This window comes from Pezoporus wallicus, unplaced genomic scaffold (assembly GCF_028554395.1).
Source record: "Pezoporus wallicus isolate ANWC-B61680 ecotype Strahan unplaced genomic scaffold, APGP_CSIRO_Pwel_v1 contig_5542, whole genome shotgun sequence".
In the NCBI taxonomy this organism is placed as follows: Eukaryota; Metazoa; Chordata; class Aves; order Psittaciformes; family Psittacidae; genus Pezoporus; species Pezoporus wallicus.
Genome location: NW_026640165.1, coordinates 4,075,341 through 4,147,429, shown reverse-complemented (window position 1 = coordinate 4,147,429; position 72,089 = coordinate 4,075,341).

Genomic DNA, 72,089 nt, shown 5'->3' with positions numbered 1-72,089 from the left:
CAAGTGACACTACTGTAGTATGTTACTGCAGTGACATCCCCTACATTTAATGCAATACCTGACTAAGCCAAGCTACATGGCCATGACAAAGATGACCTAACAAATATTAAAGTAGCTACATAGCAGGAATAACATATTTTGCCCTTTTTTCACTTTACTACTGCACCTCTCTTGTACTGTTCTTCCTCTTAAAACACTCCCAGAAAGTACCTGCAAAAAAGTGTTTGGCACAGAGTCATTTTTGAATGGAAAGCTAGGAGGACTGTACAGACTGTGCCGACTCTTATTTCATGTGTTCAGAAACACACAGGCTCTTAAGCAGACTCTCAGATAATGAGGATTTTGGCAATATGCAGCCCAGATTTGGTCTGAAAGTAAATTCTACTCTAACGCATCTCAGATGTCTCAGATTCCCATGGGAGAACCTTAATTTTGTTCTAGTCAACTAGACTGGTTGTCTCCTGATGAACAGCTGCGATACCAAACTGCAGTACCTAACTGTGAAGAGAGACAGCAATACCCACCATGCTTAACAGATCTGCAGCCAGCACCAGTCTATCTATCTGTGGAACAGATTTTAGTATGAGTACTCAGCAGTCTTTCGCAGAAACAAACTAATTTATCCAGTTGTAGTATAAATAGGAAGATCCAGATAGAGAAAACATAGGCCAGGATATCTGCCCCTGTGGAATCAGAACCATTCTTTCACAATAATTCTAGGTTTTCACAGTTTGCCCAGAATTTCATTTATTCTTATTTTCAGCAGAGCAGTTAATCTCCAGCATGACTGGGTACTGTGTACTGTGGCTCCTGGAAGAGTGCTCTGCAAGAAGATGCACTAACAGCTAGGAATTAACACATTGGGATATGGTGGCTGAGGGTAAGAAGCACTGCTCACCAGTTTTGCAGGGCTAATAAGAATTGTTCTTTCTGTGATACTGTGCATATTAAAATACAGAGAAAGGGAAACCTGTTATAAAAGAGTTAAATGAGACTTGAGACAAGAAGGCATTATCCCAAGAACAGACATTATTGTTTAACTGTGAGAGCAGGAGAGTAATAGACCACTGAAGCTAAAGCTGAATGAGCACATCATACAGACAAAATATTTGTCCTATGCCAAATACAACTGATATAGCATGGGGATTATCTCTATAAGAGCCTAGAAGGGTAGGATACATACAATGTTCAGGAAAAGGTTTTTTTCCAGTTCTTGGTAGACAAAGTTTTTGCAGTTATGAGGAGTAACACTCCTCACTTTTAGCTGCATTCATTTTTTATGTCCCTGTCTGTCTTTTGTATGAAACTTATTTCATGTTAGCAGTACCAGCTGGTATGATGAAACTTTCCATGTATTCTACAATTCATAAGCCTTGTAGACGTGGTTACATTAAAAAAAGATCCTGTTATATGCAATAAAACCCTGCAAGTAGTATTCTATATGCTTCAGCTACAGTGGCTGCTATAAATTTATATTGTATAAATTCTTATGTGTTGCAGCCCTGTTTGGGGAATGGTGGTGTTTGATAGCCAAACATAGGCTACAAATCACACCCTTCTGATGACCAGATGAGTGGAATATGCTCAGCAGATGTTAAAGTCTCCAAGTTAGGTGGTGGATCTGGCAGCAAACTTAACTCCTGACAACTTTTCTGTGAATTAGTTATTTAAAATTGAAACCTAGGCTTCTAATTCTGAAAATTACAGACCTACCAAATTAGATCTGGCATATTTTCCCAGTCTCTCTTGAACCCTTGCAAATATACATATCATCTGATGCTGTTACAAGTCAATAACACTCCAGGAAGTGTGTTTATTTCTATTAGATTCATTTCATCCCATATGTTCCCTTGCAGTTATTTCCACCTGTTGGGAACTACAGTACACACTAAATAAGATTCTTGCATAAGAATCAACCCTAGATATTTTACCCTCTGAATCTGAGCTGAACATTTGTTTAATTAAGTATAGCTCTCCATGAGAAACTAGACCTTTGACTTGCTGTGAAAAGAAAGAAAGCGTCTGTTGAATCAGCTGTTTGCTAAGAAAAGCTGTCACCCACAGGAACTTCATACCACTATGGTCCAAAGTCCTTTCATTTGTGAATGGAAAGGCAGCAAGGAGTGACTCTGCTAAAACTATGTTTAGTTAGTAGAAATGCGATGGTGTACAATGACAGGTGAAGAAATGCAATATCTACAATTTATGTTTTAATGGGAGGGGTAAAAGGTTAGACCAGGCAAGTAGAGGTGCTGATACATATGACAAAGAGCAAAAAGTCAGTTTCAGAGGGCTCAGAAGAAAACTGAACAATGCATCATAGTGGGCTGGTGAATAATCTGTTCTCAATGGGTTTTCTGGCAAGACAAATTAGCTTAAGGGCTGCCCTGTAGAGGAATACCAGCACTGAAATTGGAAGTAAATTAAGCTCAGGAGAAACACTTCTGCCTATTGTGTCTTCTGCATTCAAGCTGGGACTGGGAGAAAGGGTTATGTCTTGTTGAAAGCATATGGATGGTTTCTCTTGTCCCTGTCCTTTTCCCCTGACTTTTTGTGACCCTATGAGAAAGTTTCTTTTTCAGTTCAACTGCTTAACCAGCATGCTCCAAATTCAGAAATTTCTCTATACTGCTTCTATTTTGGTGTAAATTCTGAGGAAGACACCTGGAAAACAGCTTAGTACAGCTTTGCTAGTTACCTGTTTTGTATTTTGGAGTGAAGTGTATGCATTTCAGAGAGAAGGAACTATGTAGTATCAATGTATGTGTCTTTGGTCATCAACATAGTTCTTCAAAAATTACAGATTTGTATAAATAAGTTTGAAATTTACTGATATATTTGGTTCATCTGAGGCAGAAGGCTATGCAATTATGAAGACATGACTGCATATTAGAAGACATAATGATAATTTCTGCGGTTTTAAATTTCCCTACACCTGGATGAGAATTCAGTAGCGATAACATAACAGCTCTTCACAGTAAGAAATACATTACTAGAATGCAGTTCATCCATATCAATATTTATTAGTAGAAGTAATAATTTTTTTTAACACCATATAATGACAAGTTATGAGTGACACTTCTTACGCCTTGCAGAACTCTTGCAGACTTCTTTAAGAAAAAATAATTAAGAATGGCATTAACAATACCTTGCATGGTAGCACCTTATTGTGGCTGTTTTAATACTGTGCTTCAAACTGGTGAAGTGTTTGGAAAAATGTAAATTATCATCTAATTTTTATTCCACCTGTCCTTTTCTTTCTCTCCTGTCTGTCAGAAATAGAAGTCACCTAACTGAAGAACCGAATTATGCTTTCTATAGATGCAAAGGCAGAAATAAAATCTGTGCTAATTTGTGCTTGTTCTAATATTGATGCATTTAATACTGATGTATGGTTTGAGATACCTGTGTGCTAGTGGCAATCTTCCCACTTGCAATTTGCAGCACCTTCATTACTAAGGTAGGATAGAAATCTGAATATTTGCCTTAGGAAAAGGCAACCAACCCTCATCACTGCCTGAATCCTCTTGAGAAAGGATCAGCTGGAATTTGTATGCTTGCATGTGATGTTTTCAGTTCATTGTATACACTGTTAATAGACCTTCTGTCTGACTATAGAGACTTTTACTAAAAGTACTGGGTTATATCATCTGGCTACTACTGTAATGCGGTATTGTTTTGTTCCAAGTTATTAACCATATTATTAAAGTATTCAATATTTTGGCTAATGTTACACACTCTAAAGTTTTTAGTGGCTACCTATAAAGTTTCCATCGCTTAAGTTGCAGGCAGGTGTTTTGGGAGGCCTTTTGTTTTAGCTAAAGAATCTTCAAGATCTTTTACTGGATCTCAGAGCACGAGTGCCAGTGGGACCCATGTTTCTGTAAGGGTATCTGGAAGACAGAATCTGCTTTTCTAAGGTATCTAGTCAAGGACCTTTTTGAATGAAGGAGGAAGCCATAAGCCAGAACATACACAAACCTCACTGATAAACGGTAAGGGAGGCAGTGACCACAATCACAGCTGGTCAGTCGCATTAATTGATGAGGGTATGCCAGAGTGTGAGAATGATTATTCTAGCAATGTTATCTGATCAGGGATCTTGTCAATTAGGAAACAAAAGGGGAAAAAGACAAAATCAGAAACATACAGAGGCACAACCTGACAAACCAAACATGGGGATAACAAGAAACAAATCTCACTACTCATACTAATTGATGCTATCAAGAAACTACTGGTGTCACTTCCCAGAAGATAAGCCTGATCTTTGCAACTGGTAAAATTGTAAACAAAGGGAGTCCTAGACTGAGAGGGGTGTGGAAATTGATAGAGCTATATAAATGTGTGAGGGATGCACAGGGGGAAGAAGGACCGGGGAGGAACAAAGAAGGGTGTAGACATGAAGGGGTATAAAAGGGGCCAGTCCTCTGTAAAACAGGGCCAGGCAGTGCCCTTGTCTGGCTGCATCCTGCACCTGATCACTGCAGTTTTTCTTATTTTCTAATATATTATTATTCTTTTTCTTGTCCATCTCTTTGCATAATAATCTCTTTCCCATGTCTGTGTGTGGTGCAAGGACAAAGTGTCAGCTACCAGTCAGACCTGTATGTGTGTCCAAAAACCAGATACTGGGGGACAGGTGTGAGTGAGGAGATCAGCGGTGGCAGCCGAAGCAAGATGACCAGACACAACCTGCATGCCAGGTGCCAGCTGCTCAGAAACTGGGTGCCTCTATCTTCCCCATGCAGGATGTATGTGGAGTGTGTGTGCATATTGTCTGTCAGACCTCAGTCTGGACCAGCTGATGAGTAGTAGAGCCTTGGATCAGGGTTGGTGGAGGATCCATGCTGGTATATAGGGGACCTATGAGTGTGGGATGCTGTGGGACTACTGTGTGAGAGCTGTGTGTGCAGCAAGCACTGAGCTGGACCAGTTGGAGAAGAGGGTACCTGCTGGATGGCTAATGGGGCCTCGGATGTGTGCAGGGGTGTCAGACGCGCAGAGGGGCTGTGCCCATATATGGGCTATCCACAAATGTGTGTCTGTGTGTGAACCTGGAGAGTGTTGTGTGTGCTCCTGTGCTAGTGACCTCCTTCCTCTGCCAGCCCAAGGGGAGGGGACACCGCTGTCTGTTTTTGGGTTTTATGTGAGTCCTCTATATGCAGATGTTGTTGAAGGCAGCGCCTTGTCTGAAGCAGTCTTTGTGACCAGCTGTGTCAGTGTCCTGCTTGCGTGTCTGTGGGATATGTGCTCAGCTTCATATTGAGCCTGCAAACAAGAAAGAAGCAGACACATCCCCCAGCCTGGGGTAAGGCCACAGGTCCCTGTGTCCCTACAGCAGATGAGCAGGAGAGGTCCTGGGCAGGAGCGGCTGGAGGAGGTAGTGCTCTAACATCATTTATCATTTTGGTCCATTAGCTGTGATCAAGACGTTTGTTCTTTTCTGCTCTGGAGGCTTGGTACATGTAAGGTAGTCAATCCAGTACCTAATCGATAGGTGCTCTGGACCATTTTTGTATTTCTGCCCCAAATGCTTGCCTGGGCACAACCTTGCACATTCTTCCTCTGAACAAACCATAGAATAGTTCTTATTTTCTAACTGATGCCTTGACTACAGCAGTCATCCTCACAGTCTATTTAATCCTATCATGTATTTACCTCTTTGTTAAAGGAATGGCAATGATTTCTGTTAATTACCTGTGCATGCACATAAACTCATTTTTCTTTAATTACCTTCTCTCTCTGACTGACTGTATTGCTTGTGGTTCACAGGAGTCTTGTGTCTTGTTTGCCAGAAGTTCAGAATCCCCACTCTCCAAGGTCCCTTACCCACATATCAGTTTCTTTGCCTCTTGATTGGAGCATGGAACATGCCAAGTTTCTCTGTGTCTATACAACACACAGCACAAATGAGTCCTGCTCCAGTAAGTACTCTTCGGGTGACTCAATGTGACCCAATTGCCCATTAACATTAATAACAACAAAGCCAAATAAATTCTAATCCTGTTTTGTGTTTTCTTTTTGTAAAACAACTTATATCTATTCCAGATTTATCTCCACACATAGGATCCTGTAAAAATAATATTTAAACATATTGTAAAAATTCAAACGCAAAATAAATGATAAATCTCACTGGTATACTGTTACTTCTGATACTTTTTAAAATAGCAGGAGCATTAAAGTTATTGCATTGTAATTTATTCTTTAATTTTCATACATTTTTCATATTAAAAAAAATCCTCTTGTGGCAAGCACACTGAAATAATTTTAGGTGTTTGATATTTCTCTTACATAAGAATTAAATATTGTATTTTCTATAGTTAATTTGGATAATTTACTGCACATAATCTCAACCAATAAAACATTAAAAGTAATGTGTTTGTTGAGATACAAAACTGGCAAAAGAAGACTAATGATTATTTTTAATCGTTTTGGGTTTTTTAATCTACAGAAAGCAGCAATCCACAATCTGTTCCTAAAAATGGAAAGCATTTAACTCCCCAAGATGTTGTCAAAGGCTTTTGCTGAACTCTAGTCACTTCTCTTTCATGTTTTGAAGTTTTAATCCATTATAGTCAGACCACAGAAATAGACATAATTTTCTCTTTTCTCTCTTCAATATAATTGCATATTTTCAGTAGAAAATTTAATCCTCTTTATTATCATACTTATCATTTAATTTAATGGATATGAGAATTATTAGCTCTGTTATTATTATTACTGTGTTACAGCAGCTCTCAAAAGTCCTATTTCAGATGGAATCATAGAATGGTTTGGGTTGGAAAGGACCTTAAGATCATCTAGTTCCAACACCCTGCCATGGCAGGACACCTTCTACTAGATATTATATTAATATTATTTTAAGATTTTTGAATCTTATTATTGTAGGATTTTAAAATCGTATGTGAAGATGTTAATGTCCACAAATGTTTACCATCTAAAGCAACAACCCAGCATTTGATACAATTGGATAGACGAAGTAGAAAATCACTGCTTTTATCATATGAAGTTTTAGTATGAGGTCCGTTCTGGACCCATTCCAGTCCGTTCCCACCACCATTCAGCTTAAGACGGCTGGCTCAAAATTCCTCAGGAAAGCATAGGAAATGATCGAGTCAGGAGTACCATCATCTTTTTACAGAGAAGTCAAATATTTTATATAATATTTGATGTGAAAAAAATGGGTTACATTCAGCAGTGCAAATTCACAGTAAACTTTGGATGGTAAACTTTGGATGGAACCCCTGTAATAAGAAATTAAGCTGATTGTATTGATACAAATAAATCAAAAACTTTCACTAAAACATTCATCAAAAAAGCTGAGAGACGTTTCAACTGCCTTTACAGTTTAAAAATATTATTTTCTATGCATCATTGAACTTCCTGAAAAAAAATAATATCCATATTACGTTATATAATGGTATAACAAATAATTTTACCATTGCTAGGCTGAACTTGTAGATGAATATATGTATGTTTTAGATAACCATATATTATTCTAGAATAAAATTAAACTGTTAAGGTTTTTACAACTGCTAAGATTTTTACAAGTAGTCTGTCCTTACCTGAACCTTACCTAATTATCCATTAGATGTGTTTCAGATGGATTTGCATAAAATTCAGGAACTTGCTACTTGTAACAGTTTATTAGAAATATTCTATATAACTACTGCTTTTTTAATGCAAACCTGTAATAATTTTTCCTGTGAGTATCAAACCTGAAAATTCTTGCTGTATGGTGGAAGAGGAGGGGCAGAGATAGGGACATGGAACAGCACACAACTGGGAAGCAGCTTGGTAGAAAAGGAACTGAAGGTCTTGGTGGACACTGGAACATGAGCCACCAATGTGCCCTTGTTGCAAAGAAGGTGAATGGTACCCTGGGCTACATTAGATGAAGTACTGCCAGCAGCTTGAGGGAGGGTGATACTTCCCCTTTACTTTCCGCTGGTGAGGTTACACCAGGAATACTGTGTCCAGTTCTAGGCTTCTCGGTACAAGAGATGCATGGTCATACAGGAGAGAGTCCAGCAAAGGGCCATGGAAAGGATGAAGGGGCTGGAGCATCTCTCCTGTGAGGAAAGGCTGAGATAGCTGGGAATGTACAGCCTAGAGAAGAGAAGGCTCTGGGGCATCTCATCAACATACATAGATTCCTGAGGAGAGGGTGCAGAACAGGTGGAACCAGGCTCTTTTCAGTGGTTCCCAGTGACAGGAACAGAGGCAACAGGAACAACTGAAACACGAGAAGTTCCCTTTGAACATCAGGAAACATCTTTTCACTGTTGGGGTGACTGAGCACTGGCACAGGTTGCTCAGGAAGGTGGTGGATTCTTCATCTTTGGAGATACTAAAAAGCTGTCTGGACAGAAGCCTGAGCAAGTGGCTATAGGAGGCCCTGCTTGAGCAGGGATTTGGACCAGATGATCTCCAGTGGCCCATTACATTACATTCTGTGATTCTGTGGTGTTTGTGGTGAGGAATAAAAGTGTTGGCTTGTTTGTTTATTGTTGGGGGTATTTTTGTTGTTTTTGGTTGGTTTGGTTTTGTTTTTATTTTGGGTTTATTTAGGTGTGATTTCTATAGAAATTCATTCACTGAAAAGATATTAAATGTGCTTTCAGGCTTCCCAACATCTATTTATTTGCTAAAACTGAAAAGTTTCTTGCTATTGTAAATTTATATGATACTAATGAGGTTTTGAATTTGTGGCATATATATTTGACCTTAAACATGGAATTAAGCATTTGCTGAACAGTGGTGAGCATACACTTAAAGTTAAGGACATATGTAATTGCTTTGCCATACAAAACAAAAACCAAACTGGAGCAAGCCACTCTATTACACTGTCTCTTGTTAGCGGCATTGTTCTGCAGCTTCTCTTACAGAATGTGCCTGCAACTTGTCTTATTTATGTCACTACTTTCAAATACTAAAAAAAAAAGGACTGTCAAATATTCTTTATGTTTTCCTTTTTTGCTTTTCTATATACATTTCGGTTCCCTTCTGCATTTGGTTTCATTACGAAGTTCATTACATATATACATACACACTGCACTGTGCAGAACCTTGCGGAAACCTGGAGCAAGAACTACAATTGATTAATTATTTAGACAGTATGTTTTCAAGAAAGTGTATTATACCTAAGATTGACAATCTGTGTTGATTTTCAGTTGATTTTAAGGTGGTGATGAAAAGCTGAGGTCTGACTGCCCAAGGGAAACTGTCACACCTTATTTTTGATATCTCAAGAATGATGCTTAATTTTGTTTGCTCTAAGAAAAATATACTGCCAAACACTTCTCTATATACGAGGCAGGAGAACTGAATAAAAATGGACTACAGAAAGCAAAAGATGAGCTTCCTTTCATTAGCCTGTGAATTCTTTTACTGCTGCATTTTATTTAACAGAAGTACAATTATTGTTCTGCTCTTGGACCATCCTACAGAAATTTAAAAATAAATATGAATAGCCATATTCTTTGAAAGAATATAATGAAAAGCTGAGGGGGATTTTTAAAAATATTTTATTCACCAGTATATTTGTGGCATTGTACTATGCTTTGATCATGAACAGCAAGAATACACCTTTACGATTTTCAGATTAATATTAACCAAAACAAATCAGAAATGAGGACATTTCCACAAAGAAAGGCCATTACATCCCCCACTGGCTCTCTAGCTAGGTCATGCATGTAACTTAAACTCTTTGGAGCCCTCTTTTCATCTCTTGGGTGTTTCATTTTAAGTAAGATGAAGAATTATGTAGTTGGGAACTGTCAAAGGTCAAAAATAAATATGCAGAGCAGCAGAGCATTGTGCAAATATCTAACTGTGCAATCACTGTAGATTTAAAAATAGATTTTATGTGTCTCTCAGCTGCCCAGCTACAAGTAGTTAAGACAGGAAAGGAAAACAGTTGACACTGACAATCCACTCATTCAGCTTGAGCTACTGCACATAAAGAAGTACTTCTCCAGTAAAGCAAACACAAGCAGCTGAACATCTAATAAAGAGACTGTAGTACTATCAAATAAAGTTGGATTCTTTTTTACTTTTGTAAGACATTAGTAAGCAATTCAAACACATACTGAAGTATTGGCACACACATTTTTCTACTTAAAAATTGATCCGTTAGTTTAACAGCACAGTGCATACAATGGTGCGGTCAAGTCTGTGGGTATATGACTTAAGCCTAGAATGCACTATTTGAAAGAGTCCTGATTAGTATGCAGCTAATCCTGTTTCAAAATGTTATATTTGTTTCCTAGTACTGGAAAACCACACTTCTTCAAATCTACCTTCCAGAATCAAGATTACTAAAACACTACTTCCATTTAGTACTCCTCCTTATGGAAAATTTCCATAGCAATGTATAACACCAGGCATTTCATATGGATTATAAAACTGATTATAAGATTTTGGAAATTCACAGAAAAAATGAAATATTCACTCTTCTGAGTACACAGCAAAATAATTCAGATTTTATTGCCTCTGTGGAGCACATGTTCTTTATAAATCAAAGACAAATTTTCCTATGGAGAAATTAAGAAAATATTAGGCATTATCATAATTTCCTAAATAAAAGATGGAATATATTGAATACAAAATGTGAAAGACACAAAATCCAGTCTTATATGTGATCTCACAGTATATTAATCCTTACTCATATTTCAGAATGCTTTGGATTTCTTTAGGGTGTGATGGGGAGGAGAATCAGGAAAAGGTAAAACTCATGGGTTGAGATAAGTACAGTTTAATAGCTGAAATAAAGTAATATGTAATAATAATGAAGAAGAGGGAGAAGAAGAGGAAGAAGAAAAAGGAATAAATCTCAAGAAATGGAAGTGATGCACAACACAGTTGCTCACCACCCACTGATGAATAACCAGCTTGTCCCCAAGCAGTGATGGAGCCCTCCCAACCAACTGCCCCCAGTTTATCTACTGAGATCTACTGAGTATGTGATAACAGAAGGCCAAGAACAAGGTTTTATTACACGGTCTTTCAAATCTGTGTGATCCCTCCCCAGCTCAGACTAGCACCATTTTCTTCTTAAGTTGTCAATACCTTTACTTCTGCTTTCATTTGGAGGACACTGCAAAATTGTAGCATGCAGTGATCAGATATCTCCTTACACTAGAATCTACAGACAGGGGAGTGGTGGGTCATATACAGTAGGAGAGCATTGCTCCTGCATTATGAAGCTATTTTTCATCTGTTGCAGAACTTCATTTCCTCTGCAAATGAGAGAGTAGTGAAAGTAAGCTAGAGGAAGAGACAACCCTTCTCTGCTTTGTAGTAGCAAAGAAATAGCAAGAGGAAGGTGAAAGGAAACAATAAAAGGAACAATCCTGCAAGGAACAGAGCTTTAGCTACAGATACTGAGTGCTCTTCTTAATCTCAGCTACAAGTGAAAGTGCTCAACAGCAGGGACAGAATTAGGCATTTACAGAACTCGTAATACGAAAGATTTGCGACAAAAAAAGTGTCTTCCTAAACAGGAAAATAGCTCACAGAATGGAAAAGGATGTGGTATTTTGAGAACAATAGTGCCATTACAAGTGATGCCACTAAATAACATTAAGTTGATAGGAGGGGAATGAATCATAATCAGGTCTCACAACAGTAGCTTTTCATGTATACAATACAAGAGGTGTGTCCCTTTGAAAGATCACTAAATATTAACAAATTCTAGCTGACTCTGTCTACAACATCCAAAATTTAGGGACATTAATTATTTTAGATTAAAACTGAAAATACTCTTTCTTTTGTGAAGAAGGTATAAACTGATAAAGGACATGATTCTCCTGTACCATCAGCTTTTCCTGTGTTTGATGACTTTAGTAGGTCAGTTTCTTGTTTTCACTGCTGGCGTAGCATGCTCAGTAATTCTGTAGAGCAGAGAATGCAGACATATTTTACACATAACCATGAGTTGAATGCAGTATCTTTTCCATTAAATTCCTTAGTATGTATCTCTAAGCTTTAGAACACATCATTTATTGGAAATCTGAGATATGGAAAAATTCTCACAACCTGTTTTTAAAAGGGATATGTGCTGCAGAATAGAATCCAGTGGTGGGTCTCAATAATATCTTGAACACTCATTGCATATAGTGAAAAAGGCAAGGCAAATACCAGGGCATTTGATGTAAGTTTTTAACATAACTCTTATCTTTTCCACTCAAGACAGCCTCTCTCCTGTGAATAAAATAGCATTTGGATAAAGAGCTCATTGAAGACTGAAATGAGCCTTGTTTTTTGGAATAGAAGAAAAAACCCTGTCTCATGAATAGATCCTTTCTTAAGAAGGGCCCAGGTTACTTCCCCTTTCTGTCAACAGAAAGTGTCACAACTTGATAGAGTCAATTTGATCCAGGCATTCATATTTCACCAAAGAATACTCTTGAACCTTTCTTTGACTATAAGGGCCACATAACAAAGAAGTAGGTCCTTATTAGTCATTCAAGTAAGTTTCAGCAAAAAAAATTATCCTCTCAATATTTGCGAAGAGAAGCACCAGCAAACTGACATGATATTTCTTTTGGTTTATTTTTTATCTGTTCAGCAAATAATTATAGAGTAAAACTGTAGCGTGGATTTGAAAAAGGAAAGAAAAATTTTTAAATTACAGAACATTTCAGTCTGATTCTCTTACCAGTATTAGCATGTGAGGATTCTTAATCAAACCTCTGAAAGTGTACGAATAAACTCATGGCTTCAGAAGACTGTGTATCTTCTTACGCACAGTACTCTGGATAGAATCCACTTGTAATTGCTGAATATTTTGGGTATGTTTTATCTCTATATCTGACCAACTTGAGAAAGCATAAGAACAAGATATTTTAGACTTGCAGATAACCATGTGGAGGCAACAAACAAACTGATATCTAATGATAGTTCTAGTCATTTCAGATTATTTATTATCTTAACCCTACCATTTCAGGAGAGATCCATCTCAACTACTTTTACTACTTACTACTTACCCACCTAACTATACTTATATAGTCATGACTATACAACGGTGTAGGTTCTTGTTGAGTTAATGGAGAGGAGATGGGTAACCATACCTTAGACTACATGTTTAGTAAATGCTTTAAAAACAGCTCTTTAACTTATCCCTCCATTCAAGGGTGTTTATTCTGTAACAGATGCAAATATGTTTCATGTGTCATTCTCTTCAAGTGCTCACTGAAATGTTATGCTTTTCTAATGTTATGCTTCTTTTGTATGGGAACTGTGATTTTATCACAGCTAAGCTGAGGAATACTTAGTTATGTTATAAGCCTGCATTGCAAGAGAATGTGCTTTTCAAAATGTTATGCCAAAAATAACCTTCTGATACATTCTTTCCTTTTTATATCTATGCTAAATTAAAGAATGTAGTAACAAATGTAGAATATAACCAAAGTTTGGCATGTTAAGCATATTAAATAGTAATCTGGTTCTTACAGCCATGCAATGTCGTTAAAACATTATGGGAATAATGAAAAGCAATAGTTTTGTGGGAGGAAGAAGAGTTAGGTACTCGTGGAATTTATAGACTTTTTTAATTTGGAAAATCATAATTTTAGGAACTTTTAAATTAACTCTTAATTTCTTCTTGTGGATTTAGACCTTTTCATCTATCTTTTTACCAAAGGGATTTTGGTATATATTACCAAACATATGTCTCAATTGAATTATTTTAGTTTCTTTCATTAATTAAATGCACTAAAAATAAATGCAATTTTAAGGACTGTATCTCATGTTTAGATACATTTCATCATTTTGCTGAGATGTATGATTAATTTTAAAATCTACTTTGAACCCATAGATCTCTTAGCCATTCCAAATGGCTACTCCTTATACTTTCAGTGTTTGTTATGAAAAACTAAGTGTCTCTGGCATATTAAATATAGATACAACCTAGGCCTTATTTTTACAGTAGTATTGAACTGTAAGATTCTGAAAATACTGACCTGCAAGCTCAGAAAATATTTCCACTCTTGTACGTGGTGTGTATCTAAACCACTAGTCTTTTGCTTTTCAGGTTGCAATATTTTTTAAGACCAAATCATTTCTCTTTGACTTGACAAAAAAAATATTTCATTCATCTTCTCTCTTACTTAGCAAAATATCCTTCACATGAATCTTCTCAATACCCACCAGCTCAAAAAATAATGTACCTGCCTAGTAGTCCAGGTGCTGCCCCAGCCCTTGATCTGACCATATCATGTTCATTGTACCTTTCCATTTACATCTTCTTTGGGGCACAGAAGTTTTTTATTATTTTTTCTTTTCTTTCTCTACATTGCCTTTTTTACTTTTTGTTTTCCCTCTGATTCCAGTTTTGGTATCTTCTCAAGAATCCATAGTGTTCCTCACACTTAAACGCTCTTTTATTTTATAAAGCTCAAGAAGAGCTAGAGAAACCACCCACTTCAGCACTGCAACTCACTGCAGTAATAGAATACATTTTTCTATAAGTTCTGGAAATTAGACTGTTTTTCTTCCCCAGTTTTTCAAAATCTCCCCAGATCTTAAACACTCCCATAATGGTTCCTTAATTCAAATTTTATTTCGAAAACTGTTGTTCATCCAGCCTCATGTTCAAGCAAGCTGGAGAGGGACTTTTCCTCAGGGACTGTAGCTATAGGACAAGGGGTAGTGGGTTCAAGCTAAAACAGGGGAAGTTCAGGATAGATATAAGGAAGAAGTTCGTTACTGTGAGGGTGGTGAGGCACTGGAACAGATTGCCCAAAAAACTGGTGAATGTTCCATCCCAGGCAGTGTTAAAGGACAGGCTGGACAGAGCCTTGACCGACATGGTCTAGGGTAAGGTGTCCCTGACTAGGGCAGGGGGTTTGGAACTAGGTAATCTTAAGGTCCTTTCCAACCTTAACTATTCTATGATTCTGTGATTCTATGTATTTTACTTTATAAAATTACATCTTTTAGTTCATTTCAAGAGAAAGGTGCTGTCGTGGTTTAAACCCAGTCAGGCAACTTGTTCACTCACTCCCAGTGAGTGGTGCTGGGCTGACAAAAATCGAGGGCCCCCCCCCCACCGGAGCTCTCTCCTTCCCCGCTCCCGGAGGAACGGGGAGGAGGATCAAAAGGGTGCAACTCCTACAGGTTGAGACAAGAACAGTCCAGCAACCAATGTACAACACAAATCACCACCGCTACTACCAATGACAACAATGATAAGAAAAAATAACAAGGGAAGAGAATACGATACCACTGGCCAAGAAACGAATCCCACCCAGAAGCCCGTGTCCTTCCGGGTAACTCCCAGTTACCCCTCACCCTGGGCATGACGTGCTGTGGTATGGAATACCTCCCCGGCTAGCCTGGGTCAGGCGCCCCATCTCTGCTTCCTCACAGCTTCCCCTCCTCCCTGGCAGAGCATGAGCCTCACAAAGTCCTTGGTCAGGGCAAACATCACTTAGCAACAACCGAAAACATCGGTTTCACCAACATTGCTCCCAGGCTGGAAGTCAAAACACAGCACTGCACCAGCTACCACAAAGGAGAAACATGACTGCTACTGCTGAACCCAGGACAGGTGCCATGGATAGATGCAGCTGGTTTATCTTGCTATGGATGCTGTCTATGGGCATAAACAGAATGAGGGATATTATAGCATATTTTAACATTAAAATAAAAGGAAACTTAGTCAAGCAACTAGAGATGATAACCAAGAAAGTACTTGTCTACTAGTATCTGCTGCCACTAAAATCTCATTGAATGCTTTACTATTTTACTTTTCTCCTATCATTATCTCCCTTTTCTTCATCTGCCTTTTTTGATTATACATATCTCAGACCACATATGTGTTAAAGCTAGCTTTAAATTTCTATGCTAACTGTATGGTTTGAAGAAGCCTAGGGTATTTTAAACATTATTGCATCAGTGGTATATAATAACTTCTAACAATAATGAGAAAGAAATATGTGAATGAATATGAATATCTCATTAGGAATGTTTTCTAATATAAGCAGTAAACAGAAAAAATTAATACAGCATGAAAAAGCTTCAAGAAGCAGATGGCTTAAACCGTTGAAACTGACTTACTGTATTATGAAAATGCAAGAATAACAGAAGTTAAAAATATTAAATTAATAAAATTAGACTATTTGCTTAAAACACACTATCATTAACATAATAACACTGTTATTAATTTATTCTTCAAACAAGCAGTAGCAATAGTAATAGTACAAATTTCCTTCAACCAAATCAGTCAGTATACTATACAAAGTCCAGTATCTATACAGTATAGGCCTCTATTATCTCAAAATTTCATATCACAAAATCTGGATAGAGAGATTTCCTTAAGCTTTTATGGTCATATTCTTTAATATCCAGCATTATCTCACATATTTTGTGTGAAGAATAGATGGAACAGCACGGTACAGTCCATCATGGCTGTATGTCATGGTTTAAACCCAACCAGACAGCTCGTTCACTCACTCCCCCCCGTTTTCCTCCCTCTTTCTTTCCTCCCCCCCCCCCCTTTTCCTGCTCCTGGGGGGATGGGGAGGAAAATCTAAAGAATGCAACTCCCACGGGTTGAGACAAGAACAGTCCAGCAACCAATGTACAGCACAAATCACCACCGCTACCACCTATGACAACAATGATAAGAGAAAATAACAAGGGAAGAGAATACAATACCACCCGCCGAGAAACAAGTCTGACCCAGAAGACCCCGTGTCCTTCCGGGTAACTCCCAGTTACCCCGCCGGGCATGACATGCTGTGGTATGGAATACCTCTTTGGCTAGCTTGGGTCAGGTGTCCTGTCTCTGCTTCCTCCCAGCTTCCCCTCCTCCCCGGCAGAGCATGAGCCTCACAAAGTCCTTCGTCAGGGTAAGCATTACTTGGCAACAACTGAAAACATCCGTGTTATCAGCACTGTTCCCAGGCTGAAAGTCAAAACACAACTCTGCATCAGCTACCAAGAAAGAGAAAAACTGACTGCTACTGCTAAACTCAGGACACCATATTATCATAATACTTAAATGATGCTATTGTTGATATTTTTTTTAAGCTTTAAGAAAGTTCTGTAGAATTATGATGATACCTGGCATACGTTTTGTGCTTTTTGTACCCCATGATTAATACACCAAATCAAATGGCAGTCAAATAAAACATGTTTCTAACATTTTCAGTGAAGTAAGTATTGACATTATCTAAGTTTATTGCAAAAATGGAGGAACCGGAATATTTCAGTTTAATTAGTCTGATGATCACCTATTATTGCACAATTTGGTAAGTGATGGATTACGCGTAATCATATTAAAATCATATTGTCAATGACTTGCAATCATAAAATCCCACATATTTTCTCCTTTACTATTACAGAGACATGGGTTTGTCATTTAGAGCTTGATTTGTTGCTTTTTTATTTCTCTTTTAGAGTACTACAACTCAAATTAAATTAAAACCCCACATTTCGCTTCAGCAATTCAGCTTTCAAATATGTGTTTAAATTTCAGCAGTCAGGTATGTATATTATGTTGAATCAGATCCTTTATTCTCAGTCTGCTTAAACTCAAATATGTTCTCTAAAAAAATTCCACTTTTAAAAAATACAAGCTAAAACCAATACATAATATTGAATGGGGACAAAAATAGAGTATATCTATTGCAGGCTTGGGGAAATTGACTCATAACTCATGTTAAGCCCAAATGGTCAAGAATGTTACACTGACTCACTGGAGACGTTGGAAAACATTGCCACATGTAGAAAAAAAAATTACAATATTGAAGGTTCAGCATCAACCCTGTTTTTTGAAAATTAAAATAATCCTCTGTGCAAGGAACATACAGGTTTGACAACTTGTGGCACAATCCAAGAGACTGAGCAGTAAATGTTTGTTGAATATTGCATGAACTTTTAAATGTGGCGCAAGAGCATCAGCACAGCAGCAACACAAGTTAACCTTTAAGGTTGAAGGAATTTGAGCTATTTTTTATTTCACTACTTATTTTTTTATATTTCTAATAATCATTTTATACTTTACTCATTATTCTTCTCTTAGTTTCTTCCTCTGACGTAGTTAAGACCTGGCTCTAGATTTTCTACATGCAAACATATATGTAAACAGACTCACAGACCTGATTCATTCTTCTATGTGATGACATTCTTTGTTGTGGAAAATAAATGGACTCCTACTTTCAGCACAGTTGCTATTTGTTAGCAACCTGAAAAAGAATCACATATTCTGTAGTTTAATACTTCTGTAAAAAATAGACCCCCACTTGAGAACAGAAAAAGAAAGATGTCTGACTGGAACTGTAATTTAAAATTATCATGGATTCAGATTATATTGCTGCTGAGGTACCAGACAGACTGATAATTCATAATATTTGCTTTGCCAGTCCAGCAATCTAGACATTCCAGCAATCTTCACCCTCACACACACCCCCTTCCCCCCCCCCTTCCCCTCACCCCTCCAAATGTGACAAGAAAAGACTAAACTGGAATGAACCAACAGATGTATATTTCAACTAATCAGTCAAGTGGTTTCTGTAATTAAATATAGCTAGCTGGGCCTGAAGTTCTTGCTTTATGTTACTCTGAGGGAGACTAAGAACTCCAGAACTAGCAGAGCTTCCCTGTATTTTATTAATACTTTTACTGAAGTGCCTGTGTTCTCAGTTCACATAAGAATACTGGGACACACTTGGAGCTGGTTATCACCATCAAAATAATATAAAGGGTAGAAGACCATCTCTTTGCCAAGCCCTAGTGGGCTTCATGAGATGGTCACACACACACATATGCAAGTTACTTAACTGAGGGTCTGAGGGCCTGCAGGAGTTCTAATTTCCATTGGCTGGTAGGTTACATCAATGTCAAGGAAGCATTTGTAATACTTAAGCTCTGAGATGAAGCTGCATGACAAAAATAAATTATCTCTATTAACCATAGGAGCAAGAGGGATTTAGAAATAAAATTGGAAAAGAAAGCTTTGACATGTAGAGCAGAAAGATCATAGAAATAAGCTTCTCACCACACATCAGTGTGAGAAGATAAAGAGTTGCATAGCCCAAAGTTGAAAAGGAAAATTTTGTACTAATATATATAGCAATGTAGACTTGTAGAATCTTTTCATCTGCCTGCAGATAGAAGACTGCAACTTCTCCAGTATCTGCTTGATGGACAACATAGCAGGACATAAAAAATCCAGAAGGTTCCTAGAAAACAGGATGTCCTGGATGACAAATTTCTCCTCCAAGTGACAGAGGAACCAACAAGGAGAAATGCTCCGCTGGACCTCATATTCATCAACAAAGAGAGGATCAGTGGGTATGTGAAAGTCAGAGGCATCCTCAGCTGCAGTGGCCATAAGATGGTGGAGTTCAGGGACCTGAAGGGAGAAAGAAGTGTAACCCTGGACTCCCCGACAGTGGACTTTGGTCTCTTCAAAGATCTGCTGGGAAGAGTTCCTTCAGGTAAGACCACGGAAAGAAGATGGGCCCAAGAAAACTGATTAATATTCAGCAGTTACCTCCTCTAAGCTCAAGAGCTGTCCATCCCAAAGGTCAGACAAAAATCGATGAACTCCCAGCCAAATGCAAACACAAAAAGGAAGCATACAGAGGATGAAAGCAAGGATGTGTAACCTGGGAAGTTAAAGGTAAAAAACAACTGGAATTGAATCTGACAAGGGATAAAAAACAATATGGCAACGACAAGAAAGACTTCTGTAAGTACACAGGTAACTAAAGGAGGCTAGGGAAAATGTGGACCTGAGTACACAGGACACGGAAAAGGCTATGGTACTGAATTCATTCTTTGCCGCAGTCTTTACTAGCAACACCAGGGATCCCAGGTTCCAGAGATGAAAGTCTGGAAAAGTCTGGAGCAAGGAAGACATACTCTTGGTAGAAGAGAATAAGGTCATGGATATGTGTGAACCCATGGGCCTTGATGGGAGACACCCATAAGTCCTGAGGTTGCTGGCTGATGTCATTCTCTAAATGAGATCATTCTCTAAATCTTTGATTGACCATGATGGCTAAGAGAAGTGCTCGAAGACTTGAAGAAAGCAAACGTCGCTCTTCAAGAAAGACAAGAAAAAGAATCCAGGTAGCTGTAGGTCAATCAGCACCACCTTGATACCTGCGAAAATGATAGAGCAGCTAATCCTGGACATCATTTCCAGGCACATGAAAGACAAGAAAATCATCAGGAGTAGTCAGCATTTTTTCACCAACAGGAAGTCATGCTTGATCAGCTTCTATGATGAAATGATGGCCCAGTAGATGAGATGAATGCAATGGCTGTTGTCTACCTGGATACTGTTTTGTCATAAGATCCTCCTGGACAAGCCAGTTGGATGAACACACAGTGGGTAGATTGAAATATAGCAAAATTAATATTGCCAAAGTATCATGATCAGTGGTACAAAGACTAGTTGGAGACAAGTAACATGTGGAGGTCGATAATGGGTCCAGTCCAGTTCAACATCTTCATCAATGACCTGGATGATGGGACAGCAAGTTTGCTGATGACACAAAACAGGGAGGAGTGGCTCATATGCCAAAGTCATGTTATCAACCAGAGGGACCTTGACAGGCTGGAGAAATGTGTTGACAGGAACCTCATGGATTTCAAGAAGGGTAAGTCCTGCACCTGGAGAAGAATAACTCCATGCACCGATATATGCTGAGATACATCTAACTGGAAATCAGCTCTTCAGAGAAGGTCCTGGTGATCCTGTTGAACAACACCTGATGAGACAGCAACATGCTCTTATCAAAGAAGGACATGTTTCTGTTGGGTTGCATTATTCAGAGCATTGCCAACATCAAGAGTCACAATCTAGAAGTTGAAACACATGAAGAATGTAGACCAGTTACCCAAACATGTCTTTCCAATTTCCCTGTACAGATACCATAGGAAACTGTGCCAAACATCTTGCTGAATTCCAGGTAAATCCCCTCCACGACTCTCCCCTCATTTGTAGAGCTAGTCACCTCACCAATGAATACAAGTAGGATGGTCAGGTATGATTTAACCTCTATCGTGCTGGTTGTTCCCAGCTATCTGGTCCCTCATGCTTGGCCACTGCTTTTAGGAAGATTTGCTTCTTAACATCCTTACAGACTGAAGATAGATAGGCTGGTAATTATGTACTTTCCTTTCTTCAGGGTAAATTTGATATTTATATTTTTCTATCAGAAACCTTTTCCAGTCATCATAAACTTTTGGAAATGGTAAAAGTAGACTCACAACTGTATCAAACAACCACCTCAGCACCCTTGGTTTCATTGTCTTTGTTCTGATGGACTTGTGCATGTTAATCTTACTTAAGTGATTCTTAACTTAATCTTTCCCTAATGTGGGTAATACTTCACTCCTACAGACTGTCACCAGCCACAGAAAACTGAGAATCTGAGGGTATACCTTAACAGTAAAAATGTTGCTGCTTCTAGAAATCATAAGGAAAAAATAAAAAGAAAAACTGGTGTACAGATTGTGTTTATTCTGAATGGTTATACTCCACCATGTGAGAGTCAGCACAGCAGTTAAAGAAGGTGTAAAAAAATCTACGTCTATAAATTAATGTAAAAGAATGAAAATAAATGCAACTAGTACAATTAGTGGGCCCATTGCACATCATCTTTATTTTGGCATGCATCTCTTTAATTACCTTATGTAAAACAAAGATGATCACAGAGGTGACAGATCTCTTATCCCTCAGACTATGTTGTACTTGGCATAAATCACAGTGCACTTTTAAATACCTACAGACAAAGATCTTCCAGACTGATAATTTGATATAATGTAAAGGAGAACAATCAAAAGATTACTTTTATTTTAGCCTTTATTGTGCTATGATAACCACTACATACTAATTAAAAACTGTTCTGAGTGGAGTAGTCAGTGCGGAGAGATATTCAGCTCTTCAATATATAAATTTGGATCTATTGATAATGATCAAGAATACCACTTGGATTAAAATCCCTCCTTTGACATCTTATTGACAAATAAAGCAAATATGTCAAAAGGCTAAGAACAAGATTGATAAATTAACCTCTCCAAAGCTACTGGAATCTGGATCCAGGTCTTTTTCTTCCACTGTCACCCCATTGCATATTCTTGCTTTTTGCTTTTGTGAAGACGCGTCCCTAGAATTCTCAAGGTTGACTCAGTTTAGTATTTAACATACATAGGCAGTATTTTTTTCCAAAATTATGTAAGTATAATTTTCATCATTATTTCCAGGAAATTATTTTTTTTTAAGGCACAGATGGCTTAAAATGTTGGTTTCTTGTAATTAAAAATGTTTTGCAAAAATGTGTCATATTGTTCACAAAATCAGTGTCAAAGAGAAGCCTTTTATTTTTTTTATAACACTAGTGTAAAAATATTTAATTTCACTAATGTCAAAATATTTGGTTTCACATTTATTATTTCACATTAATTTTGTATCTGAATATGACTTCGAATTCTCCAGAATAAAATCTTTCATGCTTCTGAACAGATCTTTTCTGTTTCAAGTCTCATTCCGTAAAAAGACTTAATTTTGAACAGTTCATTCCAATTTGCAACAAAAGAGGATACAAAAGCAGAACCTGAGTATTTTTTCTTGCTCTATTTACCATCAGTTCAAGCCTAACAAATATTAGGAAAAATACACATTTAAAATTTCTCTCAGCTGGCAGCAGGAAGAGATGTAGCCTTACCTTCATTCTCATTTCACCTTTCTCTGCACTCAAATTCCACCACTGTGTAGGTTTGCAGATTACCAGAAAGCCTTAGTATTCAGCAGTTATAACCTTTAAGATCTGTCTAGTTGTCTAAGATTTAGTAATGTACCTATGCCTGTGTTGTTTCTAAACAATTGTCACTTTCCCAGTGAACAACACTTAAATACAATTTTCTGGAGAGGGACTAGCGCTGTTCCTTTGGGTATTATCGGCAGGGGTTTTGATATCATTCCAGGAAACCTTGCCACTGACAGATTGCTGATAGTTCTGGGAATAAAGTTCAGCTCCAGTACACTGGGCTTCCCAATACCTTAATGAAATTCCTGGAAGTGCCTTTTTTTTCAGATAGAAGTACTTAACAGAACGATGCAAAATCAGGAAAATTCAAGTAACAGAGCTACAGAAGATGTTTTTGCAATAATACTGAGAATGCCACTAATATGTCTCCACATCAGTAACTTGTCTTCTAAATGCAAAAAATGTGTCTGAAAACAAAGGCATTACAGACTAATCTATTAGACACAGAAATATTCAAGCCAATACCTTAGGTTTTCTAGATGGGTTGTATTAGAGTTGTCTGAACATCTGCACACCTCAAAGGCTTATGTGATGTATCCTCACTACACTCTTACAAGTTAACAAAATTCTGCTTCTCCATGTCGCTGTTGGAGACCTAAAGCTCAATGAGGCACTAGGCACTGGTCCCCGACTAAAGCATTTATTCACTGTTCACAGAATGTATATCTCTTATATAATGGAAACTACAGAAATCCGCATCAGTTTGAAAGCAGCAGCAAAGTGAGAGCTTCATCACAGGGCTCTGGTTTCTTTGGTTCACATATGAATATTGAGGTATTGCTTGAAATGTGGATACTGAACAGTTACAATTTGTGGTGTTGACTCATTTGGGAGTGTCTTAGGGATGGGTATCTTTTGCTTGGAAGATACAGAGGGATGCTTATACTTTGGCCCAACCAAGGTTTAAGGGTGATAGCTGTTCAGAATCTCTAAATATAGATGATTCCAGGCATAGTTTGGAAAATGACATCAGGCACTGAGGCAGTTTTATTCACTGGTTAATAAGTAATTTTGATTTAGGTGCTGAAAATGGAAATTCTCATCTGAGCCCAATCAAGCTTAGGTGTCTGGCCAAAGGCAACCTGTTATGCATAATGTAAAGAAAAGATTCAAGCAGCATCTCAGATCTGAAGAAAGTGTCTTCACACTGCAATATCAGACATCCTGACAGTGTTTACATGCTGAATAGTTCTACCATGGCAAAATGCCTGCTGACACCTGAAATATATTTTCAGAGAAGGATCCTGAAAATATCAGATATCTGCATAGTCAGAGTGGCATGCTCACAGATGGAGAGAAAGAATGCTATGTGCAATTTGCTGCTGCAGTAAGGTGTGGTGCAAAAAAGGACTATTAAGGGAGCTATCACACAGAAGACAGAGGAACAGAACAACATAAACTTCTTGCAAACTGTCCTCAAAAAGCGTTAAGTGGGTCCTACCTACACTTAAATTCAGAAGAGGTGTCAAATGTGATAAAGAGGAGTCTGGTAAGAACTTTTTGTCTCAGAAAATGTACATCTCCTTGGAAGAGATGACTAGGAAAATCTTGATAATTTTATCTTCCTGTTAAGGGAGCAGGAAAGCTATGAGCAGGCAGATCCACGCACAAGGCAAACAGAAAGAGCTGTGTCACGTAGCCCAATGTTTGTAGCTTTTGTTTTTTTAACTTATTTTGCAGAAAGATATTATTCTTGTTGTTCTATCCTGTCCATCTAACAATACGGTGAACATTAGCTGACACTTGCATAGCACATGAATTTCAAAATCTTTGTTCTTTGCTGTTTTTATCACAGGTAACTCCTCTACTGTACATGTTTTAAGTTAGGTGTGTACGACTATATATAGACATCCAATTGTTTTGGGAAGGGGTGGGGGCCATAAGCATTAACTGAGAGCATGCAAATAGTTTTGCCAAATGAAGAATCTCAAGTAATTCAGTCACAAAGAGATGGGGAGTGAAAAAAACAGATTCTGATCTCAAAACAGAGTTGTTGTCAAAGGGAAGGGCCAAATGGGATATTCCATCTGGAAAAGCCATTTGTGAAACATCACAGTGGGGTGTTTTATCAGTTCTTTGAAAAAAATCAGGCATGTCCCTTCTATGATGTGCCCCAAACCCTACCTATTGAATTGTACTGCATTGTTTAACAATTAGAAGCTTTCTCTTGCAGTCATAGTAACTGTATGAAGGTTTTGTTTGTTCTTCACTGGTGTTATAAGCAAAGACCAAAAATCTGTTTGGAAATTTTGGGGACAGATGAAAAAGGTGAACAACTTCTCCAGCAGTACTTCACATTAGTCTCTACTTTTTTCCACGGTTCTAGCTTTAGGTGGAGCATTGATGAATTCTATCTATATATACCTTTATAGAGTCTGGAATTCAGTATGTTAAAATTCTGATGAGATTAGTTTACTTTTTAAGATGTGAAGTCAACGCTTTTATACCTCTTCTGGTATTTTATATAGCCAGAGGAACTCTTAATAGGTGTTCTAAGTTATTTAAAAAATTATGTTGGAAGAGGTAAAGGAATATTCATGAATAGATAATTAAATTTAGGGGCTATAGTAATTTTAATTATATTTACTTTGCTAATCAGAGACATTGGGAGTTGCATCCATTTGTTGAATGCTTGACAGGTTTTATCTAAGAGCATTTTATAATTAAGATCGTATGTTAACTCCTTGCTTGAGGAAATAAGCATTCCTAGGTTATTTAACATGTAAAGCAAGATCCATTACTCAACTGGAAGCAGGCAAAACATAATCTGGAGGGATAATTTTGTACAGAACAAGCCCCTCCCCCTACACCTCATTCATGACAATTAAATCTAAGGCTTAAAAGAGAAAAAAATCTTTGTTTAAACTTTTGGGTTGCAGGAACAAAGAACTAGAGAGAAAGATTTCCATATATTATTTTAATTCAAATTAATATTAATTTTCTTTATTTTTACACTGTGTTCCTAGAAGTTCAGCAGCTCCTAGAATCTAAAGGAAGGTAAATAATTTTGTCTAGATTAAAATGAAAAAAACAAAACCTGTCTTCTTTTTTTTCTTTCTCTTTTTTTCTTCTGATGTCCTGTTTTGCCACACACTCAGAAATATGACAGTAACTGACAGTCAGTAATGCAAAAATACCCAATTCACTTATCTTGTTGGAGGATAGAAATATTCATTCAGAGAATCAACCCGTGCTTAACCTTGGATTAATGTTCCATTATTCTTGAATATGGCCTACAACCTTGTTGCACATCTTTGTAGAAATATAGTATTTATTTCTTCAATTGCACAAATATTTCCTCTTCTTGCTGCATCTTTTTATGCATTTTTGCTATTACATGATGACCATAAGTGCCATAGAAAAATGTAGGAATCCTAGTAGGAATGAACCCCAATTTACTGAACCAGATTCACAGAGTACAAACCAGCTGTTTGATGGAGATTACAGTAGAACAATCTGACCTAAGACATGAAGGGACATTTGACTCCTATGAAGTGACTAGCTGTTTTAAATTCCAGGTTCAGTCATAGAAGTCAGGGACATAACCCACTAGTCTATTCTAGTACCAATATCAAACAGCTATGATAGTTCACATTTCTTATTCTTAATCTGAAAATCCAGAGAGTAAAGAAGAGGTCTGATTAATTACAATTGGCCCATTGTTCCTCTCAACATATTATTGTACGAATTTGTAAGGCAGACACGTTATACATACACTCCCTGTTCTGGTACTTGGATCTCTCTGTCACAAAAGTAGACATATATAAGCCATCAACAGTTTGAGCATAGCCATACACAGATGTTGACATGTGCATACAATATGAATGTTAAAATCTTAACAACTATATTTCAAACAACTGCAATAGTGAAGTGACATCTTAACATTTTTAGCAGCTGTCCTTGAATGATATTTTTGCACTCTGTTCTCACCAGAATCCTTTCCAGTTGATTGCTTTCCCCCTGCCCCAAATATAGCACTCCATAATATGTACCACTGAGAAATGAAATGGTGATATAAACACTAATATGCATACTCTTGAATAGAGTAGTGCTCTGGGTATACAAATATGCATTTGTAGCACAGATTTGGGGTTAATTAAATATCAGTTGTGTTGTAAAACACTCAGGATCATTTTGTCTTTAAGTGTTATCAAGACTTTTTAAAGCTCTCAAAGTAGCACTAAACAAGAACACACCCATTTAAGCACTGTTCTCTTTTTCTCATTTTCTACTGCCTATTTAACTCTTAGAAAGAAAGATTGCAGTGGATATTCCTTCCTTGAATGCTTTTTGTAGCTGTCCAGCTTTAACTGGTAAATTCAACTAAAACAAAAATAGTAGAGTGAGGAGCAAGCACCAGAAGAGAAGTAGCATTAAAGCCTTGTTAAGCATGTTGAGAACCTAATGATTATTAGTAGTTTGAAAAATCTTCCACTTCTGCAAACTCCAGTGTTGTGAAGGGAAGCATTTTGTTAAGAGTCTAATGAACCATTTACAAAGCACATGAAATGAAGGTTATATCTGGCTGGTAACAAACACACTTGAATTATTTAACGCTGTTATTTTCATAGAAGATTAATAACACAAAGATAAATGCATTGCTTAAATATTGCTCTTCACTTGACAGGCACTTAATAAAAACACAATTCATTGAGTGTTTGTAAAACACAACAAATATTTTACGTTAACTTTCAAGCATATTGTTCCCTGGTGATTTTACCAATGCCTGAGGGAATTCATGCATGTGATATGACCTATCAGGAGTGTAAAAATGCCTCAGACTGAGAAAAAAAAAATAAAAATAATATGGGTCTATATGTTAAGGATCAAAAAAAATAAAAGGCGCGTCACACTGATGAGACTATTCAGTGTCTGGTTTTAGAATTCTTTGGTAGGAAGTGTTTTAAAAACGTATATATTTTCCATAGCAGATTTTGGCTGTATCAAACCACTGATTTTAAAGCAGAATTCAAATTGCTGCAAAGGCTTTATATCACATTTTCAGTCTCTGCTTTTGCCTTTTTGCCTTCTTTAACGCCCTGTCCACTTATAAATACAAAAATATATAAAATAAAGTCACTGGATATTATTTCCCATCAAGAAGCACAGTGTTTGTGAGAGCAGAAAGGCAGGATCTTAAAAGAACTATAAATTATCAGTGTTAATCTTGTAAAAAAAAATAATATTTTACAGGACATTAAGATGAGAGAGGCAATAAAATTCAATAAGATTTTCCTTATTACCTTACATCTTTTGCATTTTAATTATACTAACCTTCCAAAACGTAAGAACTATATTTTGTATAAGAATAACATTCTATGACATATCATTACAATTAGTGCTGTTTCCTTCTTTAACATTCTTCTTCTCATTACACTGTTCAAATTTGTGTATCTTACAGTATACTTTGCTTTATGGGGTTTGACAGAACCTGGAAGAATAAAGTAAATCAATCCCAGTACAACTCTGTTATATTGTACAAAATTTATACTTTTCCTCTGATGTTTTCTTTAAACAAAAAGGAGTCCAAAGAAATCTTTGCTTCCCCTCTAATGCTGTTAATATTTATCTTAATATTTATCTTAACATTTATCTTACCAACTGGAGCTATAGAATGTAAAGTCATTAGTACAGTCAGTGTAAAAAAGACAATTTAGTGTGGTATCTTGCATTTGTTTTCTTTTTTTAGCTATTAACACAGACATTAACAGGATGCTTCTCATGAAAGGACAGGCACATGTTCATCTCAATATTTCCATGTTTTAAAGAATGATCATAAGTGAAAAAATGTAAAATAATATTTATTTTTTTTAGCATTTGTGCATCAAATGTGCAGTAAGATATTAATTTGAAGAAAAATATCTCCTTCGTATGTATGTTTCATAGATGTATGGTAAACATTACAATATGGCACGCTTTGTAAGCCATAGCCAGATTGAAACCAAAGGCAGATAAAACACTTGATTCGCACATTGTGAAATTATATATGCTTTAATTCCTCTCCAATAAACAGGCAGTTCAATTTAACACCACTATAAACTTACCACATTAAACCAGGACCTTCACCACATGTAGCAAACCTGAGATCAAGCTCAGATAAAGAGAATCACTTGCAGGGAGAAGGATTCTTCTCTAGGTGTAATGCTGGAGAGATCTTATTTTTTCATTGTTACTAGCATTAGTACGTGTCCAATGTTAAAAGCCTGGTCAGTGTTCTACAGCTTGAATTCATGTACCTTTAGTGTCTCTTCATTGGCTTGACTGATACACTATGCATGCACAGGCACAAAAGAAAGGTAAAGCTCTTCCATGGACAATTAACTATATTATCCTACTTTTCATGCTATAGTAACTATGTTACTTCACACTGTTGAAACATTCTCAGGAAGTCATCCTTTTGTCTTTTAAAAAACAGTTGGCCTTTCTATTTTCAAGTATTTCTTATAATGAAATTAATTTCTGGTCACTAAGTCATTAACTTTTAAATCAGCCTGGACAAAAATAAGTATTGTCACAACTACTTTAAAGATGAGGAAACTGACCTTAAGGCTCAGCTTAAGATGAACTGCCTCAATTGCAGAGATGCTGCTACTCAGATATTAAATTAACTCCTGAAACCAATGGGAGGTGTAAGTGCAACTTCTGAAAGGCTGTGAGTTGCCTGAGGCTACAGGAGCAATCATTTTGGGTGGGGTTAGAGTACCTCTACTCACAGGAAGATGAAACCTTACTGTTTATAAATAATGCATGTCTTATGTCCAGTATTTCTATCAGGAAATCTTACTGCACTGAACAAAGGGTGCCACTGTAATTCTTCATATTTTACAAATGACAAAACAAAAAATCAAGAAAGGGACAGTCATATGGCCTCAGTTTACCCACCTGACTGAGAGCAGACTACAGGTCCCTTGGGTTGACTGTTACAAAGTACTGACACTCTTAAAGAAACTGTCAAGGGAAGCAGTAAAATGATGACATTCAGCAGATTCATGCAGTGGTTGTTTTCATACTACATATTTCCATCCTTGTTTCACAGCGTCTGGAGAGTTAAAAATTACATGAATCTGTATTAAATGTTTCCTTGTTAATCTATCATGTGACTTTAAACATTCCCCTAATAGAGTCATATCCTATTAGTAACCAATCACCCTCTTCAACTGAAAATAAAAAAAAATGGTTTATCTTATTGACAATGTTTTTATTGAATTAGTGGAGATGATTAATGCTAGCGCAATTCAATGGAAGCAGCTATTCACATGTTATTTAGACGTCCTAGCCTTGCAGGGGAACTCACTGTTCAAATTATATTTGTTATTGCTCGCCAATACTAATTGTCAAGCCCCAAACCAGACCAAATACCAAATTTTCTTGGATATGTCCACAATCAAAACATGGTACTTGTTATATGTTGCAACTTTATAACATACACAGAATAAAAGTGCAACAAAAGGTAAAGGAGTTCACCCATTAAAATTCTCCTTCTTGTCCCTGAGGATTTTCAAAGATTTTCAGTGTCTGCTCAAGGATAGAGGCAATATCTTGGATAAGAGCAGCAGAGCAATGAAGCAGTTCTATTCAGCTACATCACCATTTATTCCATTTTCAAGGGAGATGTGATGAAAAGCCTGTAGGTACATATTTGTTTAGCAGTTATGTTTGGGGAGATGGAGAATTTTCCTTTGAATTCATCATTAGCTGTGTCACTCAAGCATAGTTATTTTTGTGTATCAAGGAATACAGTCTTCAGCTTAAAACTGAGATTTTTTTTTTATCAAACATATTACTAATGTTTCAGCAAATACAGTAATAACATTTCCCATGGTTATTATAAAAAATATAAGATTTTTGTGAGTATAAGTTAATTGCAGGTCATCTGAACCCTGACAATAGACATTTAATATTAATTAAATCTTGCTCTCATTCCACCCCAAAAGGTACATCTAAAGGCAAAACCAGAGCTTAATGTGATGCTAATATTAGGTTTTGAGATAATTTAATATATTGAAGCCACTTAAAAATGAAGATGGTGAGTTAAACACAAAACTAAATGAAAGCAAAAATGAAAGCAAACAGCAAGTGTAGATAAAGAAGAGCCATTTTTCATTTTTGTTACTCTCAATTTCTTTGCTGTCTTAAAAGGGGCTGTTTCTGCCCTATTTGACCCCACCTTCCAGTGGTTTTGATTAAAAAAAAAAAATTGAAGAGGGGAGCATCAAACCTCACTTATTTTTATATCAGGGTATCTGAAAATCAGAGTTTCCTTCATCTGCATTATTATGTTTTCCAATGGAAAATTTTATGAACATGTGCCTACATTTTACATATTTTGTTTTAGCAACACTTTTCCCTCCCACTTTTGTAATTTCTTCAGTGGCATATGAGCACTCAGTATTTTCTTCCAAAGCCAGCAGAAATTAATTTGATTACAAGAAGAGTAAAAATGAGCCTGGAAAATACCTGCTACTCACCTATTTTAGTCCCTAGTTACAATCCTAGGGCTGTTTAATGTCTGCTTTCCAGCTCTGACATGTCAAGGGAATTAGACTTGTCAGATTTGCCTGAATCAAGCCTGTATCACACTGGTCTTGTTCCTTGGGGCCTGTAGGTTTGAAAAGGGCCTATTTTCCTTGTACTTTGTAAGCTGAGCAACCCACATTTTTAGTGGGTTACCTGGCTGGAAATCAGGACTGGCATTATCAAATGCAAAAGACTGGAAAGTCTGTCTAGCGATGGGTGACGCATAACTAATTAGAATAGGACAGTATTAAAGCGCAAGCCACTTGGAGCTTCTCTAAAAGTTGTTGTGATTCAGAGGGCTACTTTTGTGCAAAATATACAGTAATATAGACCTATACAAAGAGATTCCAAAATATGATCTTTCTGATCTGATAGTTCTAGCAAGCTCTCTGAATGGGGGTAGGTGATACATGTTTGGAAGTGGGTCCAAAACTTCACTCCTTCCCCTGATTCCCAAGCTCTGACTTTGGTGATGTAAGGCAATTAGCCAGTAATATGACTAAAGGAACCAGTTTTGTCCTCATTTGGTACATAACTTTATTCAGGTTGTTCTCATCAAGGCATTGATCTGCTGAAAGTCTCTGGTGTCAGTGGAGAGTGAAACGAGTTGGCTATTGGCTGTGGATTACCAGAATGTGAGACCAGGTCATTTCCTAATTCATTTGAGATTTTTACCTTCTCAGTTATTCATGAACAGGTGGTAATAACCCACATGAGTTTTGAAGTTTAATTATGAATTTAAGCAACAAAGTAAGAAAAGATATTTGGAACTGGGGTCACTTAATCATGGTTTTAAAGCAACCAAACATCCTTTGTACACACACTGTAGAGTCCAGTCAGTGGAGTCACTGTAAACATGTGTGTCCTTAGAAAAAGAGGAGCTTCATGCTGCATAATAATGTGGATTTCTAGACTTATACAAAGGACAAACTTGAGATAAAGTATATTCAAATAAAAGGAAATGTATCAAAAAAAAGCATGATTACACTTTAAAAAAAAATTAGAAGTGTCATTTTCAAGACAGTTCCAATGTACAAAGAACTTTTTAAACAGCAAGTACATAATTGCATGCATAACCCTTCACACAGTGAGCTGAAAAATTCAATATCTTATATTAGTGGCTTTGGTAACTTAGAAATACATTTTCTTGACACTGACCTGTGATTTTCATAGTTCATCCTAAATCAGATTAGTCTTTTCTGAAACACTAGACGGTATTAATTATGCAGTTGTAAAACTTTGACAGAACCTTTACAGAGTGTTGCTAACTCCCCCTTATTAAAAAGAAAAGCATTTTATGATGTGTAATTTCACTGTTTTAAACAAGTCTGTTAAAAATTCAGTGAGCAGATAAGACTTTCAAATGTCATTATTTTATTAAATGCTTCTTGCTTTCTCACCCCATCCCTTAATTTTGACCTTTGAACTGCTCTGCACACCTAGAATTACGTAAACAAAAGGCTACTTAAAGAGGAAGACAATCAGTCGTATATCAGTCTTATGCTATTTCCTTCAAAAATCTGCAAATCTTTCTGAATCTTCGTAATTCATCACAGATGTGTAAGAAATAACGAAGCACAGTATTCTAGTGCTGTATACCACTGTTAGTAGGTCTACCTTGGGACCTCATTAGTATGTGACTTTTGCAGTTAGTGAATGTACATCTCAGAATGCCATAACTATTTGAAAAACTAGGTAAAATAAGAGCTGAATAATGTTCTTTTTTTCTCGTTCTTCTCTGTGGCAATACAGCTAAATTCAAATTGGTCCTTTCTGAATCCCAGCCAATAGGATTAAAACACCTTCTAAAAATAGCTTAATATGAGATATATGCACGTATGGAACTTAATATAATATTACTTGCACACCCTCAGCGGCAATTCTCATAGCACTTACTAGACAAAATTGCATGGACAAAAAGAATAAGATACTAGATCATTAGAAGAAATTACCATATGTTCTCAGACTAACACATGACTAGAATAAATTCCTTCATTCCCGTCCCACCCCCCCCAACCCCTCCCCCCCCAATCTAAAACATGGAAGAAACATAAATCATGAACTTGTAGAACAAAATCATAAACTGACAGAGTGATTTAGGTCAGGAAGCACTTCTAGAGGTCTCTAGTCCAGCCTTCCCTCCCCTTTGTCACCAGACTCAAAGCAGGAGCAAGTTAGAACACATAGCTGGACTCTTCTTAGTAGAGGTTTGTGTATCTCCAAGAATGGAGGATCTCTCTTTGTAATCTGTTCCTGTGTTTGACACCTGAATGTGTCACTTTTCTCTTAATCAGTTTCCTTTTTTGTGACTTGTGACCATGGCATTTTGCCCTTTCTCCAAGTATATGCAAGATACCCCACCTCCTGCATAGCCTTCCTTTAAGTTGCTGTAAAGAACACAAAATCCACCTTGAGTCTTTTCCTCTCCAGTTGACTTCAGCTTCTGTGTTGTGTGTTACACCCCTCTGACCATATTGGTGGTATCCTCATCATATCTGGGGGACTCACTTCAGTATGTCTAATCTTTCTTACATTGTGGAGCCCAAAACTAGACTACAAATACAGCTAGCAGAACATCTTTTTCAGAAAACTTGTTCTGAATGTGAAGATTTCACTTCAGTAACCAAATCCAGTCCTTTTGATATTGTTTGTCATGTACTGTTACCATCAAAGCTTGTTTATTTTGTCTGTAAAGAATCTTAGCCCTTATCCATGCATATTAGCCTGGATTGCAGACTCAGTCTTACACAGGTCTTCACAGATGTGTTTCAAGTAGGATTTTAAAATAGAAGTCAAATCCACTAATACATCTTCTATCCTCTCCTATGTGCAAAAGGCAGCACACAAAGAAAAGACTTTCTGTGTTCTGGTTCTGGTATATAACTTAGGTTCCTGTATTCGAAGCTTATGTCCTGTACACAGTCAAAAGGGAGTAGTAAATTTTCACAGAAAGCTTAAATTAGTGTGTTCTGTCTTACTATATTTGAGCTCCAAATCTTTGGATAGGCACTTGAATTACATGCTATTACATAGATGGTGATGTCTAATTAATGGAGCATTACATTTTTGCCAAATATTAACCAAAAAGGTTTTAATCTGAAAACGATAAATATTCTGGTTGGAGAAAAAGGCAAACATGTACAAATATGAACTGAAACAAGCAAATGAATAAATGAAAAATATTCTGCCATAGAAATACTTTTATCCAACATGTCACTGATCAAGTATAGAGACTATATGTTTAATGTCTTACTCTTTTCAAAGGACTTGTATTTATGAGAAGTTTGTAAGCATCAGTCTGCAAGATACTCTGAGATATGGAAGGATTTTAAGACAGGGATATACTCAGTATTTCACCTTTGGAGATGACAGTTAAAAAAGAAGATGAGATTGACTCACCCACCCGGTGAGTAAGGCACCCATGAAACAGAGCAGAGCTTTTCATCTCCAATCCCTACCCCAGTGCCTGCTCATGACTTACAGAGTCAGAGTGATGATACAAAATGCTGCCTATTTGCCCTCCTGCCTAATGGCTATGACACGCTCCAGAGTGATGAGTTTTAAAATCTCTTCAGACAGAATTAAAATTTAAAGTCATACTCCACATACTCATACTATGCCAGAAACTGGATTGTTAAATAAAAGTTGTTACCATTATCACATTCTTCCACATTTTTGGCTTGAAAGTCCATTTAAAGAACACCAGTTATTTACAAAGCTAAGTTCACATTATTGAATCACCTGAATGTACCAGTGCTGGACCTGTCTATGGTTTAAATCCCTAAATACAGTTTCAGCAGCTAGGTGTTTTAGCTGTTTTCCATTCAGTTGCCTCTTCAGTTATTTTTCAATTTTGGTCTTAAAACCTAACTATGACAGGGAGGTGGGGAAAAAAGCCCACATCAATAAATTCTAATCTCAAATATTTTTTTCAGAGGAAAAGGTAGTCTCCTTACACTCCACTGCTTTTACAGCTCTTATTCAGAGAACTGAGAATTCAGTCTGTTTGATTTATAATTGGAAATCATAAACTATAGCATTCACCTGCTGTTCATATGCACAAATGAAATGATACAAGGCAGTTTCATCACTCAACATAATTGGCATGAACCAGCTCTAGTATGCAGTATTTGGATCCCTAAGGTCCACTAACAAGTTGCTGCAACTACATGCAGCTGTACAGGAAAAAAAAGAAGAGAAAAAACAACACAACATTTGTTGTATCACAGTTGTTTTGATTAATTCATGTGGGGGAAGCAGAGAAGTCTGCCTTGGGTTTTGTCCTAATCTTACAGATGTTACTGTAAAGTGAAGATGACTCCACTGGCATTAAGGTCTCAAACTACCCTGCAGTTGATACTAGATAAGAAACAACTAACAAGTAGCAACATTCTTTATCAAAAAAGGAACAAAATTAAAATGAGTGATCAACCCTACAATCTCATAGCGATCTACCCACGGGGAGTGGAAATTGCATTATTAAAACTTGTTACTTCACCTTACAGAAAAGTTAGGCTTCTTTTTTTAACGTAATGTACTTTGAAAAATACTCCAAAAAGCAAATAAACAAACAAACTAAAAACCCAACAAACCAAAACCCCAAAATTTTATCTTCTGTCACTTGAATCATTGAAAATTTTCATGGAATTTCACTGACTATGCTGAATTCATAGAATCATAGAATCATAGAATTGTTAGGGTTGGAAAGGACCTTAAGATCAATTCCTTAGTAAGGATTGTAGCTAAAAATGCCATAGAATAGTGCAGGCAGAAAATAAGGGTACATAAAAAATGAAAATATTTAGCCTTCTAAGATTTTCTTTTTTTCTCCTAATGCTACTGAAATATAAGGGATTCGAATGACTACTTCTCAAAAATTCATAGTCTGAAATACAAAATTGTAGTAGTATTTATTTGGAATCATGAAATTCTTTTGTGGATGTTCAAAAAACAATAAAGTGTAATGGCACAGTCGAATGCTTGCATTTCCTCTCTTCAGATGAATTTGAGATGATTTGATGCAACTTGATTCCTCTGTAGCAAAGTTTTTAAGCACATAGTCATCTCTAGGGAGGTGGGAATTTCTGTGGAACTATGTGTGACTACTCGCACGTTAAATATGTGAATGACTTGCTGGCTTGAAAACTGATTGCAATAGGTCTGTTTCTCTCACAGTCACGTGGTATATGAACATCCGTTAACATACTGTCTCCTCTCAGCTTCACAAGGAAAAGTGGCATTCGGTTCTCAGGAGGAAACTTTTGCCGATGGTCTCAGATTCTACCAGTGGGGAAGGAAATAATTTTCTGCTCAAAGATTTCTGTCATGAAAGATATAATAATATAGACTTCCTACATATCAAATAACGATGTCTAAATTTAGTGTAATTTTTAAAAGGTTATAGCAAAAATGGAAGCAGAAAAGATAGAGGCGAAGCAGTGACTCATGTGAAAGTAAGTAATCACACTTTGGGAAGAAGATAACAACGAACAAAAGTGCAAAATGGTGGTTTTCTAAGGAAACGTCTCCTAGACCATAGTGCTCTGTAGGTTTTTTATGGTTTAATGAGAAAAAGACATGCAAATAAGTGAACTCATAGATGAAGAGCTGGCCAAGTTCTATGTTATGAAATGAACCTAATGTAAATGCATATGCATTTTTATAGGTCTGTGTAATAGTCTCTGCTAAAAAGTTCAACATTTATGTAAAATTACTAGCAGAATCTTTACTTAATTTTAGCCGTTTCTTTTGCTAAATGCAGGGAAGAGCTGTCATTTCTGATATCATTCTGTAGTAAGATTGGATAAATGTAAACCTTCTTTAGTCAACTGGTGCACCTAAGATAAACATGAAAGTAAATATAATGATGGAAAGCCTTTCATTTTTTTGAAAGAAATGTTAATGGCTACTTTTGTTATCTGTGTGTATAAACTCAGTCTTTTCTAGTGACTGGTATTTGTAAAGCAAAAAATTGTTCTTGACCTTTCAAAGCACTGTGGCAAATGTGCTCTATAACCAGACATGGGTCAGTGACACTACAATAGAAAAGGAGTGACTGCCATTTACAAAGCTGTTTTTCTTTTAAACTTCACACGTTAGTGGTTAAATGAAACTAGTTTGTGACCTGAGGTCTGGATTTTTAAAGGCAGATGAATAACTAGACCTAGCTGTCTCAAAAATTATTTTGAAATTCAACAACGTAGAAAGAAAAATATCACTAAGAGCAATGACAAACCTTTGTTTTTAAAATAAAACTACATATGTCTTAGGTGACAAAAAGGGTCCTTTTGTTTGTCTTTGGCTTTTAACTAAAATGCTACTATTTTAAATAATATTTTAAATAATAGTATATTAAAATACTAATATTTATTGTATTAAAGATGCTTTAAAATATCTACTCTAGAGCTCCTGAAAATAATAGGCTTTGTAGAAACGTGGCATTTGCAGTCTTTGCAATGATTCATAACCCATCTTGACAATGCTCATAATGCCCAATGTTGTTTCTACCCAGCCCACTCTGACTAACCCCACCTACCTTGTAACTCTGTCACCTCAGACTCTGCTAGGCTGTATATAGGGATTGAATGATCTACTTTTTTAGATATCTAAATGCACTAGATAGTTTCTCACCTGTTCTGAAGCTTCTCATGACACCTAATTTCATTTGCCTTAATGTACTCACAGGAACCCTTGTCTGTGATGATAGCTGCCCATCTCTCATCTGGAGCTTCACTGTCTTTAGCCTGGATATCAACATCCAGGGACGTCCCAGGATAGTGCTCACCATCAGGATCAGAGTTTCCATGACTAGGAGTATCTACTGTTTAAAAACTCCATAGTCAGGCAACTGAAATCCATGCCTAACTTTGTGAATTGTATCTCCCTTTGGAGTGATCCCATACCTTCCTTCCCTGCTGACTGGGGAAATTAGTTCATTTAAGGATTGCTTTTTCTTTCCCCAGGTTTTTAGACATTCCACCTAAAACCAAATGATTAATTCTAATATCTTGATGTTTTAAAGTACCTACATTAGTCAAAATAAATATAGTCCACTCTTTTACCCTTAATCTCAGAATGGTGATGACTATTGTGTCCTGTGAATGGGCGTGGCTCTGAATTACTAGATTTCAGGAGGTTACTTCCAAACCTTTATGACAACAAGTAACATATGAATAATTATTTCCTATGACCTCCAGAAAAAGTCTCACTGAATGAGTTTCCCTTGTGTACTACAGAAAAGCTACTCTCCTTGTGATTTTTCATGTGAAGCTGCATCCTTGGTTTCTTCTCCTTGGTTCAGAGAAACCACTCTTTTTCAATCTCACCCGTAAAAAAGGGTGGTTACCATAACCTTTCCAGCAAAGACTGCAGGAACCATGAATAAGCACTGCTGATTTAAATCCACTGAGTTTTTTTGGTATCATTGAATCGCAGGCTCTCAAAGTAGGGTCTGATGAAGGAAAAATCTTTTTTGTATTTGTAGCAGTCTAGGCACGTGACAAAATCATGGTAAAAAAAAAAAAATGTTGCAGTTTCCATGTCCATGTTCTGGTTACCATGGGTCCAAGGACACTCACTTTAGGCATTCATTTCTTCTTCTGTTCATCCCCTGAAAAATGTATGTTTTGGAAGGGGAATAATTCCCCAATGTCTTCTGCCTAGGTAACAAGATAGAAGAGAAGACCTCTGAATGTCCAGGGCCACACATTTATTACTGAGTATCTCCTGTTAAGACTTTTGGGTATTTGGTTGCCATCCCACCTTCTTCTGGAAAGCATTACAGCAGAACTCCTGCTTCTCCAGAATATCAACCATCTATGCCCATCATCCTTCCTTTGCAACTCAGAAGATCAATCATTCTGCATATCTCAGAATCTGGGGTTTATTCTAAGTTGGGGGACCAAATACCTGAAAATCATTACTTTTTACTTCTTGTTTGTTGGTTTTGTTTTTTTTTTTTAATTGAAAGTGGAATAACTACAACTTATTTTACAGAGTGAGGAGATAAAGTAACATTCTGTGTAAAAAAGCATAAAAGCTTCCCAATCACAGTTACCAGACACTTTTCAGGGGCTGGAGGTGAATCACAGGTTTTCTTTTAGAAGTAGTCTCTCCTGCTGCTGTGATGTTTTTTCCCACACTAAAATCACTGGGTGTTCTACAGACCTGGGGGAGGGCAGGAATATGCTGTAACTGTGTCCTGCGCCATGGTGGTACAGCTCAGAATGCGCAAATAGATGAGGAATTTGAAAAAGTAATTTAGATTTTTCTTTTTTTATTTTATCGTCCAAATTCAGCTTGTTAACATTCACTGTAGATCAGGAATTCAATAACTAACAGCTAACATACTTAAGGCATACCAGAAACCTGACATATTTCCAATTTCCCCACAGTTTTCAATTTCTGTCTTTCTAAAAGACTGGATTAAATGGCTTTAGTCCTGCTGTATTGAACAACAGCCTATAGGGTTCTTTCACTCTCCCTGCAAGGCTGAGCATATGAAGCTAAAGTCATTCCTAGTGTTGTGTCATTAATTTCAGCAGAGTTGCTCCAAGAGCACATTTGGCCCATCATCTTGTAACAGCAGTTTGGGAAAAGAGTCTTCATCGTTATTAATATTAGCATGACCACTGAAAAATAAATTTAAACTAGAAAATTGTGAATTGTAGTGATTTCTCTTGATTAGTATTCCTGATAAATACTAAGCTACTCTAAGGACATTTGCAAGTCTATTTATCATTTGATGATTAGGAGCAAATAGTATAACCATTAAAAAAACCTCCCCATTGCTAAATTACTTTTTACACTTTCATTCTGTTTATTTCTTACTGTAATTGTTTCTGTCACTTCTCTTTAGCCAGAAACAATGCCCCAGAAACAATGCCCCTTTATTACAGGTTTCAAAGGTACAAAACAAACCAACCAACCAGACAAAATCCTGTATCACACTATAACTTTCCTAATGGCAAAGGCATCATTCTCTTCTTTCAGTTCAGACAGAAGGCTTCTACTTTAAAGGTGTTGTACAGCTAGTCTTTAAACCCTACTTTTTGGTCTTGATTTTCCTATTTACACAGAGTAAACTCAGAGTAAAGATATACAGATTTCCGGAATAAATTGAATTCCATGACTGTCCAGTTGAAATAGAAGACTTCCATGAGATTTATATAAATATTGGGTTTTCTGCATCTCTTCTAAAGAAATTAAAAATCATTTTATGTTTTAGAAACCTTCATTATGTAGCTGTTGTGAAACTGTGAAAGAAAAGGTCTTTATAAGTATGCTTTTCTAAAAATTCATAATTCAATCTCTTGTTGCGCCTCATAAAGGTGATTGTTTTTTTTTTTTTCTTGAAAGGTTTTATGTTTGTAGGTTTGCTATGAATCTAAAGGGTTTTTGGCAGTACAACCAGTTACTTCCCTACTTGGCTGGCCATTACTGCTGAATTAATTTACTAGTCTGAATCCCTTACTGTCCTTAAAGAAAATGCTATATTCTCATTATATCCTTCCATTATGTTAAACATACTGCCATCATTTAGGTTATGTCTGGCTTTAATGACATTTAGTGACATTTCCCATTACTATTACAGTTAGTTATGTACTCATGGTCACAGTCTGCTTCTTTATATCTCTAGGGTGGTTTTAATAAAGCTGTATGGGGACAATGGCTCTATTAGCACTTATACGTAAGTTTGCATAAGACCTAAATCTTATGCAAACTGTACTGAAGATCTACAGATTTTTTCCACCAGCATATGTATACTTTTCAGATTCATTTATGTAACACCCACTAGCATATTTTTCTTTGGAGCCATTGGGTTAGTTCCGCCATGCAAACCAAATTTAACTATCCTTCTCTGCAAGTGTAGCTTGCTTGAGAGAATATATGTTTAATATTTGGTAATTCTTTTTTAAAAAACAGATTCTTCTAGGCTAGCAAAAAAAACCCAGACTTTTGGAACCAGCAATGACTTAAATTCACCAGTGCCTGCCTGCTAGATCCTGTTACATAAAGTCGTATTTGTCATTTTTATTTTTTTACACACAAAAGCACCCAGACCTCTCCAACTTGTTTGATTTGTTTGAAATTTTAAAAATGGAATGCTTTTTGAATATATTTGAAAACCTATTAAGTAAGCTCTGACTACCAGTTCCAGGTTTGTATTTTTTTGTCAAACTCACTTGAAAGTAAATGAAACAATCAAAACAAGGATGAAAGTTCGACTAGGAAAGCCTGGTATTTATTAAACATCTTTTTCTCTAGATTGCACATGCAAAACAACTGGGTTATATTTGACTAATACAGCTTAGGACTGTCAGTGTTTTATCTCCCTGGCATTTCTTAGCTGCCACTAGTAGAAGGCACAGGGAGACCTGGGGATAGGGCAGTGGATTTGATCTCAAGATACCTTGCTACTATTCCTGGCCTTGCTAATGACCTACTGTGTGATGCAGAGTAAATTACTCCAGCTTTACTTGTTCCATTGTCATGAGGGTAGTTACATAAAGCATTTTGAGATCTAAAGATCTTTGAGTTATATGAAGTTAGCATTTATTATTTATTCTCTGCTCTTCTGGGAGAGTTTTTAAGACATTCTGTGCCAACTAATGCACATTTTTCTGAGGTAAGCAGTCTACAGTTGTCTGAAGAGTCAGGCTGTAAAGACAATGAGAAACAGGGTTTTTTCATCTTGTTTCCATAAAGTTCCTGCACAGATATGTTTCCTACATGAAAATTATGAGCAGATCAGGTACCCATGTGTATGAGTTTCCAAGAGGGAAACACAATCTTCCCATTTATTTCCACACATTTATAGTGCATCATTATTCAAAGCTGAATACGTTGTGCTTGGTTAAGCTGTAGCCTGTTTGAAGTTCATTCACACCAACTGCAACCATGCAGTAATGCTCTGACTGGTGCAAGCTGGAAGCCATCTTCTACCAATAGCTGACACTGTAAATGCTGTACATGCTGTTTCTCTATCAGAAATGCGCTGAAAACAGTCTTTGGAAAAAAAAAAATACCATGATAAAATAAACCCAAAACTTTTACCTTTTTTTTCCAGTGTTATTCCATACTGGATTTTATTTTGTTTGCCAGCCCCAGCTGTTGTTTTTATTAGCTTTCCTCAAAAGCTGGCAATAACACCATGAGGCTCTTTTAGAGCTTTTTCTTCGAGTCTTAACGCCCACACAGCTGTAGCAAATGTGATGAGTTCTAGTTGTGTGACAGCTTAGTTAGGAACAGAAACAGCACAAAACTTGGACGTGTACCAAGAAAAATTTTCACTTCTATTCTGGTCCCTTTACTGACTTAGGTGTTTTTGAAGTGGTACCTGGACTCAAGGATATGCCTCTAAACAGCCTTGTGGAAGAACTTTTTGCTTGTCCATCACCCCCATCACCATGCTGGCATGATATAAAGCCTCAAGCAGGACATGTTACATTTGGTTTGGTATGGTGATGACTGTGGCTATCAGGTTTGCTCTGGTTTGGAAAGTGGGCTTGGATTGTGGTCAGCATGAGCTTACAGCTGCCTAAAAATGAGCTGAAAACACTCCCCAGCCAGCCCCAAAGTTCTCCTGCAAATGGTTGTATGCAGCCTTGCTGGTAAGGATCCTGGTGAAGGCAATTGCCAAGGGAAAAGGTAGAGGACAAGCCTGCCACAACCTGCAACACTGAGAAATTGTGTCAAGTGCTGCTTGCAGGCTGGCAAGCAGAGCGGCTCCAAATCAGGAGGGCTTAGTACAGAAATCACTTTGGCACAACTCCTAGTCCTATTAGAATTCACACTGCTGTACCTCATCTTTTTTCCTTGGGAAAACCACTGCTAGCAGCGACAGGTCGTTCAGATTATAGGCACGCTGCAGTCTGGGTTTCTTTGCTGCAATTATTACCTCTAGTGTCAGCTGCCACTTAATTCCAGTCATGCTGTTAGGTTATGCTGAAATCCATCATTAAGATCTTTAAAGATCTAAACATTTTCTTTATCCCATTTTCCTACAAAGTTAAAAAGCAGCAAAGAAAATCAAATATGCTACTGCTCTTTCATAATAGCTTCAGCTTTAGCATTTCCTGAAAATTTGTTCTCATAATTTAAGAGGCGATATTTTAAAAGGGTAGAAAAGGAGACAATGGATATGAAAAAGCTTGCAGGAGAGAATAACGATTTTACAAGTAGTAAGTAGATCAGGTATACAAAGAATTGATGTTACCAGAAACACTGATTGCTTGTTCTGCTATAGAGATAGAATTATAAAAGTAACAGATAAAATAACAAATGTGACATGGTTCAGAAAGAACTTAATATCACTGACAAAAGGCTACTGTGTACAATAGGCCTATGAGGCTAGGTATTGGAAGTTACCATTCATTCCAATTTATTCTAAAGTAGAATCACTTCTGAGGTTTCATGGCCAATAGTCCCCATTAAAACAAGCAAGCAGACAAAAAAACAGAAAAAAAACCAACACACACACAAAATAAATAAAAACCAACAACTGAAACCAAAACCAAAAGAGACTGAGTCCTACAGTAGCAAATAATGCCCTGACACCATAGACAGTGATTTTATACCAGGGAAGGCATGTCTATGAACCAAAATATGATGAAGTCTACTTAAAAGAAATTTAATTAAAAAAAAAAAAAGGCAAAAGGAGAGCATTCATTTTTAATGTAACTGTATCTAATCCTCCAGCTAAGACATTAAATTGTACCTGTGGGCAGGAGATACCTGATTAGCTGCTTTTGCTTTACTGCTATTGTTTCCTACTAAGAAAGAACAGGGTAACTCACAATTTTCATTATAAGTAATAGCTTCTCAGTCCCAGTGTGAGGTCCTGACTCATCATCAACATTTTGTTTCCTCTAATTTCTCCTGTTTGTATGTGCAATTAATAAACATAATGTTGGTGCATTTAGTTGCTATAGAAACAATTATTTCTTTAGCTTCTCGTGAGGATTCTGAGCAAATCTGCAGTAGGTTTGACTCAACTTTGTCACCTTTTTATTGTCTTGAATGAAATAAATTATGACTCCCTGGAGGAATATTTGAATTTCTGTTTATGAGCAAAGTTTTGTAAATCTACATTGCAATTTCTCCCCATAGACTGTTACCAAATATAGTGTCGACCTTATAAATTATATCACCCAGAGCAATGTTTTTAAGCTTTCCTTTCATTAAATGGAAACAATCAGTGTTGGTGATTTAAATGTGGTTTGCTCAAATTTCTTGCTAATTTGAAAGTAATGAAAAATGCAGGCAGTCAGTTGATAGAATAAATAAGGTAAAGATAAATTATATGGTAAAGTCAGGGTTGGACAGAACTTATCTTTCAATGGAAGAAATGGAGACTACAAGAATTCCAATACTAATAAAAGAATTGTATTCCTGTAACACCTCTCAATGCTGTGAATTTTAGAAACATCTTGGCCTCACCACCATTTGAGCAATGAGAAGTTTTGCAAGCAGTTCCTGGTCTTTTAAAAGTATAGGTGGCACAAAGTGCACAAACATAATGCAATATGACAGAGTTAGACAGAAGAACTGATTGTTGTGAGAGTGACAGAGAAAGGCAGTTTAATGTATAAAGGTGCAAACTATCAGCATGGACAGGAATACAGATGTACCTCATTCCAAACAAGTGTCCCAAACAGTAGGTTAGAGAAACCAGCTCATACCAAATAAATGTTTAGACGCACCGATATAGCTTTAATTGGAGAGAATGAGAGCACCTCCCAGACCACCCTAATACTTGCAATGCCTAAATGAGTGCACTCTTATGAGATGTTTATTAGAATACCAAAATACTGAACTACTGAGAAACATGGAAGAGATGTTGTCTCCTTTCATTGTGTTCATGATCTGAAAGAAAGTCTAACACTGACTATTTCTACAGACTGTACAGAGATGTGTGCCTCAGCCTGCATTCTGCTTTGGATGCTCTGTACATTTCAACCCAGATTTTTGAGCAGCATCCATGTCTCCCCACATATTTTTGAAAGCAGAAAGTTTCATATCTAATAAAAAATAAGTATTGGGGTATATACCTGCAGAATCACAACCTATCATATTATGGACTTGCAAATGTATTTAGGAGTGATCAAGTTTCTTAAAGTAAAAGAACTGATGGATAAAGTCCTGATGGAGAGTATTAATACATATTGATAAAAAGAAGTCGTAACAATAGAAAGGAAAAGGCCATCCTTACAAAAGCTTTACCCTTTTCTCATTCCTCTGTCTTTTCTCTAAAATGAAATCCTGACAGAGGAGATGATTTGGGTATTGCTCTTAATGAGCTCTCAAATATGCCATTATTAGGAAATGTAATGAAGTTCCTCCCCTATGTCCAATTCACTTTTATTTGTTTATTTTAGGAATGCAGAGAGGGCTGAAATTTTTGCCCCTGTGAACTTTATGAAATAATGGATCATTTCCTCCAATTGTTTTTTTTTGTTGTTGTTTTGTTTATAAAGGGAGGAAGACTTAGTAGACCTTCTGTAAATGCCCAGGGATGTTATTATGTCAATTGCTATTCATAATTGGATATCTTCATGTAATTTAAAACTATTAATGAATAAAATATAAGAGTACTCTCTTCACACAAGTAAACAAAACTTTTTTACAAAATGGTGGGGTTGTTTTCATCTCTTCAGAGAATGGCTGATATTTTCTGATGAAAATATCCATTGTTTCTTCGGGGTATTTCGTAACAAAGCAAGGGAAAAGGAAAGACAGTGGAAGACTACAAGGCATAATTGCTTTTATATACGAACAGTCAATATTTTTAAAGACTCAGTGATATTCCTACAACAGAGAATTCTAGAACTTTTGGTTCTGTAAAAACAGTTTTTTATTAAACGTATGATCTGGTACTACAAATATTTCCATTTGTTTTCCAGATGTTTTCATAATAGTCTTGCATATATCCTTACATCATTGCAAAAGGGAAGTAAATTCTGTGCACTGATTTCAATTACACAATGGCACTAAGAAACTTCCTAAGATTATCTCTGTCAACAGCAGAAAAAAAACATGAAGTAAAGGTGGTGTTCACATTTTGGAATGGCCAACTAGGATGTGTATGTCAGCTACATGTAATATGACAAAAAGCTACAGATTTCAGCAAAATGGCACAACTTTGAGTATGTGCTTTTAAGAAGTGTGCAGAGTGCTTTCCACCTTTGCTTTGAAGATATTGTTCACTCTTTCAGATTTATCTATTTTTTCCATTTTCTATTCTTAACACATTAATTTATTACATATTAATACAATAATTACAAATACAAAATGAGTATAGTAGAACTAGTAATGAGCAGAAACTATCATATAACCTCACAACTTCACTGATCTGCAGCTGGGAACATGATGAACATAAAACTGAGCATAGACAATGCCTGTATTCCTTCAATCACAAGTTAGATACATGGCTTATTTCCTCATATATCCAAAATAGCTTAAAACTATTCTATACTTAACTCCTGTACTTCACTGCAGGTATAATTATGCTGTCAGGAGAAGACATAATGAAATTTTGCCCATGCCTTCCTGCAGTGTTTCCTTTACAGAGGAAAAATGTTTTTTTCTTGGATGGAAAACCATCCCTGGTTTTCAGAAGTGCATGAAAGTGTGTGTTGACTGGTCTGTGATGCCAGAGTTGTTCAAATCAACTGGTGAACATCTGGGAATGAGATTCCCCATCACTTATAGGTTACTTGCTATTGAACAACACCAACAAAAGTATTCCTTGAAGAGATTTGAGTGGGTCTTGAAAGAAAAGGTATAAATCGCTAACTCTTTTTAGGATTCAGAGATAAATAATTTAAATCTATAAGGTGACAGTTTTAAGACACAACTGCCTTCCCAGAATTCATGCAGGAAAACTACATGCTGACTGGTATGAATTCCATTTTGCTCTCCCTGCTTACTTGGGGCTGTAGATAACACCAGGAATCAGCTTCAGGGCTCAGGAATACTATACCAAAGCTGTTCTGTGCAACCCACACATTCTAAGCACAAAGAAAAGAAAGTTGTACCGGAAAAGCTCTCAAAAGAGTGGGGAGGAGAAAGTCTGATCCTTAAAAGTGATGGCTTCAAATTCCTATACAAACAAGGGGAAGTAGAGGAATTATTTAAATTAGGACACAACATTGTCTATGTAAATCTGAGTAGAATAGAGCTGCCAGTATGATTATTCATTAAAGTAAATCATGATTTCATTCAGTAAAGCAAATTATATTATTCCAAACCTGATTCTTATGAAATAAAAGCTGGGAATAGTATTACTGAAATACTACCAAGGAATTTTGTCTTTTACTAACAAGAATATACAGTTGTGACACTTCTCTCTTCCTAAAGTGCTTTTTAAGAAAACATTCGTTTTTAATACTATAACAATGGGACATACCCCATTTCACATATTTGCATAATCTAGAGAAACAAATAATGCAGAACCAAGCCAGTAATTAACTGAAGAAAAAAGAAAAAACAAATAAAAGTCATAAAGATTTCAGCATGGTACCTGTAGTGGTTTAAACCCAGTCAGGTAACTTGTTCACTCACTCCCAGTGAGTGGTGCCGGGCTGACAACAATCGAGGTCCGTGTCCCCCCCCACCAGGGCTCTCCCCTTCCCCGCTCCTGGAGGAATGGGGAGGAGGATCAAAAGGGTGCAACTCCTACGGGTTGACACAAGAACAGTCCAGCAACCAATGTACAACACAAATCACCACCGCTACTACCAACAACAACAATGATAAGGGAAAATAACAAGGGAAGAGAATACGATACCACCGGCCAAGAAAGCGAGTTCCACCTGGAAGCCCCTGTCCTTCCGGGTAACTCCCAGTTACCCCCCACCCCGGGCATGACGTGCTGTGGTATGGAATACCTCCCCGGCTAGCCCGGGTCAGGCGCCCCGTCTCTGCTTCCTCACAGCTTCCCCTCCTCCCTGGCAGAGCATGAGCCTCACAAAGTCCTTGGTCAGGGTAAACATCACTTAGCAACAACCGAAAACATCGGTTTCACCAACACTGTTCTCAGGCTGGAAGTCAAAACACAGCACTGCACCAGCTACCACAAAGGAGAAACATGACTGCTACTGCTGAACCCAGGACATTATCCACCCCTTATTCCATACCATTCACATCATGCTCAGATCCCACATTTTCAGTATACCATCGCTCTCCCACATATATACATCCATATACATACAGACCAAGAGAAAAAGATCGCATATTCCGCAGCTCAGTTGAGGTCCGAGGTAGAGAAGTTACCTCTTCTTCTTCTTCTTCATCATGTGATGATGACTCCTGATCAGATTCTGGACCGGGTGGTGAATTCATTGTTTCTTCATCTCGCTTCACCCTTCTTGCCTCCTTTTTGCTTATTCTCTTGCGTACAGGGGCAACCGATATTGGTACGAATTGGTCCTCTGGTTTGGCTGCAGTGATTATCACTGTGGTTTGAGTAGCGACTGTACTTGTTGCTGGGGGTGGTGCAGCTGCTGTGCTTGGAGCTGGGGTAACCGCACTGCCTGTTGCAGTCGAAGTTTGAGCAGCTGCTGTACTTGCCACTGGAGTAGCTGTGCTGTTCATTGCAGCCAGAGTTTGAGTAGCGACTGTTGCTTTGCCCTCAGATCTGCAGACATTCTTTTCCTTTTGAAGGTGCTGGATAGTGTTGAACAAGGCCCTGTAAGCATAGGCCAAGACCCAGCATGTTGCCATGATTTGTCCATCTCTGGTATGGCCAGAATGACCACACACCTCATTTAAGTGCTTTACTAATTCTTCTGGATTTTGCAGTTGTTTGGTAGTGAAATTCCAAAGTACTGGAGGGGCCCACTGACCTAGGTACTTGCCCATACTATCCCACACACCCTGCCACTCATGGCTGTCCAGCCTCAGGGAAAATCTCTTGGTCCTCCTACATTGTCGTTTGACCCCAGACAAGACCCAAACCTGACTCTGCTTAACTCTTGAAATCAGTAGTGGGCAAAACACACTCTGTATGCGTGCCAGCATGGTGATTCCCATCATGATCAGCAAACAAGTCTCAACAGCATTAAAAGGCCATTCAAAAACTTCAAAACTCTCAAATGTAAATGGTCTGGGGGACGACTAGGAGGGTAAAAGGATGTCTCCTTCACAGGTTGAGCACCTGAGAAGGAGAAAAAAGATGTGTAATTGCTGAGCACTTCTATTATATACCTCCCAGCGTATAAAGGTAGTGACCACACTGGGAACATAAGCCAGATCAGTTTCATGATCAATGATTCTATTGTATTACAAGTCATTACCATAAAGTACAATGGGGTAAAAACCTTAGACCAGGCCCCACACTTGAAAAACACTAATACAGCAAATACCAGATGGACGTAAGATATGATATACTGAAACTGTGAGATCAAGAGGAAAAACCTTGAGAGCCAATAAATCAGCACTGTGACAAGTGACTATTAATCTGGTCAGATCTGTCGTTATCTCAGCCCCTCGTGCCCCACGTTGGGCGCCAAAAAAAGAACTGTCGTGGTTTAAACCCAGTCAGGCAACTTGTTCACTCACTCCCAGTGAGTGGTGCCAGGCTGACAGCAATCGAGGGCCCCCCTCCCCCACCGGGGCTCTCCCCTTCCCCGCTCCCGGAGGAACGGGAAGGAGGATCGAAAGAGTGCAACTCCTACAGGTTGAGACAAGAACAGTCCAGCAACCAATGTACAACACAAATCACCACCGCTACTACCAATGACAACAATGATAAGAGAAAATAACAAGGGAAGAGAATACGATACCACTGGCCAAGAAACGAGTCCCACCCGGAAGCCCCTGTCCTCCCAGGTAACCCCAGTTACCCCCCACCCCGGGGAAGACGTGCTGTGGTATGGAATACCTCCCTGGCTAGCCTGGGTCAGGCGCCCCATCTCTGCTTCCTCACAGCTTCCCCTCCTCCCTGGCAGAGCATGAGCCTCACAAAGTCCTTGGTCAGGGAAAACATCACTTAGCAACAACCGAAAACATCGGTTTCACCAACATTGCTCCCAGGCTGGAAGTCAAAACACAGCACTGCACCAGCTACCGCAAAGGAAAAACATGACTGCTACTGCTGAACCCAGGACAGTACGAAATGAAAGTGTTTGGGGTCAGGTCTCTCACAGTATGGGAGCTTAAGTCATTGATCTGTTTTACTCTGTGGGGTACTTTGGTGTTTTCTCTGGCTGGACTTAAAGGAGTCTAACTGTGTGGTCAAGTGCAAGATAAGATCAACTCATTATCAGAAACCTAACCTTTTTTTTTTCTTTTGACTGTCAATTAGATGAATTTTTACTTTGCAATGTGGAGTAATGGATAAAATGAAAATAGATATTTTTCCATTTCTTATTTTTAGTTACTTTATTCATTTTTCCCAATGAATAAGTCAAAAGCATCGGTCAAGGTACGTTTTAATTATATGGCGAGCAAAAACCAAGAATCCAGATATACCACTAGTTATGGCTATTAGGAGTCCTGACACAAATCACATAGAATGTAGGATGCTAAGTGGAGAGAAATGTTACCTTCACTGCACTCATGGGTTGAAGTTGAATTTCCGATTCTTTTGTTTTCTCTCCTCCATGTTCTTCCTTCTGTATCCTTTTTCTTCTCTTCCTTCTTTTTTTTTTATATCTTTTTTCTTTTTGGAATTCTTTCTTAAAATAAGACACCTCTCTAATTTTTTATTCAGTAATAAATAAACCTGTGCATCGAAACTTCTTGCTTTTCTCTTCATAAGATGTATGTCAGTTTACCTAAGCTGTATTTTTAATATTACTCTAAACACGTTAATTACTATATAGACTAAAATATTGAATGCAATTGTTTGAAGAAAAAAATGTTTAAAAAGAAAATATAAAAAATATAGAAAAACAGAGATTAATTTGATGAGGAGAATTCCCTGGTGGTTACCCACAAAGATTTTCAAGGCAGAAAGAACCTTCAGTTTTATGTAGTTTTAAAATGCTTCCGGAATACCCTCTTTCAAAGAATCTTAGCATATATTACCTTTGGTGTCATGAAGGTAAAAAGCTGCTTAAACGATAACACCTTCAGAAAATTAAATCTTCTATATGTGGTACATAAGAACATTCAGCTAAAAATCTTTACATTTAATGTAGTTTTATTTTCTCATTTAGACTTCATCGTTGATCAACAGAGAAGGTAAATTATCTTCAGATCCCTTTTCATATCTCCTGCAATATTTCCAATATATAACTATCTGTATTTCTCAGGAATTATTTAGGTTTATATGTGTACAACATTAAGCTTAATTTTCATTGAGATTACTGTTGCTTCCACAAACTTCCCTTGATTTTATGTTTTTAAATTCTAATTATGACAAGACTTTCATTAGTTAGAGAGAAAGCCTATATTTGTGTTATGTTGCTATTATGTATTATCTCCATTGAAAATATGTATTTCAGTAGTATTTAATGGCGCCATCAGTCACAGGTCTATCATTTTAAAAGGTTATAACAATGCAAGTCAAATACATGCAATTGTGGCATAAAACATTGAAGTAAATATTTGGTTTTTTGACTATTTTTATGATTCTATCTGTAAAATCTAAATTTATACTGAGACACATAAGATATAATGATATTTATCAAACTATTTATGGCATTTACCTTGATAAGGGAAACTTCAAGGTGTGGTACTGCTTTTCTCAATGTTTCTTTTTTTTTTTTTTTGTATGTGTGTGTTTTAACTAGTTAGTATTGTGGGAGTTTTCAATAGATTCGAAATTATGTAAAAGAAAAAGTGTACCTTAAAAAAGAAAGGATTCTTGGAATAGAAGAATTGTTTCTTCTGAAAAAAAAAAAACAAAACAAAAACCTAACCCCTGGCATTCCAGTCCTGCTCATGTTAATGTAGATAAAAAATCTAGTGAGCACAAAAATTCACTGAATCAATTTCAGAAGTGATTCAGCATGTACCGCAGTCCAAATTTTACAAAATTATTAGTTTCATTTTTTCTATCTATATCAAGTCAGTGAAAGTTATCCAAAATTTACCTGGAAACTACTGCTGAATCCTACAGTCAGCAATTCTGTCATCCTAACAAGGAGTAAAGACTAGGTTCAGATGTTAGTGGAAATGAGTAACTATTTGATGGGTAACAATTTTAGTTTTAAAGCTAAAGTTACAGTAAGTTAAAAATGCTAAATCAGTACACTGAACTACTCATATTAAAAGTTACTTAGCTGAGACCAATTTTTACAATTACTGGAATTCCTTTTGTGTGTGTGTGTGTGTTTTCTGTTTTTGTCATGCAGAATCTGTGTTTACTGGTGTGACACTGAATTCTTTAATACTGAGTTTCCACTCAGAAATATTTCCATACCTATTATTTTGCTTGAAACATTTTCCTTACAAAAGTGTTAATGGAGATCAGGAAAACTGCCAAGAATTACGTCTACATTTCAAGGTCACCTTTCCTGTGTGGAATAACTGGAATGGCTCAAAGCCTGTGGGACAGTACAAACAATTTTGCTAGTGTTCTTGGATGTTTACCAAAACAGAGCATTTGTTTTCTATACCCAGACCTTTTCCCAATAACAAACTATTTTCAGCTATGGCTTTTCATCAACACCACGAGAGAAATTAAAATACAAAGCTGTTTGTTATTGAACGTGTCTATGGCCATACAGATCACCTCTCAAAGCATAGCTACCTTAAGACAAGTACTTAGTGAATAATATCAAGATTATTGTGATTACTGGACTAGTTTTCCCTCTTGCTCATTGCATACTGTCCCTGTAAACTGTGCCGTTATCAGCAATACCATCTGGTTGCAGACTTCAAGCCTTCAGTAGGTTTAGATGGGTGAAATAGAGTAACGTGAAGGTCTGAAACTACCTTTTTGAAGGCCTTGGACTTGTAACCAGTTCCAACATACAGCATAAAATATTTGTTTAAACTCCTGCTGGATCTTCTCCAAAGCATTCCTCTCATGTATGGCATGGTCTGGGGCATAGGTCTGCATGTACAGCACCCTATCTACACACATCTGTGGTCACTTGCTTTCTACCTCAACAATGAGCATGCAGCATGCAACACAAACTTGCAATCCTCTGTGCTTCTAATTTTTTCCTCAAAATGAGAATGATCTCATGAGAGCAGGCTTAAAAATTATTACCTCATTCTTTGAAGTGATTTATAATCTGGGGAGACAGAGCTTCATTTCTCCCATCTCACAGATACATACACACACTCACAGACATACACAACATCAGTATTTGTCAATTTAAACTTCTGAACAGAATTTGAACTGAAACTAAGCTCTCAGTCCAGCCTGCCAGATTTCAGAAAAAAAAAGATGAGCTACAGAAGTACCTGGTGTTTCAGCACTAGTACAAAGGTGACATTTTAAGTCTTGCAGATAGATGTTCCATCTGCCTAATCTAAGTACTTAAACTTCAGTGAACTACATCTTTTCATGAATGCTTGAAAGGCATCTAATGATGTATCTATTAATATTTAAGGGACAGAGAGAACTTTCTTTGCTGAAGTGCCTTACTAGACACTTACAATTTGAGTTTAAAGTGGATACCTATGTTATATTGGTTTGCTTTTCTTTTCAAGTTGAGGTGAATAGAAATCAGGAAACAATTATGCAGCAAGATATGTACTGCATCCATCTAAGCAGTTGGTTGTTTACATGAAAAAATGTTTAAATGAAGAATATTATAATCAATCTACTTCATCTTGTGGGAAAAATCAAGAATCCAACTGTTGACTTTTTTTTGACAGGATGTTGCTGGGATTTTTTTTCCTCAAGACTACAGAATAAAAAGTGCTTGTGAACAAGGACATATTGTTAACACAGATATTTAGACAGAGTGCTGAGAATGAAAAGCTTCTAGAGCTGTTCCTCTGCTATCCTGTCATTCTGCCACCTGAGAATGACAGTCTGATGGTATGCAGCAAGAGGCAAGGAAATTTCACTTTGAAAACATCAGCAGCCCTTGTACATCTGTTAATTAAAGCAATCTGCCAGTGTTCCTCTTAAGTATGCAATGAACCAATGCTAAGCTAACGTGACACATTTTCATTGCTGCTGTAACAGAATTCAAAGTAACACGTTTATTTATCAGGTGGCACCAATCTACACTTCTTCGTCTGTTGAGGGGGTTTGATTGTCACACTATCACTGTCTGGTCTGGGTATGACATACTGAAGATTCTCAACCTGTTCCTCTGAAGTTACAAAGCAACATGTGGACCACATGTTTCTCCTGGAACATTCAATCACTATTTGTGCGTTGGATTTGGCTAACAGTATTTTTGCTCTATATTGTGACAGAACTGGAAAGCAACAGTTGCTGACAATAGATGTGTGGAAAAAAAAAATCCTTTACTTTGAAAATCTTCAGTCACAATGAAAGATTCTTATAAATTTTTATTTCAGCTTTAAAGTAGGACTTGTGTTTTTGAAATGTCTTCTATTCTCAACAACAAGAGCTGGTATAAAAAAGTACTATCTTTCTTTGACTAATGGCAAGGGTCTAACTTCAGAGACCTACATTAGGTGCCTTTTACTCTTACTGTTAATCCTTAGCTCTGAACCAAGAATAATTCAAGTTCAATTGCAAGGCATTGAATTAAGGAGAACATTACTGGAAAATATTAATATAGAATACAGCATAGAAATGAAAAGCAATGTTATATAAAGATTACATACATATGTAAATAAATAGATATAGACAACAAGATTTTAATAAAGTGAACAGAATTACTGAAGATGGGAGTTCTAAGATATTGAGAAATAAAATGTCAAGGCCCTCAGTGTACCAACCAGCTCTGCAAACTCTTCCTTCACCCAGGGTTTTGGCTGCCAAGGCCAGCACTGGAATATGGGGTGGCTGAACAACCCTTGGATAAGCCTTTTGTTAAGTGAGTAAGGTTGTGGGAAAGACCTATAAGAAATCTTGTGGTGTACAAGCCCATTGGATAAGGCCCTTGTTCTTGCCTAAGCTATACTGTCTCATGCCCAATACTTTGCTGATTCATACCTTGCTTTGCTGAGGCTGGACCTCAAACCTCAGCTGGGTTTGTCTAGCAGACACTAGGCTTTCATTTGACTCTGATTATCAAACCTGCCCTACTTCTCTTATGTCGGTGTTGTGGGACTATCCTTGGTTGATAGGGGGACTGCTTGCCTTGCTGTCACCCTGGGTTTCTAGCTCTCCTTCGTTTTCAGGGCAACATTTTCTTGCTACTATCTGGCATGCTAGGACACTGCCAGCCTGCTACAGATGGTGTTCACACAGGTTTCACATACCAAACTGCGTAGATAGGAGCAAAGAAGTTCCACCAGCTGGGGGAAGACAGCTCATGTAGATGAAACCAGTGTCAGCAGAGTGCTGCTCAACTAACTTGTGTTAGTCTGCAAACACTAATGCAGAAGAGTGTTAATACAGATAGACAAGCAGCTGTATCTGATTTCATCACCTAAGTTGCAGGAAGACAAGATCTAACTTCAGTGCCATTTCTACACTCTGGATAGTCTAATGGCAAAGGGAAAAAAGAAATACTACTTCTGCAGTTTCTTACCTATAACCATTTTACATTGTTATTCTCTTGACCTCTCTTTGTGACCTAATAAGGATAAAATCTTTCAGCTATGCAGTATAGCCTATGAAGTATTTGATTGACATTTTCTATAAGGCATTCTAATATTAACTGAAAACTCTAGGAAAGAAATATGAGCCACCCAGCCCTTGTTTGTACATACCATTTGCCTGAAGTTGAAGATCTAAGAGGACACTGTTCTGTGGTTGTACAGTACCTGGCATCTCTTGATCAAGAGTAGTTGATCAAGCCAATTACTGAGGCTCCTAGATGACACCTAGGCAGATGCTGAGAGAGAGAAACAGGCTCCACCAAACTAACAGCACCTTGTGAACACAGGAGGGGAGGGTGGTGGTATTAGCCTGCCTTTGTGCAAAAACTTCTTGCTATAGATTTTCAGTCTGCTGAAGAAAAAAGAGTCTAGCTAGGAATTTCACATTTCATTCCAATGCCTCTTACAGAAAAATAAGTAAATAAATAAATAACAAGTACAGATAGCATGCTGCTTTAGTTCTACAGTTTAAAACGGATTGTTTTTTCTTTAATGTCTTGTCTGATATCTGTGTCTATTGCAAAGCATAAATCTGAAACAGCATGTCTGATGTTTTAAAAGTAGTTAAAAACAGCTGTTTTTAAACTAGTCAGCATGTCTGGTGTGCTCTGAAACAATCACCCTTGACTTTGAACAGCTCAGCTCAGCTCAGTCAGTGGGTCTTAGGTTGCTGTTTTTAAATGAATGCAGATGGTGACTTTTACTTGAAATGAAGTGGTATAAAAATTCATGTGAGTAATTCTTCAAGATGTAGCCAGAAATCTTTAGAAAAATACTACACTTAAAGAGTGAAACTTATTAAGAGATTTTACCTTTTATAAACTTCAAACGTAATTTGCTTTCCATTGTTAACAGAAGTGCCAGCACACTTTGGTTATTCTTACATCTAGAATAAATACCCTGCAATTGTCATAGATTATTGTGTGCATGGTAAAGGACATCACTGCTGTGCACAAAAATATAACGTGGCTTTTACTCCATGTGGATTTATACAAATCGCATAAATGCTAATAGTAGAAAAGACAAAAAAAGGAGGTCAGTTCCCAGCACATCTTGGAAAACAACCTCATATATTGAAATTTTGGAAGTTCATAGACAGTGAATCACAACTAGTATTTTGCATGTGATACAGAGGGATAAATAAGAAAATAATCCCTACAAGAATGAAACCTTACAATAAAATATGACAATCCCCATGTGAAAGTTTCAATATAAAACAAGAACTGGATAATTCAAAATTAAAGATGAAACTTAACTGACTTCTTGAGCCTGGTCATCACAACATTAGAGGACGACTATAATTATCAAAGTAGATAACGAAATTAATCTTTGGGATACAGCACAGATGTCCAATGACTTATTCAGGGGATTCAAGTGAGAATGTGGTATGACCACTAGCACATTTTTAGTTCTCTATGTTCTTCAATTTTTGGCTCCCTAATTGTGAAGATTAATCATATTAATTCTGAGGGAAATCTGAATGATCTATGTTACAACATAAGTTTTTAAAAATTATATATCTTTACACTAAGTCCATGTTTCAGATGGGAAACCTGATGTAAAGTTGAACAAGCTACCTGAGCAGTCACAATAAACAAGGCAAAACAGGAGCACACAAATTATGAAGTCCTAGGTTTACAAGGTAGCTGTTGAATTGTTTTCTTAATTTGGGCAATCGCTACAATGCGTTATTGAATCTTAAATCAGAGAAAAATGTAGATTTCAGTAATTATTTAATCCATTGCATAATATTCTAGATTAATTTCAAAAGTTTGTTTCTAGTGTTCTGGTCAATATAGTTGTAAGTAAGCCTAGTAACAAGTTTGTTATCATGTATTTTTTAGAAAACTAGATTACATCCAGCCTGGCCTTTCTGTAAAATGACAGTTATTCAGATTATATTTTACATGTAACCTTATTCACTGACTAAATATAATATGTAAAAATAATAGAAACATATATATAAATAATTAATAAAAAATGTAAGTCAGCACACATATGATTATCTACATGATTACTCTAAATTTGTATCTTTTATTTAGAATGTCAAATGCAGTTAAACATCTAATTTCCTCTAGTGGGAAAATAGTGTTAGATTACAGAATATTAGATTTAACATGAGATTAAGTAATTAATGTCATTATATTACTAATACAAAAGTGATAGATGAGGGAAAAAAAATAGTCTTCTGAGTCCTAAAAACAAATTTCAGAATTTTAGAATTAAAATTTCAGAGGTTTGTTTATAAATAATTTTCTCTCTCATGGAAGCTGGGAAAACATCTCTTTTTTCATTTTGTTCTTTCTGTTTGCCAGTATCTGCAGAATTACTTACCAGCATTTCAAAAACTGAGATCAACTGCTGTTGTGGGTGATCTTCATCCACCAAAACCAGTGAGGGAAATATATCTTGACTCTTCTGGATTTCCTTAGTGTTCAGAACATTAATCGGTTAATATTTCTCGACTCAAAAGTCTTGTCTTAAAGAAACTGGGCTTCCTCTTCAATGGCTGATTGTTTAGAAAAAGTACCCAAACACTAAAGGAAGTGCTATAAAAAATGGCAGTATCTAATAATTATATATTTAAGTTTTAGCAGATATCCAAGACTCAGTATCTGAGTCTGACACAGTACATTCTAAAACTAATTTCTGATAGAGTTGAGATTAATATCTTCAGATATTTTCTCCTTTTAATTAAAGGACTGAATAAAAAGCACAAATTTATGTTCTAAATTTTAGATGTTAAGAGATAAGTGAAATGAATCACACCCAAGTGTTGTCCTCAAGGTACATTGGTGTTTGCAGAAACAAATATTATCAGTTTAATACAGAAAAGCTGTACAGTAGAAAAATCATTGGTCATTATAACTCCGGTAAAATAAGATCATATATTAAATATGAAGGAAGTCCAAGCACCTTGAGTTATTAGAATTCACAAGTAAAAGAGGCTAGTATATCTAACACTGAATAACAGCCTTCTGTCTTTCCTTCATGTGAACAGTTAATGACCAATCTCATAAATGACACTTCTTTTCATGGAGTGTGTTGTTTTGTTGTTGTGATGGTTTGCTGACATGCTAACTTATATTATTTTCTCCACAGTACTATTTCCAGTGCTCAAATGGAAATAGAAGGCGTACTGTTCTAACCTTATACCTATACTACTTAGATAAGTGACTGACAATGACTTAATAGCTGCTGCTCCATTTCAGGAACTTAACATGTCCTTCCCTTCCTTCCTTCTGGTCTTCCTACAGTTATTTTCCATGACTATTGTTACAAACATGTAATCCTTCCTCCCTCCCTTCCTTCCTTCCTTCCTTCCTTCCTTCCTTCCTTCCTTCCTTCCTTCCTTCCTTCCTTCCTTCCTTCCTTCCTCCCTCTCTCCCTCCCTCCCTCCCTCCTCCCTCTCTTCCTTCCTTCCTTCCTTCCTTCCTTTTTCTTCCTTTCTTTTCTCTTTTTCTACACAAATTACCTTTAGGCATACAAAAGAAAGTGCTCTCCTGGAAACCTCTGCACCACACCTCTCCTCTGCCATGTTCCAAGCTTTCAAGGATTCAGCAAATTGAATCAACGTGTGTGTCATGATGAAATCCTAACCATAACCACAAAAGGATCTGCTGAAAGAACTCAGTTCCAGGTCTGTTGGAACCAAAATTACTATATTCCCCATCTCTATCCTGTGTCTCAGAGCTTGAAAGCTGAAGTCAGCCCACTTGAGAGCTCTCTAATTGTAGAAGAATGGTATCACGGATCAGCAAACAAATCATACAAATTCTTTCAAAAGTTTGGACATTTTCATCTATTTTTTCACTGTGTATATGGATATAGTTCTATCTGAAGACTCTAACATCATACACATACTATACCAGAACACTTGGAAACACATAAAAATGATTCATGCAAATAAGCAACTGAAAATGAGATTACATCTTTTTGTCTCTAATTTAGTCCCCTGAGGAATCTTTTGTTTCTCTTTTGGCTCATTATACCTGCTGTTTGGTTGCAATATTGCTGTAGTAAGTATGTTTTGCTCACCTTGTTTACTTTTTTTATCTTTTGGAAGGAACATTCTTTCTCCTAACTCAAATAATGAAAATTAAAAAAGAAATTATTCCTTGATATGTGTCCACCTTCTGCAGATATCAATACCAGAAGCAGCACTTCATTTTTTTCTCTCCTAATGACTTCAAACCATCCTGGTGTCTGATCCAAGCTCTTAACTCTATGGTGGAAGATAAATGCTATGATTCTGTAAATTATTTCAGTAAAAAATTTCTACATTTTGAAAAAGTTTAAAATAAGAAAAAAGTGAGAATAAGAGAACATTTTCAAGGCAGCAACTCTAGCAGCGTTTACCTAAAATTTTCATGGCAACTTACAAAATCAATTCTTGGAAAAAGCAAAAGCCAGAAAGTGGTATTGATGTCCTGTGAGCTTAAAAAGATTTGTGGATTTAACTTCCACAGAAAAATGTTTTCAAAATACGCAGCTCAGATTTTAGTACAAAGGCACATATTAAAAATAATAACAAATGAGATATGTAATGCATCATATTAGTATCCAAATAGTATGAGAAGTATTGAGTAGAACATTTTCAGAACAGAGTGACTTACTGGTATAATGCAACTTTATCCTTTTTTGTATCAACTCTTGACTTTATATTCACTAACATTTCCTTTACTATTATCACACTAAATATTGTTTATTTTTATAGTAACACATAACAAAAGAGAAAGATCCCAGAATACTAGTCACCTACAGAGGCAAAGTGATTGACATGTTTTACTTTTTTGTCTATATTTGAGAAAAAAAATATTTAAGAAGGCAGCAAGATGCTTTTTATTTTTATCACAGTGTAATGCCATGCAAAGCTGTATGGCTGTATAAGTACAGCTTCATGATTAAGAGCATTATGCCTACATAAAGCCATAGAATGAAAAGACATGAAGCAACTTATTATTAATATACTGAGAGAAGGGTGTTTTCATGCTTATATCTTCAGTTCCATAGTTGTCAGATGGGTAATTTCACCAGCAAAATGTTCAAGGTCATTTTCTTTTTACTCTTCCTTTTTACTTCAATTAGAAATGTTCTCTTCATTGGGTTCTTTCAATGATGTTCTTAGTCAGGGCAATTGATCTCATTACATACTTGCTGAATCAGGTTACAGAGTAAATGACATCATGCAGGACAAAAGTTAACGATTGCAATGTCCCATCAAAGAGTTGATATTTGCATTTAAAGTAATTTAAAACACAAATCTGAATTATTAACTCTAAGTCAGCAGAATTAAATTCAGTCTGAATTTCTTCTTTAATTACCTGGATAAATGCATTTGAGTCTTTTCAAGATATGAACATTCATTTACAAATCAAAGAGTTTTTTTCTTAGTCTTCAGGCAAGCCAGCCTTTTGTAGTCTACAGCCTTAAAATCTAGAGTAACAATTACTTTTAACAATATGTTATCAATACTACAGAAAACACTGGATGTTGGGAAAGTCCTTATGGCTATCAGATGCAGACTTAAACCCAGTGTTAAAGCCTATTCAAATGCTGTTTTATCACATTTTGGCTAAGAATTTTTGTTGATTATTCAGTTCTTATTTTGCAGAATCCAAGGAAAACCAGTAGTAAAAGGACCATGGAAGATATACTGAGAAGCATTCAATGAACTAAATAGACCTGTATTGCTACTTTTTGTGGAGTAAAAGCCAGTACAAACACTGCACAGTGTGAACCATTCCATCAAGCTATTATTATCACTATATTGCAACTCTCAACTCACATAGCTCAGTTGGCAATTAAAAACTCTGCGTACATACAAAATCACAATTTTACCCTCTGTTATTCTGAAAGTATTTTTATGTATAACTTATCATATAAAATGTTGCACCAGTAGGGGTTCAGGATGTGAATTTAAACAAGAACTGTGAACACTTTGGTTAGGAGCAAGTTATGACAAATCAAAGGTTGCTAACTTACTGCGAGCCAATTATCCTACACATTAGAAAAGGACGTGGATGTTGGAAAGGGACTCTTCATCAGGGATTGTAGCGATAGGACAAGGGGGAATGGGTTCAAACTTAAACTGGGAAAGTTCAGTTTGGATATAAGGAAGTTCTTTACTATGAGGGTGGTGAGGCACTGGAATGGGTTTCCCAAAGAAGTAGCAAATGCTCCATACTTGGCGGTGTTCAAGGCAAGGTTGGACAGAGCCTTGGATGATATGGTTTAGTGTGTGGTGTCCCTGCCCATGGCAGAGGGGTTGGAACTGGATGATCTTAAGGTCCTTTCTAACCCTAACCATTTTATGATTCTAAGATGCTGTAATTCTATGTTGTGTGTACATTATGATGATTTTCACTTTTGTAATGAAGCCTCTCTTTCCCAAAATTGTGATCTGTGTGAAAATATATAAAGTATGTGAATACAGATGATGGTGTCTATCAGTTAATTAGGGCTAGTTGCTTCTTGTACATAATATAAAAAAGCTTAAATCACTTCTTTGACTATAGCATGATTGGGATATCTCAAGGTAACCTCTTACCTCATGCAGTGTCCTGGTGGAAACAAGAACCTTACATTTGTAGATGGAGATGGTGAACTGATGCATACTCATGAATCAGTCTAGTTTTTGACATAGGAATGCAATGTTCATGTCAGCAAGACTTACTCTTTCATTATATTTTAAGAGAGTTTAATGAAATCAACAAAAAGCATTTCCTTGCATGGTTCCTTGAACAGTAAATAAAGAGTATTTCTGTATAAAAAAAGGGGTTTTGTAATTTATATAAGTTGGTAACTGAAGTTTCCAACTTTGATGAATATGTTATTCCAGTCATTTAAAAAAAGCTGAAGAAAATAAATTTCAGCTACTGATTTTTTTGTTTTGTTTTTTGTTCTTAAGAGGATTTTACCTACCCTTCTAAGAAGATTATAAGGAATAAGGTGTACATATCCCATCCTATCACCAAATGTTATTTCATAATTATGTAGCCACAGATGAAGAGTAGTAACCTAGTCATCTACACTACTACTTTATGATACCAAAGAAAATAAAGTAGCACCTTTGACACTGACAGCAATTGTATTTTTCAGAACATGTCTTCATTTTGCCTGGAAAAAAAACCCTGAAGAAGAATAAAAACTTCTGCTTGCATAATATTGGAAGAGGAACTGTCTAGGCAACTGTAATAAGATTGGGATGTTATTTTCAAATTCTCTGTTGATGTGTCATATATATTTGAACATGTGACATCATCCTTATGTTTTTTACTTCTACCTGTCATTAGTTTAGTCTTTTTATACAATGTGCCCTCTTTAGGGAAGTCATAGACCCTTATGAAGTGTGCAGAAAAAGATTCTTGAGGACTATTAAGTAGAATTGGAATTGAATGGACAAATGGAATAGAAATAAATAGTGAGTGAAGGATCCTGGGGTGAATCTGCAGGGACATTGCCAGCAGAGATAGACACGTGATCATCCTTTTCTACGTATTGCTTGTCAGTTCATATCTGAAGTACCTCATTCAGTTCTGGTCCTGACAATTTGAAGATGTGAACTGCCTGGAGAGGGTCCAAGGGAGGGCCACAAAAATCATCAAAGGGCTGGAGAACCTGCTAAAGACTGGAGAAGTTAGGTCTCCTCCCTGGAGAAGAGAAAGCTCAAAAGGGGATGTCATCACAGTATTACAGTACTTAAAGCTCAGTTACAAAAAGGGATGGTGGCTCTCCCCCTGTTCACAAGGAGCCACGTGGAAAAGACAAGGGGAAATGGGCACTGGTTACACTGGGAAGGGTTTCGTCTTGATGGAAGAAATAATTTTTTTTGACAGCAAAAATATTCAGTCAGTGGAACATGGTATAATGTTCATCAGTAGAGATTTTAAAGATGCAGTTGGATAGGCTGCTAAATAATCACATCTTAGTTTCTTTTCCTACAAAATGCTAGACTAGATGACCTTTTGAGGCACCTTCCATACTGAGGTGTTCTATTATTCCACGATTTTAAAAATAAAGAAGAACTTGCCTGCTTTTCCTGCTCTCCTTCCCTTTTTATTGGCCATAGTTGTCTTGTATTTGATTATTTCTTATCTTCTTATCAGTACGGAAGGCCTCTTGCAATGACAGCAAATAACATTACCCACATACTTAGTAGAGTAGTAGGGGGTAACATATGAACAATTCCTTTGCAAAATACAGCTTATGGTATCCACAAGGGATAAAAGAAGTGCTTCAAGGTGTGTTGTTATTGTTGTCATAAAAGCAATATTACTCTCCAGTTTTGTTTGCTGGATTATTTCAATATCTACAAATACCATTAACAATGTTATTAAAAACATAAATTATGCTTCTTCCTCATATCAGAATTTAATTTGTATTTTACTTTTTGTTTGCAGTATGCTGTCTTTGAAAACTTCTTGCATGTTAATGTTGCTGGACTCCAGGAAATTTCAGTTATGATAGAGCACACACAGTGAGCCAAAATAAATGATCTGGGCAAGATAAAAACTTCTGGAGTGGATCCTGACCTTTTGTTGACTGTTGGGTACAGTATAGCCTGTTCTTTCTGTAATGGAAAAGGCAGCTGACAAAGTGGATTAATTTATAATGTTAACTAAAACTAAATCTGAGATTCATGTCACAAACCTGAGTTGCTACCATCAGCAGTTTACAGGCTTCACTGTCTAATGAAACCAGTAGATACCTACAGAGGTCATTTCAGCCCCTTACAATCTGATGGGCAGATGGTACCATACCTGCCAGAAAGAGCTATTGCTGTTCAGTTACTGGGGTACCATTGTTCAGCAATATTCATCACCATGATATCGGTTTATTATTTATAGTTTAAGATGGAGGTCAATTGTTATATCTTTTAATATTACTTTAGCTTTTCTTCCATCAAAAGCCTTTAATTCCAGCCTGAAAAAAAAAAACAACAACCAAATCATCTGAATGTTTTCAAAGTTGGGGTATTTTTGGAACATGAATCCTGGACATGTCATTTTAGTTTTAGTGAGAAATCCCAATATACTATCCGTCAACAAAAATGTTAGCATCTAGCAAGAACTAAGTAGATATTTAATATCTTTTAAAGATTCACAGCAGTTTCATATTGAGTAATTCAAAATAGATTGTCAGATGATTGAGTTTTTTCTGCACCTGCAAGATAAATATTTGAAGCATAATTTTGATATAGATGCAGGACATTGGTAGTGCTTTCTGTCACTGGCTTATCTCAAAAATACATTTTGACCTAAATAATTAAGACTTGCTACATAAGATAATACCTTTATTCATGAATAGGTATCCTGGTCTGTTGATATATAGCTACTATCAACATTCATAGAATCATAGAATCATAGAATCGTCAGGGTTGGAAAGGACCTTAAGATCATCAAGTTCCAACCCCCTTGCCATGGGCAGGGACACCTCACACTAAACCATATCACCCAAGGCCTCGTCCAACCTGGCCTTGAACACGGCCAAGGATGGAGCATTTACAACCTCCCTGGGCAACCTATTCCAGTGCCTCACCGCCCTAACAGGAAAGAATTTCCTTCTTATATCCAACCTAAACTTCCCCTGTTTAAGTTTTAACCCATTAACCCCTGTCCTGTCACTACAGTCTCTAATGAAGAGTCCCTCTCCAGCATCCCTATAGGCCCCCTTCAGATACTGGAATGCTGCTATGAGGTCTCCACGCAGCCTTCTCTTCTCCAGGCTGAACAGCCCCAATTTTCTCAGCCTGTCTTCATACAGGAGGTGCTCCAGTCCCCTGATCATCCTCGTGGCCCTTCTCTGGATTTGTTCCAACAGTTCCATGTCCTTTTTATGTTGAGGACACCAGAACTGCACACAATACTCCAGGTGAGGTCTCACGAGAGCAGAGTAGAGGGGCAGGATCACCTCCTTCAGCCTGCTGGTCACGCTCCCTTCGATGCAGCCCAGGATACGGTTGGCTTTCTGGGCTACAAACACACACTACCGGCTCATGTTCATTTTGTCATCAACCAACAGCCCCAGGTCCTTCTCCATGGGGCTGCTCTGAATCTCTTCTCTGCCCAACCTGTAGCTGTGCCTGGGATTGCTCCGACCCAGGTGTAGGACCTTGCACTTGGCATGGTTAAACTTCATGAGGTTGGCATCAGCCCACCTCACAAGCGTGTGGAGGTCCCTCTGGATGGCATTCCTTCCCTCCAAGGTATCAACCGAGCCACACAGCTTGGTGTCATCGGCAAACTTGGTGAGGGCGCATTTCTCAGATATGAAGAAAAATTTTAGTGAATAAGCAAAAAATCTGCAACAATGGGAAATGATTTTAAAATATGGCTACCTGCCATATCTCTACGAATTGACAAAAGAAATAAATAAACAATTTTGGTTTGGTACTTACTTATTAGTAGTATTATTTATCAGAAGTTTTTTTGTCAACTTATTCTTCTTCATTTAAACTATTTTAAGAAACTGATTAAACATGCCTAATATTTTGCTTTACAGGTAACACAGAACTCCAGATTTAATGCTCTATTTCACCAGGCTTGACTAAGAGAGACTTCTAAGCTTGTTGGAATTATGTATTTATCACATTGCTGGTCTTTTTAAAATTGCTAGAGAAGTCGCTCAGACAACCAACTAATTCCATATGCCAAACTTTTTCATGGCTACAATTTGGCAGGAGGACTCTCTGGAACAAGAATTCTCTTTGCAGATTTCTTTGCACATGTATTTGTATTTTTTCACATCAACCTGAATCTGCTTTACAGTTTTTTTGTCAGCTGTCAAGTTCTTTAATACAAAACATTTCTTTTGTAGTGCTACAAAAGTGAATTGTCAAAGTCCTGTAAAGATTTGTAGCAGATCAAAAAGGAGAATAGTCTTAAGATCAGTGAAATGTGATCCAACAGTAACAATATATAAATAGGAACTTTCATAAACTGTATTCTACTCTCAAGGCAGTACAGTACTTGAAGCCTGATTGTCAGTGTATTTAGAGCAAAAACTATATACATTTTTATTTTATTTTTATTCTGAATGATTTGTATTTTCCCATTGTTTTTTACTGCTGAAAATAAGCCATCCTGATTGATTACCTGTCAGAACCCATGCTTACCCAGCAAATCCTAGCTTCCAAGGTATATCCTACTCAATGTAAATGTTGGTCTTTTAATGGCAATCACAGTATGTGAGCTGTCTGGAATTTTATTAGATTGCCATTAACAATAATGTATCATTCTCCAGCTCTGCTGAGTGTTTCAAAGTAACAAAATGATAAAATTGTGTGCTTCAAATCTGTTTTCTTTGGTTTGCTGTTTTTTTTTTTTGTTTGGTTGTTTGGTTGTTTTTTTTGCTTTTTGTTGATTTTTTTTAGTGAACATCACTGAATGGTATGACTGAATAATTGCAGTGTAAGTTTTGCATGCATGAGTTAAAAGATTTTGGATGCCCACACTTTTACTGTTAATTGTCTAAGCTCTTTAAAAATAATTTACCAGAAGATGTTACACTAACATCTCTTTTCCTTTGGCATTTACTTTCATACTGGAGATATTTATAGCATTTTCTTTCAGTTTTTATTGTGAGGGTTACAATACCCATAGATTGCTATGGGTACAAATAGTTGGATCAGTCTATTAACTTCCAAAATACACAAAAGGCCTTGTAAGGGTCAAATCTGGAGGGAGGGGGGGGGAGGGAAAGAGGAAAAAACATAAGCACACATATAACAGGAGAAAAAAAGAAATACATGCAGAACAGATGCTAGTCTTTCCCTGTACATAATATTTAACTAGGTCAACAGAGAAGTGAAAATTATTTATATATTTAGTTAGATCTTCAAAAGTTGAGAAGCTAGTAAGCTTATTCTCTCATTGAATAGCAGCAGCTAGAATTATTGGTATTTGATTGACCTTCTGGTAGACAAAACAGGATATAATAATCTTTGATAAGAGCATATCAAAGTACACAGTTAAAAAACAAACAAATCTCAATTTCTGTTTCAGGATATAGATGTATATATGTTTTAGAGAGGCAGGTTCACTTTTCTCAACCTTCTGCTCATGCTCCTTTTGATGCAGCTCAGGATACATTTGGTTTTCTGGCCTGCTTTCTGCTGCTGTGCACACTGCTGGCTCATGTTCATTTCCTCATCAACCAACACCCCCAAGTCCTTCTCCGCAGGGCTGCTCTAAATCTCTTCTCTGCCCAACCTGTAGCTGCACCTGGGATTGCTCCAACCCAGGTGTAAGACCTTGCATTTGGCATGGTTTATCTTCATGAGGTTGGCATCAGCCCACCTCACAAGCGTGTCGAGGTCCCTCTGGATGGCATTCCTTCCCTCCAGCGTATCAACCGAACCACACACCTTGGTGTCATCTGCAAACTTGCTGAGGGCACACTCAATCCCACTGTCCATGTCCCCAACAAAGATGTTGAACAGGAATGGTCCCAACACCAATCCCTGAGGGCCACCACTCATTACTTGTCTCCATTTGGACACTGAATCATTCACCACAATCCTTTGTGCATGGCCATCCAGCCAATTTGTTATCCACCAGGTGGTCCATCCATCAAATTTATGCTTCAGAGACAAGGATGTCAATTTGCACAAGTCCAGGTAGATGACGTCAACTGCTCTGTCCCTATCCATCTGTTTAGAAGCCCCATCATAGACTATGAATAACTGTAGATATCTGTTCAATACAATTTCTGGCACTCCAAGCTTTCCTTCAGACAGGAAGTGGCACACTGAGAAAGGAGTACTCTGTTATGACTTGTGTTCATGGCACTACAAAATAATAAGTGTAAAAATAACACATCTCTTGCAGGTTATGTTCTGGGTATCTTGTAAAGTATTATTTACCAGGAAAACATGACAAGAAAGAGACATGAGATTATGTCTACATGGCTTCAGCTACAGCTTTAAACAGGGATTTGATTTTTCTTTGTGCATATATTTTCTAGCCCTAGAAAAGGATTGTCTTGTGACACCATTCAGACTTAACAGAAAGAAATGTTCAATAGATACGAACAGAGATTTAGTGAAGTAATAAAAATGTAATAAGTAGCACTCCACGGGTGATAGAACATTGTGTAATCCTTAATTCCCAGAAGCTTTTTTTCTACTGCAGAAAGCATTAATATTCTGTAGGACAAAACTGGAGCTACGTGATCCAAGGTGTCTTCATCAGACAATGTTCTTCAGCCTGATTCCCAGAGGCAAATACTTTTTTGGCATGAGGGCCACCTATGAAGCCAAAGAAAATAGTATGCACCTTCAAATTTTTATATTCCTGGGTATGAAGGTCCCTGTAGTATTAAAAAAATCAAGTGAAACAGTTGTATAAAGCTACAGTTGAAAATAACCTGGACTTTCAGGACAAGAATGACTGGTTGAAACAGAGATACTAAATATATGAGTGGAAATGGCTGCAGTGGAAGAGGAAAGTTTTCTGTAAATTATCTTCTAATTACTGTGTTTCTAGTAAAATGGACATTTCTTGTGACTGGTGTATGCTCAGGACAAAAGCAGACAATGAATTAGAGGGATGAACTTGTTACAGACTTACAGCCAGTAATATTGATCTAGAATATTTAAACTCTTATTAAGACCAGATTGTCTCTAGGTATAGCAGCATGAATGTCCATAAACAGCCATTAAAATGGAAAAAGCTGACAGTGGAAAACCCAATGTGTATATGCCAAGTAGCAGATTAGAAAGGAGAGCAACACCCTAGAAAGCTGAGAGATGACTGTGAGTACCACCATTAAATCAGCAAAAGAAAATATCAGAGATTAAATTGTTCAAGAACTGAAACAGAGTAAGAACAAAAGCCAGATTTGCAGCAATCCAAAAAAGCTAAAGGAAATACCCTGCACTCTGAAAGATGGGTAAAAACAGATCACAGCTTTGCAACTCAACAGTGTGTGTTTTCTTGGAGCTATGGGTTTGCTCCTACTGTGCCATCAGATGCCAACTTCATGGTTTTGTATTCTGCATTAAATGAGATTTCCAATACCCACTGGCATTTTAATTATTTTTTTAATAATACAGAATAAACTAAATGAACTAAATAAATAATGCATTCCTGTGCTATGTTTGTCATGCTTAATTTATATAAATCCTGAAACTCAGCTTTCTGATTTTTCATATCTGTCAGCTCATCCATCCATTTTTGCACTTTTCACTGCTATGATAGTCAGGCATCTAGCATAAATTGCAGAGAAAATTGATGTAAACCTGTTCTGAGGTGTGCCTAATTTTAGCCGATTTAACTTTCTGAATCCTTCACCTTACATTCATTAGTGGGACTATAAACTGCTCCCTCGGATTCTCACTTTCACTATAATTTTATACAATGACATCACTCAAGAAGTTACATATTTATAGGAGAAGATTCAGTTCCATTTGAAAAGATATGCTGGCTTTCTTGGATTCTTTTCTCTTATTTTTTTCATATTGTGAATAATCTGCTGTTTAAATTTATATGACCTTTTACAGATTTAAAGAGACTGTATGAAGAATATTTAGTAAATATAAACAAAATAGCCAACATAGCCACTGAAAGAATGCAGATAATTTTTTACTCTTGAAGCTGAGTCTTGCCATTCAGTCTTTTGTACCTAGAATTTCTGACTATTCTTGAAATTGTTAGTTATTGAATGTTTTCTGTAAAAATATACCTGTCATCCATAAAAGTGGTAAACCTGGGATGGCTGAAGTATGAAGGTTGGGGATAACCAACAGAGGCACAGTTGCCTTTTTTCCTTTTCCCCTTTGTTTGTAATATTGTACCTCACTCCCAGTGACTCATTAGCTACAGGTTACCAGCTTGCCCCCCTTTCCACATCTCTCATCTTAAGACATTGCTATTCTAGCCACTGCTTGTACAAAAAATGACCTAGCTGCACAGACTGCACTGTCCAACAGAGCCCAGGAAAAAATAAAGGGTAAAACCCCATAAATAAATCCCACAGGAAGCTGGTAAGGGAAGGTTGCTGGCTGAAAGGTCCAGGCGGAGACAGATCAGGGCTAGGTCTAAGGTAAAAAGCTGAAGCAGTCCAACAACTTTTGTATTGCCACAGCGCCAGTTAACAATCACATCGTTAGTGTTAGAAGCTGTGCTTTGTCATTATTGTTTTTAGGAGTGCACATCTGGAAGTTAAAGGAGACAGACTATAGCAAAATGAAAGTCAACCACATGCTGTTGTTTAGGTCCAATACTTGAAGAAAGCTGGCAAGAGTTTGTAATGTAGAGAGTTTTTTCCAGAAAAATTATTTTCCTTTTTCCTTCTTGCTCCACACTAGGCTGTGCCATCTATTAATTACAGATCCCTATGGCAGGAATTCATTCACTGTCAGCGGAGAGAGACAAGACTGCCTCTACCTATTTGCTCTGAGAGGAGGGTAAGTAATTGTTTACTGCTTCACACACAGCTCTATAACTCAGACATGTACTGACAGAGGTCTTGTTCCTCATACCATTCCCTCCATCTGTATGTTCTTCCAGTAACAGTCTGGTCCTTAATTAACAGCTAAAGAAGTAATTTAGCAATCAATCAGTCATATTGCAAATGTAATTTTGGGAAATGATGCATTTCAAGACATTTTTGAATTATATTTTTTATTTGTGGAACAGAATTAGAGTCTGATTTACTACTGGCACACTGAATCCTTTCCTATTACTCCTTCCATCTATATAGGCTTTTATTATTATTTTGTATGGACCACATGAGACTGAATTCTAAAATTTATGGATGCCATATTTATAGTACACGTCAGTGAAAAAGCGTCAGGAAACATCAGTTTTATAGGGGAATTAAATGAGGTTGTTATAGCAAAATTTATTATTTAATCCATGAAAACTCCATAGACTTCAAAGGTTAGACCACCAAGTAATAAAGATAGAACATCACAATCATCATCTCAATAAGCAGTATAACATGGCTATAAAACAAAAATGGACGGAAAGTGACAGAAATATACAGGTATGCCTAATATTATTTCCAGTTCTATGAATCTGGAATGCAATTATTGAATTACAGGATATCAGAAGTAGATTTTAACGTTTCCTTCCTTCCTTTCTCCCTTTCCTTTTCATATTCAGAGACCTAATTTGAAAATACACT